The sequence below is a fragment of the Eschrichtius robustus genome, chromosome 6 (assembly GCF_028021215.1).
Source record: "Eschrichtius robustus isolate mEscRob2 chromosome 6, mEscRob2.pri, whole genome shotgun sequence".
Lineage (NCBI taxonomy): Eukaryota > Metazoa > Chordata > Mammalia > Artiodactyla > Eschrichtiidae > Eschrichtius > Eschrichtius robustus.
The window spans coordinates 16,359,791-16,430,567 of record NC_090829.1 but is presented as its reverse complement, the minus strand read 5'-3'; the positions used below and the strand labels follow the sequence as shown (position 1 = coordinate 16,430,567).

Sequence of the window (70,777 nt, the reverse complement as noted above, 5' to 3'; positions counted from 1 at the left end):
ATGCGGGATCTTAGTTCCCCGACCAGGGATCAAACCCGCACCCCCTGCAGTAGAAGCCCGGAGTCTTAACCACTGGACCACCAGGAAAGTCCCACAAAGACTTTTTAAAAAACAATGTCTGCTCTCAAAGAATAAATACAGTTGTCCCTCAGTATCCATGGGGGTTTTTTTCCAGGACCCCCTGGGGTATCAAAATCCAAGGATGCTCAAGTCCCTTATATAAAATGGCATACTATTTGCTTGTAACCTATGCATATCCTCCTGTATACTTTAAATCATCTTAATGCCTAATACAATGTAAATGTTATGTAAATAGTTGTAAATTCAAGTTTTGCTTTTTGAAACTTTCTGGAATTTTTTTTTCTGAATATTTTTGATCTGAGCTTAGTTGAATCCATGGATGCAGAACCCATGAACAAAATAGTCTAGTACTGTGCCATCTGACATAGTAGACTTAAGCAGCATGTGGCTATTTAAATTACATCAATGAAAATTAAATGAAACTAAACATTTCAGTTCCTCATTGTCACTAGCCACACTGCGAGTGCTCAGGAGCACCTGTGGCTAGTGGCTGTCATATTGGATCAGAGGATATTTTCACGTCGCGGAGAATTCTATTGGATAGCGCTTGGCCTGGGGATAGGCAGTGGGAGACAGACATAAATTAGATAGGTCCACATTTCTCCTGGTTTTAAATACTTGCCGACACCACAGTCTTTTGTGTTCAATCGCCTACAGACCAGAAGCAGCCCCTAGCCAGGCCAGTGAATGCAGTGGGGTTTCGGGGTCCTGCTTACCTGGGGAAGAAGCCAACCCCTGGGAAGTCTGCTTTTTGTCAAATGCGAGCTCAGCTTCCCTTCCTGGGCTGAAATACTCCTAGGAAGCTCTTACGCAGTATTGTCCATTAGTTACCCGGGTATTTGTTTCTCCAAGCACCTCAGGTGAGAGCATCAGCCCAGAGGTCCTCAACCTCTCTTCCCCAACAGCTTAAAGGACACGATACCTGCCCACCGGCTTCAGCAACTCACGATGTAAGATTTGGGGAGCGGCAGATCAGTGGCTCCAAAGACAACTGTAAATTCTAACCCCCTCCACCCATGGATTCAGAAACCCTCTTTCCACTGTCTTTCCTGCTAGAATAACTTGTCTGTTTTAATCCCCCACCTGATACATGAATTCCCTCGGCAGCCCATCTGTCAATGAGTTGCCAGCCTCTGCTTCAACACCTCCAGTGATGAGAAGCTCCTTACTTCCCCCTACAGCCCATTCCATCATTTGGGAAGCATTCTTTCGATGGAGTCAGACAGAAGGTGACTATAGAGACTCCTCCCCTTGGTCTTGTTTCCCTGATTCCTCCTTCTTTTGGAAGTCCTTTAATTTGTGAAGAGGACTCTGGGTTCCCACCAAGAGCCTTAGCCTCTCCTGCCTAATAAGCTGTGCCAGAGAGCATCTCTTCCTGCACCCTGTGCAGGGGACCTAGCACAGCCTGCACCACATCCTTTGTAACAGGAGTGCTTGTGCTGAATGCTCGAGGTGGCCCCCAAAGAATCACTAGTCTGGAGCCTCTTTTGAGGTCTTCCATTGTTGGTCACATCAACAAAAAAATCATTAAAAATTTACATTTGTGTCAATGGCAAAACCACTGTTACAGATGCAGGTCACTCAAGGTTCTCTGCAGAAACACCACACAGGATGTTTCTTCTTGAATTACGCTCTATTTTTTAAAAATTGTCCAAGAAGTTGGTAAGTTTTCTCCTTTATTATGAGAGCTCTCTGGGTGTTTATTTGTTTACTTGTTGAGCCTTTCTCATCAGCTGCTCTGGAGCTCCCAGCCAGCAGGACCCCTCTTACCTGATGCTGTGTCCTGGGTGATACCAACACTCCTGTGGCCACGGCTGCAGCTGCTGCAGCTGTTTGGGGAAGCTCAGGAGGACTCAGTGAGACGAACGGGGAAGGCGGAATCTATTTATGATCCCCTGGCCCCGATCCCTCCCACCTCCGCCTTCCTCCTCACTGCCAAGAAAGGGACACTGAGGGGCCAAGAACTGGGACCCACCTGATGGAGACAAAAAGGCAAGTCAGGGGACAGCAAAATCACACCCCAGACTTCTGAAATGTGTTGTAAAAGGAGTGGGAGTGGCTTGGCAGGTGGACTTAACAAAATGAGTCTGTTAAAAAGAAAACTGCCATCAAGAATATTTTAATCGTTAGCACTATGTCAAAGTGAATTATCATTTCATCCAGCAGGATGGCTTTCCTAAGGGCTTCTCCTTCTTTTTCTTTATTTCACAACCTGGAGTCAGTAGAACCAGCCTGGGCATGTACCATATCCCTGCTCCTCCTAACCCATGTGTACCCCTGATCCCCTCTCCCCAAGGGTACCCCCATCCCCTTCCCAAGTGTACCCCACCCCCTCCCCAAGTGTACCCCACCCCCTCCCCAAATGTACCCATACAAAGAGCTGCAGCCTTTCCTTGGAGCTTCTCCCACTCTCTTTCACCTGAGCATCCCACACTGAGACCCACCACCAGGCAGCCCACCCAGCATTCATTCTCAGCCGTCCCTGGAGGTGGGCGGGGCCTGTCCACAAACCCCGGGGGCCAAATGTGTTTCAGAATCCAGAACTTTGGGGATTTTAGAAAGTTACTATAGTGCATATTACTTGTATTATGTAAAACCCCAGTGGGGCCTGGGGCAGGACTCAATAGTCAAATGCATCAGTATTTCTGCACCAAATGTTTGCACTATGTGGGATAAAGATGACAAAGACCTACAGGTCAGTTCAGGTCAGGTCGTGCTGCAAAATGAGTTTTTTTAAAACTTGCAGTTTTCAGAGCTGTCTTACCTGTTGGAATTGCAGGTAAGGGATGCTAGGACTGCCTGTCTTCTCCTTTCTCTTCTTTTTATTGCTTGAGTTATTTCCCAAATTAATTTGCCATAAAGAGATTCCTCCTGTGTTTGTGGGCAAAGTTTGAAAGGCAGTTAATAAATAGTGATGAAATCTTTGCGCTCATCCCAAATTTAAATAGAAAAAACTCTTTGTTTCACCTGGGCAAAACCCTTTCACAACACCTGCCTGTCTGTCATCTTCCGTGTTCCCTAATTTGTCTTCAGAAAACCAAACCATCTGCCACCTTCCAGCCCAGCCCTTGCACCTGCACCTTCCAGATGGCCACGTTTTCTTCAAAAGCGCCTCACCCCCTCCTTTAACCCCCGGTGACATCCAGAGCCGGTGTGTGTCAATCACAGATTTTGTGGGGGAGGGAGGCTTCATCCTCGAAAGAAAGATGATAGGGACTAATTATCCGAGGGCCACTCACAGACTCCTCTTAAATCTACGCAGTGTGGGAGCAGGGGAAATCTCTTAGTGAATGGAGAGAAAGTTCCTGGAGGAGCCCCTCACCATCTAACGTGCACTGCTTTCAGGTCAACCGCAATGTAGTTCTCCTCGGTTCCACACTCACCTTTCACAGAGCTTCCTCTTACAAAACCCACACAATTCCCACACCCTCCCTCCAGCCTCCCTTAGCAGGTGGGAATATTGTTTTAGCGAGAGCTGGACAGATGTGCTCACATTTCAGCTCTGTTTATAATTCAGAAGTTGGCCACCCAGATGGCCGTCCAGCCATAGAAATGACTCCAATCCCCGTCTTCAAGTGGCCTCAGGCCCCTTCCCTTTGTCCTGGTCAGCAGGCTCTGATTTCCTGCTCCCACTGAATCCATCATCTCTTATGCATTGCCTCTAAGTGTGGCCAGCGCTGCAGTAACTCAGATGGGGACACAGCCCCCTTTCTTGGGTCATCTCCGAACACCTGTTATGTCAGGTGCTGCTAGCAACACACCTTCTACTGAAGAGGCAGGGGCTGGGGACGGGGCGACTCTGCAGGCCCAGCCATTAGACAGCTAAAAACAGACTATCTGAACTCTGGAGAGAAGCTCTGACTCTCAGGCCCAGCCCCCCTACTCTCCTCACACCCTCCTTCTCTCCCTGGTCTCCCTCCACACTCCTCAAAATTCTGCTCATTAGAATTTGCCAGGCAATTTCTTTTTTCGTTCTTTTTTTTTTCTGCAGTCTGGCTGAAACAGACCAGGCCTAATTGGGCCAAGGCCAAACCGTGTGGGCCTTACCACACTGGCCACCAGCAGGCTTCTCTCAGATGGGCCCCTGCACCTACATCTGTGGCCAGACCTGGGGTATGTGTGCCTGTGATCTGATCCTGAGGGCCTGGTGTACTGGTGTTCCCATGTCTGTCTGTGTCCTATGAAGGTTTCCAACTGTAATGAATCACAGCTAACGGAAACTGAGCGTCCACTCTGGGCCCCGCAGTGTTCCACGTACCTTCTGTGTAACCTTAACCCCATTACCCTCTTATTATCCTCCCTGTTCACAGACAGGAGACCTGAGGTCTGGAAAAGTTAAATAACATTTTCATGGACTGAAGTGTCTGGGGGTCTCTAGGTTTTGGGTCCCCTGACACGTCTCTCCTTGTGTGTGTTACATAATTATGTGTTCCCATGTGTGTCCTTGTTTGTGTGTATGTATGTGTGTGTTTGGAGCCCCAGAACCCTGTATCCTCATCCTGGCCCCCTGCTCACTTCAGGGTGCAGTGATAGGTGTTGGTGTGTGGCTCAAAGACAGTGATGGGGAGGGGGTGTCTATGCCTGCGTTGACAGGGTTTAATGCAGGCAGCCTTCCTGCTGTTTCAGCGGTACCAGTGTTCCCTGCATCTGTAAGCTCTGATGTGGGAACTAGGGGAGGAGTCCTCTAAGTGGCCAGGGGTTCAGGCACCTCTCACTGGTGATGGTGCCCAGACGCGGCCAGTCTCAACTTAGGACAGATCAAGGAAGATGGGCTCCAGCTGCTACGCAGAGAGACGCAGGGCAGGACTTTCTGGCAGTGATGGTTGATGGATAAAGGACTGTCACAGGGCCCTGATGGCAGAGGAAGTTTCTCCTTTCTCAGAACACAGGTGAAAAGCCACCTCTCTCAGATGGTGTGAACATTTCCCTACCTCCACTACTCACAAACACCATCTGTAATCCTTGAAACAACTGGATAAGGGTAGCTTGTTGCAGCTGTTCCTGAGTCACAGATGAGGACATGCGGCTCAGAGAGGTTAAGTGAACCACACAGCTAGTGGCAGATCCAGAATGCAAGTCCAAGTCTTTCTGGCTCCAAAGCCTGGACTCCTTCTACTATATCAAAGTGTCTGTGAACTACTTGGTTCTTCCTTGGGATTTCTCCAATTCCTAGAGTAAGGTACCACCTCGCGATGAAGAGGCTGCTATGTTCCGTGACCCCAGGGTTTGCTGGCTTGGAGCAGGGCAGTCAGCAGCCTCTATCTAGGCCTAGACTGTCCATTAGAAGAGCACAGGGCACCCCTCCAGCAACTGCAATCGTTTCCCCTTAGAAATTCGACATGCTGATCCAAGTCTTACTCAACCCACTGTGGGCCTGGGCAGGATGACACCTGGAAGCCAGCCTCCTGGGGCAGAACATCTGGTCCGGAGCCTCTCTCTCCCTGACCGTGGGCTCGCACCCTTACACAGGTGTGACTATGGTGGGGGATCAGAACACTCCACCAGCAGGATTCACAACTGCAGCGCCACCGGAGACCCTGTCCTCCACCCTCCCCTACCTGAGAATTGCCCTTAAGATAAATCCCGGCATCCTCAGCGCAGCCCCCCAAGGCCCTGCCTGGCCTGACTCCTGTCCCTCCCCGTCACTCCCCTCTCTCAGGCCACACTGACCACACTGTTTCTCAAAGCCTCCACTTCCTCTGTCTCCTCTGCTTGGAACACTCTTCCCTGTGAAGTTTCCACCCTGTCTGTCTCATCCTAAGTATACTGCCCTTGAGGAAGCCCTCCCTGGCCCTCCAGGTCCTGCCAAGTCCACTTAGAGGCATTCAGAGCCCCCAGGACTAGGTTAAAATTGCACTTGATTATTTGTGATTGTTTAGTGACCTTCTCCCGCCATAGACCACAGGGCGTGTGGGAGCAGGGACCATCTGTGTCTCGCTCATCTCTCTGTCCACAGCCACACTGCCTGCACGCAGTAGTTGTTTAGTAAATATTTGAAAGATGAATATAGACATGATGGAAGTAAGGAGGGAGGGAGGGAGGGAAGAAGAGAAGAGTTATCAACCTCTGAATCCCCACAGTTACCACCCGTTGGAGCGCTGATGCACACTGGCTCATTTTGCTGTAGAAATGTCTTTTGTGAAGCTCTCATTCCTTTGAGGTCACTCAGGGGAGAAAACACATGAGAAAAAGGCAGTAGAGGAAGCCATTCCCAGGATTGCCGAGACCTCTGTCCTGTGGGTCCCTGACTCACCTTCCAGACACGTCCGTGACGTTGACCTCCCTCAAGGTGCTCATCACTCACAGGGGTGACTACCCTGGACTCCGCCGTCCCGGGATGACTCAGTCTACACTCAAGCCAGACCTCCTGCTGGCTCCTGCAGCTGTGCCAGCTGGGCTCCTGGCCGACCTCGCAGAGGCTGAGGTCACCATCTCCCTCTCACTGACCTTTGCCACCACGGTCTCAGTAACCGGAGGCTTTGTGCACTGTCCTTCGTTTCCTTCACCAAGGATGGTTCATTTGTCACCTCTTTCTGGAATCAGACTAACTCAGCTGCTCTGATGGTACTGCCCCTCTTCCGCTTCTAGAAGCCGGGCAATGTCCCTGCTGGTGACTCTGACAGGGGTCCCCGCCAGGCAAGGCCGACCTGCCCCTCCACAGTATATTCCGAACTTCAGCGTGAGTCTCACTTGCCCCAGGGAATCTCTGAAAAGCTGGAGGGGGTCGGGGGAGGGTGTGAGAAGGGGCAGGATGAGGCAGGCTGTCTGGGGCTGCAGGCAGCGAAGCCCCGCTTGCTCACGGCTGCGGCTGTGCACCTGGCTGGGTCCTGCCCCCTTAACCACCAGCCTGCAGAGCATCAGGCCCCACTGCAGCGGGAGCAGCTCCACGGAGGCGGGATGTGACCACAGACCATACGTCATAGAGGGTGCCCAGAGCCTCACAGCCCTGTGCTCTGACTAGGAAAGGCCTCCAGAGACCCACAGCGGGCTCTTCCCAGAAAGCTGCCTGCAGGCACCTGGCAGGAAAGAGCTCTGTGTCCCACCAGGGTGGGCGGCTGGGCTGGGTGCAATGCAGCAGCTGACCTTTCACCTGCAGGCCTTCCCAGGTGGTCCTGGAGGAGGGAGTGGCTCACAGCTTACTGTCCAAAGTGTCGCTTTCCCCAGAGCATCTCATGGGACTGCTGTACGTGGATAACTGATCTATGCCTGCCCGCTCATTTTACACATGGGGAAACTGAGGCCTGGATGGTGAAAGGTTGAGCTGGAACTGAAAGTAACTTCTCCCTGAGAGGGGGCCTCTGTGTCCTCACCCCTGCGTGCCCTCCAAGACCAGCATCCAGCCTTGCTCAGAGATGAACTGTAGGTGCCTGCTCCAGAGAGGGGGCTTGAGATGAGGACCCTAGAAGAAAGAAAAGGGCAAAAGGGAGGCTTTGCAATGGAAGGAAGGTTGTTTTAGACTCTTTCTCTCCCAAAAGAGGTAAGCTGTCCCTCTGACACCCCAAACAGAACTAATCAAGGACATTCCCAACCTTGAACTCTCAGCAGAATAGACAAGCACCTCACACCTGGCGTCATTCATAACTAAGGGAGAGAGTACAAGGGGACAGAGTATGTATTTACAAATGAAAAAAAAGTATGATGGACTTCTTAAATTTCCTTTCCTTGCCTTTTTTCATTAAAAAAATTTAAAAAAATTTTTTCCTTGGTTTTGCTCTATATTTTGGAATTGCTTTTTATACTCTTTGGTGAATAAGATAAATCAATGATGTTAAGCTTCATTAATACGAATAAGTTTGGGAGAGAGAGGCTTGATCCTTGATAATCAGTGTGATATTTTCAGAGAATCTCTTCATTACTAAATTGAAAGTTCTGTCCAGGATGAGCTCCCAGTCCTAAAAGGGCAAGGCCCCAGCGCATAAGCAGCTGCGCAGCACCAAGGGGAATGCTCCCGGCTATATCATGTGCCTCTGTTTCCTTGCCTTTCCACTGCCTTGCACAAAACTTCCTACTGTTGTTGATGCCCTGCTATCGCTGAATGCCCAGTGCCTGGCTCAGGGGCTGCAAGAGATGGGATGTGGGAAGGAACACATCATGACTGGGTGGATGGTGGATGGAAATGGTGAGGGTGCTCAAAGTGGCGTTATGGGCATCCTGAGGATAACAGTGGGCATGGAATTGCCTGAGGAAGGTGGAAATAAGAAATGTAGACAAGAAGGAAATTAACATTTGTTGAGCACCTACTAAATGCCAGGCAATTATTTGGTGCTCTGTAATTTACCAAGTGCCTTCCTACAATCAATCTCTCTTCTCTCTCTCTCTCTCTCTCCCTCTCTCTTTCTCTCTCTTTTCCCTCTCTCTGCCTCTCTCTCTCTCTCATTTTTCATAGTCCTTTTCACTTCAGAATATTAGATTGTATGTGCATCTATTCATTTGCTTATTAATTGTCTCTCCCAATAGAATATAAATTCCATGATGACAGATTCTGTAGGTCTTATTTACTGCGGCTTTCCTAACATCTAGAATGGAGCCTGGCACATAAGAGTTTATAGTTTAATAAATATTTGTTCAATGAGTGGATGAATAAAATCATCATCATAACAACCGTTTTTGAGAGGGATTATTATCCCCATTTTACAGATCAGTATGCTGAGGTCAGGGAAGCTACAACTTTGCCCAAGTTCAGACAACTAGCAAGTCAGGAAACTGAACCCAATTCTTCTGACTTCTTTCCATGATGCCATAGCTGCCTTATGCATAAATATTATTTCATCTAGTCTGTACCACACCTTTCAAAAAAATAGATCCTCATTCTCAGAGAGAGGAGGTTTGGTCTCAGAGAAGTGAAATGATGCTCAAGGTTGCTCAGCAAGTAACTGTCAGAGTCCAGATTTGAACCCAGGACTTGTTGCCATCCTTTTCCACAAGGAGAGAGAACACAGTACAAGTACACACTGAAAGAAGCAAGGGCAGATGACATCCAGTGGTAAAATTGCCCTAGACAGGGCCTGGTACTAGAGGCCTGGCCAGCCCAGATTGGGTGGGAGAGCTTTTCAATGGTGGGCAAGACCATGCCAGAGGAACCTGAAGACCTGTGGGTGTCCCCGAGCCCCTGAGGCCAGCCTTCTTCTCTGTGAAATGAAGCCTTCAATTAGGTGGTGATTAAAATCACTTCTAGCTCTGAGGTGCTAAACAATGTCTCCTTTGTGACCCTTGGACCTTATCCAGAGGTCTTGGGTACCAAATTCTCTCTTCCTCCATTGTCCACAGGTAGTGGCCAAAGTCCAGGTCCTGGGAACATCATGGTGGGTAGGCTGAGATTCCCAATAGCCAAGATATGGAAACAACCTAAATATTAACTGACAGATGAATGGATAGAGAAAATGTGGTATATCTATACAATGGAATATTATTTAGCCTTAAAAATGAAGGAAACCCTGCCATTCACAACAACATAGGTGGATGTGATGGTTAATTTTATGTGTGAACTTGATTAGGCTAAGGGATGTCCAGATACCTAGTAAAACGTTATTTCTGGATGTATCTGTGAGGGTGTTTCCAGAAGGAATCAGCATTTGATTGAGTAGACTGAGTAAAGAGATCCACCCTCAGCAATGTGGGCAGGCATCATCCAATCCATTGAAGGTCCAATTGGAACAAAAAGGTGAAGGAAGGGCTAATATGCTCTCTCTTCTTGAGCTGAGACATCATTCAGCTTTTCCCGCCCTCGCACATCAGATCTCCTGGTTCTTGGGCCTTTGGACTCCAGAATTTACACCAGTGGCCCCTGGGTTCTCAGCCTTTCAGACTTGGACTGAATTATGCCACCGGCTTTCCTAGTTCTCTACCTTGCAGATGGCAGATTGTGGGACTTCTCAGCCTCCATAACTACATGAGCCAATTCCCATAATAAATGTCCTCTTATATGTATCTATATGTTTCCTGTTGGTTCTGTTTCTCTGGAGAACCCTGACTAATACAATGGACCTTGAAGTCATCAAGTTAAGTGAAATAAGCTGAATACAGAAAGATAAATACTGTATGATCTCACTTATAGGTAGGATATAAATAGTCAAATTTATAGAAGCAGAGAATAAAATGGTAGTTGCCAGGGGTTGTGGGGGAGGGAGTAATGGGTGTTCTTACCACACACATAACAATAACAATAACAATAACAATAGCAATAATAATAAAGGTGTCAGGAGGAAATTTTGGGAGGTGATGGATATGTCTATTGCTTGATGGTGGTGATGGTTTCATGGGTGTATACTTACCACTCATCAAGGTGTATACATGAAACATATACAGCCTTTTCCATGTCAATCATACCTCAATAGAGCGGTTTAAAAAAAAATCAAGGACTGAGAAGTGGGAACGCAGAGAGGGCGAGGATGAGCCCTGAGGTGAGGGCAGGTAGGGATTGTAGCAGGAAGGAAGAGGCCACAGACGGGGCCCTGGGTGGCCGAGCATGGCCTCCTGCCCTCTCTCAGGCCCTCTCTATGTTCCTGCAGGGAGCTCTCCCCTTCCTTTCTCTTTTTCTATCACTCTCTCTTTATCACTCCACTGCACTGGACAGAATGTGGAATACAGGACAAGGGAAATGGATGCAAACAGGAAGCTCATGAGACCTGTTGTGCTGTGAGAAATAAACTGTCTAAATCCACTTGTCTAAATCTCATTGTCCCTTTACCAGGCAAATCTGTGGATGTGCAGCAAATCAGCCAGATTAAGAACCACTTAACTGCCTGACTTTACCTGTGAGTTACTTCATGATGCCTTTTTGTTTTGTCAGCCCTTCAACAGCTGTGTTAGCAATTCCCTATATTAATTCCCCTCTGTTGAAATACCAATGTGCTTTCCCTTTTCCCAACTGCACCCTGACTGGCATACCAGGCCTGAGCTCTACATTGGCACAAAACACTCAGCCTACCCACCTATCCCATAAAGTCAACTGAGTGCCAGCTACCTGGCCAGTGAGGATGGGAGCCATCATGGGCCCAAGCTCAGAAGCACACAGTGCAGCTCCTGCTTATGTACCTTCAGGGAGGTGAGTGAGACCTGAGCAATGACCACGAGGCGGATGCCCTGCTGAGCACTGTCAGGAATGGGTCCAGCAAAAGTCAAGAGTGGTGTTTTCATATTGTGAGTCAACATCCATCAGGTAAATCAACTGAATGCAGAATGTTCAAGCATTTTTGAAAATGAAATCAAGGAGAACAAAATAGCATAGAATAGAAAATAGCAAAGTGCATTGCACATAGTAAATGTAAGTTTTATTTTACCAAACTTTTGTATCAAGTGTGAGTGTGTGTGAGAGAGAGAGAGGTTATACTACACTGGGTTGTAGTATAGAATGCTTTAAAAATTTTTTGTTATAGATAGTGATCGAAGAGTTTGAACAAACCACTGGTCTAGAGATCTTCACTTATTATCTTTTCTTCTAGAGATGTGGGTAAAGTCCCAGCTGAATGTAAGCATATTTTATTCTGCTAGTCAAATAAGCATGCACTAAGCAGCTGTTACTGTTTGCTATTCAGAAGAAGTGGTGCCTGCCCCTGAGGACTTTATGCTGGGGCGGAGACAAAAACCAACAGAGGAGGCTGTATGAGGAAGGGGGTGCCCTGTGGAAGGGCAAGAGTGGGGCTGCATGAGAAGCAAGATGTTTTGATGTGGCCATTCTGATGCTACCTTCTTGACACTTTGATAGGTTATGTAAAAGTGTAAAACACTTTCTTAAAATCATCAGTCAATGTGTAAAACAGACTCTTATAACTCTTACTCCATTCCTGACTCACCCCACCCAAGGGGTGAGGCTCAAGAGCTGGATAGGGATGTCTGTGTACTTGGCCTATTTTTTTTAAGCCTAAAGATTAATGGTTGGGTTTTAGGCTGAGTCAAAACAGCCCCGCATCAAAACAACTGTGTGTTTAACAGCTGCTGCAGTTGCAGTCAAAATGGCTGCAGGAAAATTCCATGGACCTTCCCTGTGGGATCCCCTCACACAAACTCTTATTTTTCCACCCTGCCAATTTAAGGTCAGTATGGCTTAAAAGGCTGGCATTTGTGTCAGCCAGGCCTGGCCTCCCAGGCAAGAGCTGGGTAAACAGAAGTCCTGGGGAAGACCATTTCTTCACCAGGGCCCATGGTGGACTTTTCCAAGGGAATGAAAGGTTGCCATTGTACGGAGGAGAGGGGAACGAGAATCTGCTATTTCATGGCCGCCTGTTCTCCATGACCTCATCGGTGTTGACTTTCGCACCATCTCATCTCTCTTGGAGCTAAGGAGAAGGCCGGGGGGAGACTGGTGAAGGGCACCACCCTACTATGGAGGTTGGTCAGGGAAGGGAGGGGGGCGTCAGTGACAGCGCCCCTTCAACCCCCCAGACAAGGGGCGGAAGGAAGGGAGGGGGCAGTAGTGAGCCCCTGACACAAAACTGTCTTGCCTTGGACCAGGTGTGCCCAGGTTTCAAATGCCTACCAGCCAGACCTCGATTTTTCTGGCCTGTATTATTCTTCTCAGGAGGAAGCAGCATGGACCTGACACTTGCCCTGTAATTTAGGCACTTCCTGGAAAGCCGTAATTACCTATCACATTGTAATTACCCGGCCGCTGGTAATTACCTATCACATTGTAATTACCTGGCCCGCTCTCTTCCGCTCTCTTCCCTTGCTTCCGTGAGTTCTATTCTTAAATTCCTTCTCCGCCCTGAGAAACAAGACAAAGCAGTTTAAATGGTTTCTTGATGAACATTTTTCTCCTCTGAGAACCTTTACATATTCCATGCTACCCTTTGAACGTCTGTTTTCATTTTCATGGCAATAAGATTATTTTTCTAAGTGACTGAAAGGAAAGAAGTAAGGAGTTATTTTCCACGACCAGCAAAGAATAGAACTGAATGCCATCTCTTTTTTTGCTTCTTCAGGAAGAGCCAGCCTGGTAGGCAGAAGGACATGCTACGGTCCAGGTGTTTGACCTTGCATGAGACACCCATCTTTCCTGGGGTTGATTTTCCAGTTGGAGAAATGAAGATTAGACTAAATCAGCATTTGCCCAAGTGCTGGAGCTGTGACACGAGGGAATTTAGGTGGCACAAGAGCAGAGCATCAGATGAGACTTAAGCAGGCACTGAAAGAATTCTTTGCAGTTATCTTTCGGTTCTTTAATACTGGAGCATAGAAAGTCTCAGTTTGGTGCTGGTGGGCCGTTAACACCTCTGTAACGACTTTAATCATCCTTTATTACAGGTTGAGCTTGAGCCTTGGGTCCAAGCCATCTGCTGGCAGTAGCAGCTGGAGTTATATAACTTCATTTTGATTTTACTATTTTAATTTTTTCTGCTACCTTCTATTTATTTTAACTGTATCTAGCTTTCTACTTATGGTGAAAATATAGATTCCTTTTCAGTTTTGTGTTTTTTTTTCCATTAAAAAGGGCTTCGCATTTTACATTGTAGGGAGGAAAACAGGGGTTGGGATACGGAGTGTGCTTTAAGTAAACCTGTTGGGATTAACCTTTCTAAATATTAGAATGGACCAAGGAAAATCTAAGGCATTAGCAAATCTTATTGAATTAAAGATGATCAGTTCAAGCATATACCCTGCAAATGACAACTCTGACTTACACTGCTTTGTTATCTATCCAGATACTCAGCAGAAATAAACTAGGTGTAGATAAACATGTCTGACTATTAGCAGGGACAAAAGCGTTTTTCTTTCTTTCCCGTTTTACTTTTTTATTTGAAAAATCATGCTAGTTTTCTTTTTTTTTTTTTTTTTTAATTTCATTCATAGAAGGACTTCGGCGCTGTTTGCTCCACAAAAATGTAATCATGCTGTATATGCTGTCCTGCATTTTGCTTTACTTATTTAAAACTACCTCTTGGAAATTCCTCCAAGTCCACTGCTATAGCCCTAATTGATTCTTTTAGAAGCTGTATGCACCATGTATATTCTATGGCATGGATGTGTCCCAATTCTTTCAACCATTCACCCACTGATGAACATTCACACTGATTCTGATTCTTGCCCTTCGTAAACAACGCTGCTATAAACATCCTTGTATATGTATCTTTATACATCCATGGTTTAATAACTAAGGGGAAGACCCTCAGGAGTGAGGTTGCTGGTCAAAGAGGAGCTATATTTTTATTTTAATAGATGTTTTATTCCCCAAAACTCACATTTCCACCAGGGCCGTATGATAGTACCTCTTTCCTGAATCTCCTCCAGCAAACAATGCTGTACCTTTAAAATTTTTCTTGTCAAATAAACGAAAAGTATTATTTCATTTTTAGTTTAATTTGCAGTCCCTTGATGGCTGGTATTTTGAGTATATTCTCTTTTGCTTCTTGGACATTCTAAACTTCCTTTTCATAACCTTTGCCCTTGTCTAAAAAAATTAGGTCATCTTTTACTTATCAATTTGTAAGAGCTGTTATCATATTATAAATATTAACCTTTTGGCCAATTCTCAGGCATTATACTATTCTTCATAATCATTACAATAACTTTATCCAATTCAAAAATTCCTATGGAAATTTAAAGTTTTAAATTTTTATATTAATTTTGGAAGAATTGATAGTTTATAATATTGCCTTCTCAACTAAGAATGTCTTTAAATAAGATTTCAGATTTTCCTATAAGTAGACCTTGTGCTTGTCATGCTAAATTTATTCTAGGCACCATGTATCTTTTGCCAACCTTGTATTGAAATTTTTTTCCTACTTCTATATCTATGTGTTTATTGCTAAAATAAAGAAAGGCTATTCTGATATATGTATCACCTACTAAAACACTTTCCAAATTATCCTATTAATTCCAGCAGGTTTTTTCCTAGTCTTTGGATTTTCTGGGTGAACTATAACATAAACAGAAAGAAAAAAAGATAGTTTTAGCTCTCCTTTTCTAATTGTTCATAGCAATTATTTCGTATTCTTTTATTATTGCATTTGTTAGAACCTCCAAAGCAATGTTGGATAGCAATGATGATAGTAGGCACCCCTGTCAAGTTTCCCATTTTAACTGAAATTATCTCAGTGTTTCAATACTTAGAATAGCATTTCCTATTGAATTTTGGTGAATAGCCTGTTGAAATATTTAAGCAGTTTCTTTCTATTTCAAGTTTATTATGAAAATTTTTTAGAACGGTTGTTGAATTTTACCAGATCTTTGCAGTATCTATTAATATGAGCCTACAATTTTTCCCCTTTAACCTGCTGATATAATAAATTATGTTTAATGGAGTTCCTGATATTTATTCCTAGAAAAACATCTACTTGGTCAAAATACATTATTCTTTTGATATTTTGGTGGAATCTATTTGTTACTTTATTTCATTATCCGTAGCAAATACTTATGGATAGCTTACCATGTCAAGGGCATTGTTTAGATCCACGGCAACAAACAAAACACAAAATCTCTGATCTCATGAAGCTTACCTTTTAGGAAGCTGTTTAAAAAATTCAGTGACCTTCAATAACAAACCATTTATTCTTTGCTCATAGGTCTGTCAGTTATCTGGTCTTGTGTTTAATTTTCTAGTATACACTCAGGCTTTTTACTGAAGAATATCACACTTACAAAAAAGAGCACAAATCCTAAGTGAATAGCTCAAATAATTACATACCCACCACTCAGGTCAAGGTAGAGATATTTCTATTATTTGCTAATATTTTATTTAGAGTTTTTGCATTTATATTAAAAAGTAAAGTTTGGGGGACTTCCCTGGAGGTCCAGTGGTTAAGACACTGTGCTTCCATTTCAGGGGCCGTGGGTTGGATCCCTCGTCTTGGAACTAAGATGCCACATGCCACGCTGCGCAGCCAAAATAAAATAAAATAAAATAGTAAAGTTTGGTATTCAACTTATACTGGCAAGTAAATAGTACTATCTGTACACATTTCTTCCCCTCCACCTCCCCCACCGCCTTTGCCAAGGCTTCAGTGAGGATGGAGTAGACATGGTCACCCCACTGCCGTTAGCCATGTGAGTGGCTTTGACCAGTGAAATGTGAGCAAACACAGCATATGCCACATTCATCCCTGGTTTGACTTGCCTCCTTCCCATGCTATCCTCCTCCTTGAGAAAAACGTTTCCCTGGGAATCATTGGTCCCAGAATCAGAAAACATATGGACCAGAACTAACCCCAGACTGTAGCCTGAAGCCAAGCCTAACCAAGCCCAGCCAACCCATAGCTGACCCACAGACCTTAGCCTGTGTTGAAAGCCACTGAGATTTTTAAAAAATTGTTATGCAGCATTATTGCAGCAGAACCTGACTAATACAACTTACTTTATTAAATGAATTAGAAACATTCCATCTTTTTCTATGGCCTGGTTTTCCTTAAAGGTAAGAAGAAACTCAACCATCAACCTATCTGCTACTAGAGTGTTTTTCAGTAGTAAGTCTTTTATCACATTTCCCATCATGTATGGTAATTGGCCTTTTCATATTTTCTACTTCTTCTATAGGGCCAGTTTTGGAAATTTATGCTTCCAGAGAAACAGCCATTTTCTGTAAGTTTTCAAATTTGTTGTTAAAAGACTTGCATGTAGTATTCTTTATAATTATTTTTAATCTCTTCTGTAATTATGTCTCCTTTCTCATTCCTAATCATGTTTGTTTTTGCCCTTTCTCTCCCTTTGGACTAAGGATTAAGATCAAGTGGGTGGAGAGTTTATCTATTTCATTCATCTTTTCAAAAAACCCATTCTGAGGTTTATTTTTCCTTTGACATATTTGTTGTTGTTTCTATGTCATTAATTTCAGTTTTTATCTTTTTAGATTCCCTTTTCTTGATTCCTTTCTTTTATTTTTTAAACTAGAATCTAGTATCTGACTTTTTCTGGTTTATTTGCTTTTCTTGTTTGTAAGATGACTACTCAGTTTCTTTATTTGTCAGTTTTCCATTGCTTTTTAGACAGTTTGTTATATAACTTTGATCTTTTTAATCCAAGATAGATCGATAGTTATTTTTTAGAGCAGTTTTAGGTTCACAGCAAATCTGAGTGGAAAGTACAGAGAGTTTCCATATGCCCCCGGGGCCCCTGCACACAGCCTCCCTACTATCAACAACTGGTACCAGAGTGCTGCGTTTGCTACGATTGCTACAACTGATGCACCTACATTGACACATCATTGTCACCAAAGTCCATAGTTTACATTAGGCTTCACTCTTGGTGTGTATTCTATGGGTTTTGACAAATGTAAAATGATATATATCCATCATTACAGTATCTTGTAGAATAGTTTCACCTCCCTAAAAATCCTCTGTGCTCCACCTATTTATCCTCCCTCCCTCCCCACTATCCCCTCAGAATTACTGATCTTTTTACTGTCTCCATTGTTTGCCTTTTCCAGAATATCACATAGCTGGAATCATACAGTATGATCCCTTTCCTATTGGCTTCTTTCAATTAGTAATATGCTTTAAGGTACTTCCGTGTCTTTTCATGGCTTGATGGTTCATTTCTTTTTAGTGCTGAAAATACGCCATTGTATGGATGAACCACAGTTTATTTTATCCATTTGTCTACTCAAGGAAATTCGTCTACTTAGTTGCTTCCAAATTTTGGCAATTATGAATAAAGCTGCTATGAACATCCATGTGCAGGTTTTTATGTAAAAATAAGCTTTCAACTCATTTGGGTAAATTCCAAGGAGGGCAATTGCTAGATAGTATGATAAGAGTATGTATAGTTTTGTAAGAAACTGCCAAACTATCTTCCACAGTAGCTGTACATTTTGCATTTTCTATACGTATTGTACTTTGCAAAATTGATTTTGGGGTTACAAAGAAAGTTTAGCAAGTATGTGAATTTGCAAATACAGAATCCTAGAATAATGAGAATAGACAGTAATTAGCAGCCTAAGGGATGGGCATTCTATTGGTGGAAAACAGGGGAAAGAGCTCTGTCCTAATCAAGGCAGCACAGATGCAGGCATACGGCCCATCTCCTGTGGGGGTACCTGGAAGATGCTTTCCTGGTCTGGGTTCCTTGGCATCTCCAGACTCAGGAGCAAGGGAACTAAGCCCACTGGTTCAATAACTTCTTAGTTGCTGGGATGAGGGGTCCAGGTGTCTTCATCTGACCCAATGTCAGCTTTCCTCTGGACATCCACAGATCTCTGGGGTGCAAACTCTCACCAGGCTCCACCTTCCTTTTCTTGGACATTTCAAGGCTCCCCAGTATTTGACGAACTGACTGGGGAGAATATCTATCCCTCATTCTTTCCACTGGTACCTACAACCGTTTAGCTTGAGAGAGAGAGATAAATTCATTTGGAAATGGATGGAAAGGGAACCACATTCAAGTTACCATGTCCCCAGAATCACCTCTAAAATATCCTTTTAAAATGAATTTAGTTTAAAAAGCAAAAGGATTTACAGAAACCTCTTAAGTATATAATATTACGGGCAATACATGCTATGACAGAAATCACAAAGGTGGTGTGCAAACAACAAAGCCTGGGAAATACTACACCAGAAAAATGTTGAATTTTCCTTTCACAGCAGAATTCTACATAGCAGAATTACCAGAGTGTTCTTCTAACAAGGTGTTATGTGTTCCTTTAAAGGAAAAAAATAAACCGAAAGCTCACAATCAGAACTAAACTAGTAAAATGACTTCTCCATGGTTAGATAAGCCATACATACACAGATATATATACACACTGTGTATGTACAATACACATGTATCATATGTATAACATATACATAGACAGAACTTAGGACAGACACAGGTAGTTCAAGAAAGCAAGGAGGCAGACATTATAATGTTTTAGATATAATAGCTGCAAGGACACAGAACCCCGGGGCTATTAGAGAAAGGTCGGACAGGAGTTGTAACCATCACAAGGGACTTCCTCTCTCACCGGGTACCCCCTCCATAGAGGGGTCTGGGCTAGTGAGGACCTCAAAGCCCAATATGCCTTTACTACAGGGAGGAATTCCTTCCAAAATAAGTGCCTCACGTGTTTCTTTTGTTTCTTTTGTTGTGTAATGTTCATTAATACTTGTCCACAAGGCGTGGGGGAGTGAGGGAGGGAGGTCATTGTGGCACCTCTAAGAGGCCCTGCTGGCACACACCACACCTCTCTCAAAGTCTCTCTCTCACACACACACACCCCCCCTTAAACTTTCACAGACCCACATCACCCAGCTGCTGTGAGCTCCTCACCAACAAAGGGTCCTGGCTCATCCTGCGCTGGGTCCTGCCTCCATCTGCAATGGACTTGCCCAACTGCTCTGTGTCTCCTGAGGATTCGGGAGACCCCCCCCACCTCCCCCTAAGGACCTAACACTCCACTTAGCTGACAAAGTGCCTCCCCGACCTCAGGAAAGCTTCGGGCCTGAGGAGATGGACAGAAAGGGCTGCTGTGGGTTACCTGCCTTGGCGGGTTCAGGTTCCCTTTTTCTAGGAAGGAGTACAAAGCACAGAGTGGGGAGGGGCGTGTAACAGTAGTTGCCAGGGCCTGCGGGCTAGAGCGGAGAGGGGAAAGGCGAACGCAGGAGAAGGTGCTCAGCGAACCCACGACTTGGCCCCTCCGCGAGGCAGAGCCAGGGCCAGGCTGCGGGCCTCCCAACTCCGATTCGGGGCCCTCTGTGTCGCTGCCCTGTCTGATCTACCAGCCCCGTGGCTTCTGATAGTGAGCTCTGCACTCAAGCCAATCGCCGCTTCTCTGAGGTGTGCGTGCGTGCCAGGGAAGAAAGCCATTGTGCTCTCGGCACTGGCATCGCCACACCTGCGACCTCTGCAAGCACTCACTGGCCCAGAGCCCCGCGTGAGCATGTGTGTGTGTGTGTGTGTGTCCGTGCGTGCACGTGTACCCCAGCGCACACGAGGCGCTGGCCCTTACGCCGGCCCACCGGGAGCTCCGGGCGCACGGGGATGGGCGAGCTCGGCTGGCGCGTGGCCGAGCCCGGGGTCGGGGGTGCTCGGAGAATTCGGTTACTATTCTCGGGGCTGCGCTGGGGGGCGCCTGCAACCAGCGGGCTGCAGTCCATTGAGAGCTCAGCGGGGCGGCCGGCGCAGCGGTGGCGCGTCCCCCCTCCCCCGCCCCTTGCCCCGCGCACCTGCCAGCGCCCTCCCCTCCCCGCCCCGCCCCGCCCCGCGCGCCATCTGTCGTCTGAGCGCAATTGTAAGCCGCCGCGCCTGGCGTCCTGGAAGACACCCAAGGGGACCCGGGGCTTAGCCCGGGCGAGAGGCAAACAAGGAGGGTTTATTCCAATCCCGTTTGAAGGTGACCTTGAGCCAAATAGCCAAACCCGGGGACATTCGCCGGCACCCTCCCACTCCAGCTCTGGGCACAGGGCTTCTTTGGGGGCCCCTCCTGCACCCGGACACCCAGGGTCCGCCATCTGAGCCGGAGCCCTCTGCTTGGGCTTTCGGGGATATTATCGGAACCGCAGGAGCCCGTCAGCCGGCAGATCCCGCCGGAAGCCTTCCTGAAGAGCCCCCGCGATCCCGTTTCAAATGCAGATGCAGGTTTTGTCTGCAAGTCTGATCCTCCGAGTTTACCCCAATTGTCCGGGCCTCTTGGGACGCAGGCTTGAAAGAAGAGTTCCTCTTTTCTGCAACTGCAAATGCGGCCCGTTCCCGTCCCACCTGCCAGCCTGCTGCCCCACCAGTCCTCTCCTCAGCCACATGTGTTTAACAGCTCACATCTTCCTTTAAGTTACTGGAAGTTTCAAATACTTTGGCATATCCCGACCAAAACCAAACCAAACCAACCAAACAAACAAAAACAAAGCTATAGCCGTTGTGAACTCACCTTTTCAAACTACTCACCTTTTCAAACTACTGCCGTGCCCCCCAAAGATTCTAATCATCCACTCTCCCTCCTAGGCACCTCTCAGGCCACAGCTTGTGGAGCTCACCTTTCTCCCACTCAACCCCACTCCCCTCTCTCCCACACAACAAGCACATCACCCCTTTTCATAGATGGAAAACCAAAGGCTAAGAGACAGAGGAAACTGTGGACAGATGTGGATTTTATGGATTTAAAAACAAAAGCACCCACACTCAATTTGGGTTGCTACTACTAACAGGCATATCCATGCAAAGAAGGGTGTCAGGGCTCAAGGGGGGAGATTTGGGGCTGATCTCTCAGGTGGGGTCTCTCCAGGCTGATACCTTAGTAGGTGTCGGTCTCTTGACCCTGCGGCCAGGAAAGGAGAGTGCCAGCACCCCAGAAGTTTCAGACCCCCAGGAAGCATGTTCACACAAGACAGGGCAGAATCCCATTCAGAGTGGGGCTCTTCTCCTCTAGAACTTTCAATGCTTCCAGCTCCTAATTCTCCATCCAAAGGAAGGCCTGGAGGGGTGGAATCAGAACTGGGAGTAGAGAGGCCTCTGTGGGATACTGCACCTCAGGTCTCCTCCCTTGGACAGAACTGGAAGTAAAAAATGTGCTTCCCAGAATCCCCTTTCCCATCCCCCAAAACAAATGGATTTTTTAAAGTGTGTTAATATTGCTGATTATTCCTGGGCTGTGTGTATATGCACGTGCATGTGTTTGTGTGTGTGTGTGTGTGTGTGTAGATAATGCATGCATGTGCCACAGAATTCCAAAGGAACAAATGGTTATTCAGCGAAAAACAAATCTCCCCTCCACCCTGTTCCCAGAATGCCAGTGTTTGATTTCTGCTTGGCCCCAGGAAGGCTTCCGTCTCAGCTGCTGGGCTCCTGTCTTGCCTCCAGCTGTGGGACCGAGTGCAAGACTCTCCTCTCTGAACCTTGGCTGCCTCCTCAGCAAGATGACGGCAAGAACATCTGCCACATGAGGTTGTTAGGACCAAATGAGAATGTGTAAAAAGTGCTCCAGGCCTGCGGGAGTGCTGAGTGCTGGCAAGTCATGACTACTAGAAACAAAGCACTATTCTCTCCACCTCACCTTGTTGAGCAAAGTCCAAGGGGATAGGATTTGAAGATCTTGGATGAGAAAAGGAAAGATTCGGCAGCTGGGAGGTTATAGGCTGTTCCAATGTGGAGGAGAGCTGGAGTTAATTAAAAATGGGCACAAGAGGCTGAAGGGAGGTGTGTCAGGTAGCTTACACTGCATAACAAACAACCACAAAATACTTATGGCATTTCTTATACTTATAAGCATTTCTTTCTTCCTCAGCACTTGCAGGCCAGCTGCAGTTCTGCTTGAGGTTGTAAACTGTGGGCCAGTTCTGTTCCATGTGTCTTATCCTGAGGCTAGGCTGAGGTGTCCTACTCCCTAGGGTATGTTCCTCTGGCAATGACAGAAGCATGACGTCCAAGCCAAACTACAAAAGCATAATATCTGCTAACATCTTATTGGCCAAAATAAGTCACATGGCCCAAAGTCAAGGGGGGTCATGTTCATGATGAAATAGTGGCAATGGTATGTATTACCATGGAGCAAACAATTGGGAGCAACATTTCAATCTCTTCTCTCTACATTCCCTTCCTAAGGAACACCCATCCCCACGCCTTAAATGCTATGCATTTGCTAAGGATTCCTTAACTTACATTTCAGTCCCCAGTCGTCCCCTAAGTTCAAGCCCCCCCGAGTTCCCACAACCCATCTCCCCCCAGCATCTCCACTTGCAGATCTCACACATTTCTCCAACTGGGACTCCAGGTTCCCTGCCTCCACCCCAAACCTGACTTCAGCAGTGGTCCCCTCTTCTACCCTCTTGCTCAGACAAAAGGCAGAGGATCACCTTTCACCCATTTTCTCCCTTACCCCCTCTTCACCACACTCAACCCATCAACATGATACTGCCTCCAAAACATGCCTCTCCCTGGTCTAAACCCCCAGCATCCCTCACCTGCATGACTGCCATAGCTCACAACTGCTCTCCCTGCTCTGCCTTTGCCCCCTTCAGTCTTCTCTCAACACGGCAATGACAGTGATACTTACAAGTAGATCAGATCATGCCACCCTTCTGCTCCCAGCCTCTGATGGCTCGCAGCTCAGAGCAAAGCAAAGTCCTTGTAATGGTCTACAAAGCTTTACATAACCTGCCCTCACTTCCCCACCTCTCTGACTTCACTCCCTAATACTCTGGCCCTCACACATTCTGCTCCAGCCACACTGCCCTCCTTACTGCTCTGCAAACACTGTCAGGCACACAATGGTCTCAGGGCCTTTGCACTTGCTCCCTCTACCTGGAATGCTGCTCCCCAAAACTCCTACAGCTAATCCCCTTGCTTCACCTTCCCAGGAAAACTTCCCCTGGCCACCTTATCCAAAACATCACCTCTTACCCAAACTTTCAGATCCCCTTTCTTATCACTATCAAACCAGAGATACAATTTACTCATTTGTTTGCTTATTTTTCATCTCTAGTAGGGATAGTGTATGTTCTGTGTATCATGGCCATCCCAGTTTGCCTAGGACTGTCCCTATTTTAGCACTGAAATGACCATGTCCCAGGAAGTCCCTGGAAAACTGGATGGTGGTCACTCACAAGGGCAGGGATTGTCCTCTGTTTTGTTCACTGCTTTATTTCTATTCTTGACATTTAGCACATTGCCTGGCACTCAATAAATAGTGCTTGAATGAGTGACTGAATGAATGAGCAGCCAGAGTGATCAGCTAAAAACTTAGATCACTTCCCTCCCATCCTAAAAACTTCTGTTTAAAATGAAATCTTAAAATGATTGCACTTAAAATGAAATCTACACTCCTTACCATGGCTGACAAAGCCTGCCTCTGCTTGCCCTCACCTGCAGCATCTCTTACCTTCTCTTCCTCCACTCTCATGGAGCACTGGGCAGTCTGACCTTCTTCCAGCCTCCTCAAGTCCACCAACCCTTTCAAATCTCTAGAACTTTGCTGTTGCTGCTTTCTTGGCCTAGAATAAATACACTTCCCTTGGAGGCTCCAGCTCATCCTTGAAGCCTCAGTTCAAACGGGGCCCTCAGAGAGGCCTTCCCAGGCTGCCTTATCCAAGAGGCTTCCTCCAAGCCCTGCAGCTTTCCACTCTATTTCCTGTGTACCACTCATCACTAGCTGTAATCACCCCTGTTTGTTTATTTGTTTTTTATTGCCTGTTTCCTATGAGGGCTGGAGCTGTCTGCCTTGTTCTCTGTGACAGCACCACTGCCTAGAACATGCCGAATGCTCTTAAATATCTGCTACAACAATGCCTTGTGGTCAGGAGAGGAGGACGGAGAGTAGGAAAGATTTCATGCCCAGAGGGAGGAGCTAATTTCACTGGGGACCAAATGGGTTTTGTGAGCAATGAAGGAATCCTTTGGACCTTGTCAAGGATGGTAATAATTGTAATGAAAATAATATATACTGGGACTTCCCTGGCGGTCCAGTGGTTGAGACTCCACGCTTCCACTGCAGGGGGCACGGATTTGATCCCTGGTTGGGAAACTAGGATCCCGCATGCCACGCAGCATGGCAAAATAATAATAATAATAATAATAATAATAATAATAATAATAATAATAATAATATACCTTTTATTAAGCACTTAACATGGGCCAAGCGCTAAGCATCTTATACACATCACCTCATCTAATCCCACAACAACTTCATTATTATCTCCATTTTCAGGTAAGAAAACTAAGCGTAAAAGGCACTGTCCATTGCCTACCTAATATCCATTCTCCTAATATCCTAATATCTTCTCTGGCACTAGAACTCCAGCTTTGTGTAGGGTGAGAATGTGTCCAGCCCTAGTGATGAATCACACATATTCTATTCCCTGCAGAATCAGACTCCCTTGCAGCTAAGGGTGGCCATGTAAGCCTATTCTCGGCAATGTAAAATAAGCAGGAGTCTACTGGGGGAGGAAGTATTCTGAGAAAATTTCTACTTTTCCCACATCCTTCTTCCTGCCTTAAGGTGAAGTGTGGTCTGGAGCGCTGGCAGCCATCTTATGACCACGAGAAAACAGCTCAAGGGTGAAAGCTTTCAGATTAAGCATGGCAGATCAGAAAGAGGGAAGCCCTCTGGTTTTCTAGTCACATTGTTTACCATCTGAACCAATGCAAGCAACCTCCTACCTCCAGTCTTTTTGTTACTTGAGTGAAATAAACCCCTATTTGTTTAAACCATCATTAACCAAATTCACTGTTACTTGCAACTGAACACATTCCTAACTAATAGGCTGGAGCTCAAAAAACTTTGGAGAGAATCAAACCTAGAGAGGAAGAACTCAGTCAAGAGTCTGTGGAAGTTCAATGGCTGGAGCTTAAGCCCAGATTTTGTCTTGGTGATTCAAACTAAACAGATCCTGAATACATTGTTTCTGAGACCACTTAAAAGAGAGAAGGACAAAAAAAAAGTCACATTCACGGCAGTATGTGATAGTGAAATTTCCAAAAATGACAGAGGGAATTCTACAAGGAAGGTTAGGAGTAAAAGACGCAAGGTTTTGTCATATTACAAGGTATAAAAGAACTGACGTCTCTTAGTTCTATTATGCTCCAGGCACTGTGTCAGAAGTTTTACAGTATTAGCCCATATGGACCTCCTAACTGCTTTGCAAGGCAGGAATTATCATCTCCACATGACAGAGGAGGAAACTGAAGCTCCAGGAGGAAGTAAAGTAAAACATCTAAGAGCTGTAGATTCAAACAACCCAAGTCAGAAATCTGACATGCATTTTAAAGAATATAAATTCACAAGCTGATCCTAAAATCCATATGGAAATACAAACAACCTAGAATACCTAAAACAACCCTGAAAAAGAGATTAAAAGTTGGAGGACTACTGGCAGGTATATGCCTAATTTTTAAAGAGGCTGCCAAACTGTTTTCCAAAGTGGTTGTACTATTTAACTTTCTTATCCACAGTGAAAACACCTGATTTCAGAAATTATTACAAAGCTGTAGTAATAAAAACAACATAGTATTGGTGCAAAGATAAACGAATAAATCAATGGTACAGAATAGAGAATCCAGAATCCAGAAATAAACCTATGCATAAATGAACAACCGATTTTTGACAAAGGACAAAAGTAACGCAGTGTAGAAAGGACAGCCTTTTCAGCAAATAATGCTGGAACAATTGGATTTATACATAGGCAAAATGAAGACTCTGAAGAGGAGAAGAAGGGCGTGCTGGGGAAGGAAAGTCACTCCTTGCACCATTAATAAAAATTAACTCAAAATGGATCATGGACCTTAATATAAGAGCTAAAACTACACAACTCTTAGAGGAAAGTTAGAAGTAAATATAAGAGTAAATCTTCATGACGTTGTGTTGGTCATTGGTTTCTTAGGTATAACACCAAAAGCACAATCCATAAAAAAATAAGTGGATAAACTGGACTTTATCAAAATTAAAAACTTCTGCTCTTCAAAAGACACTGTTAAGAACAGGAAAAGACAAGCCACAGACTGGAAGAAAACACTGGCCAAGCATATGTCTGATAAAGCACTTGTATCCAGAATAGGGAATTCCCTGGTGGTCCAGTTGTGAGGACTCTGCGCTTTCACTGTCGGGAATCCGGGTTCAATCCCTGGTCAGGAAACTAAGATCCCGCAAGCCATGCGGCCAAAAAAATAAATGAATACATAAATAAAAACGAAAACAGAATATATAAAGAATCCTCAAACTCAACAATAAAGAAAACAAAGAACCCAATTTAAAAGGGAGAGAAGGCAATGTATTTGAACAGACACTTCACAAGAAGAAATACAGTTGGCAAATAAACACATGAAAAGATGCTCAACTTCAATAGCCATGAAGGAAATTCAAATGAAAACCACAATGAGATATCACTACATGCCTATTAAATGGCTACAATTAGAAAGACCTGCCATACCATCCTTGGTGAGTCTGTGGAGGAAATTATACTCTCATACACTGTGGGTGAGAAAGTTAAATAGTACAACCACTTTGGAAACCAGTTTGGCAGCTTCTTTCAAAATTAGGCATATACCTGCCAGATTAACTAGCACTCCTCTCCTAGGTGACTACCCAGGAGGAAAGGGAATATATGTTTATACAAACACAAATGTTCATAGCAACTTTATTTATAATACCCAAGAGCTGGGGGGAAAAACAAAAGTCCATCAAAAGATGAAAAGATAAACAAATCGTGGTATATCCCATACAATGGAATACAACCTAGAATAAAAGAAAATGAACTATTGAGGCACACAACAGCTGGATGAATCTCAAGGGAATGATGCTGAGTGAAAGAAACCAGACAAGAAAGGGTCTCAGATCAGTGGTTGCCAGGGACGAGCGGGTGCTGTAAAGTGCACAAGGAAACCTTGGGGGCGATAGATATGTTCACTCCCTTGATGGTGGTGATGATTTCGTATAGTCAGTCAAAATTTAACACATTGTTCAGTGTAGTTTATCATATGCTAGTGAGATCTCAACAAAACTGTTCTTTTTTTTTTAAAATTAATTAATTAATTTATTTTTATTTTTAGCTGTGTTGGGTCTTCGTTTCTGTGCGAGGGCTTTCTCTAGTTGCGGCGAGTGGGGGCCACTCTTCATTGCGGTGTGCGGGCCTCTCACTGTCGTGGCCTCTCTTGCTGCGGAGCACAGGCTCCAGACACGCAGGCTCAGTGGTTGTGGCTCACGGGCCCAGTTGCTCCGTGGCATGTGGGATCTTCCCAGACCAGGGCTCGAAACTGTGTCCCCTGCATTGGCAGGCAGATTCTCAACCACTGCGCCACCAGGGAAGCCCCAAAACTGTTCTTTAAAAGCACTCAAGAGCACGCACAGGGTCAGCAGAGAAGCCCACACCGGATCTCTAGGGCTCCAGTGAGCTCACCCCACCCCCACTGCTGCCCCCAGATGGCCAAAGTCTGTTGGCAGGAGCTATGTGTGTGAAAACGACGGCTAGAATAGCTGGAATTCTTCATATAAATTCCAGGAAATCCAGGGACTTCTGGGCACCATATGAAAACATAAGAGGGAAAAAATGGCTCATTTTCTGAGAAAAACGAAGCATACTTTATGGGGTCATGGAGCCTCTGAAATACCACCACCAACCCTTTCTCTTGCTGCTTGTTGGTGCTGGGGGTGGATGTGGGGAAGAGAAAACCCCAGTTCTGCCTGTCCTTTCCAGCCAGGGTCTCACGCAGAGGCGGTCCTGGCACCCGTCGAGGCTGGCAGGAGGGGACCGAGGAGATGGGACTCCTACGGGCATCCGGGGAGGTAGGGCAGGCTGGTGCAGGCCTCCAGGCCAGCAGATGCCCCAGACGCGGAAACGTGGGAAATTAGGCTGTTAGGAGCAGTCAAAGCATGGGGACCCCAGTGTGACCCTGGGGGAGGCTATGTCACCTGCAGCTTTCCCGGGTGCCCAGACCAAGGTGGGGGCTGATCCGAGCAAGGGCAAGCTCTTCTCTGCAGGTGGAGACGCACACATATGCCCGCGCAGTTGCCCCGGCTGTGGGCAAGGAGCAGACCCACCACCCCTGTCTTCCGGACCAGATCAAGCTCTAATAGCCAAGCTTTCACTTTGTAACAAGTCCTCTTCCATTCAACAGATATTAATTGAGTGTCTACCACATGCCAGGTGCTCTGGTCTCTGGTAATCCCAGCCCTCATGGAGCTTACATTCCAGTGGGGAAAACAGACCATATACAAGACAAATAAATAAACACACAATGTGTCAGATGGCTGTAAGTCCAGTGAAGAAAAATAAAGCAGAGACAGGAGAGGAGGCAAGGGTAGAAGAAGGGGTTGTGGGTGGAGCTGGGAGGGAAGAGGCGGAGTCACACGGAAGCTCTGGCATGACCCGCCCTTTTCTCACCTGTGATGGGCTTTCCCCCTGATCTTAGAGCAGACCACAAGGAATCAGGGTGAACTTTGTTGTTCCCTCGGCAGCTGTATCCAAGGCCCGCTCGTATTCTCAGCAGCTTCTCCTGGACAGGAGGAGGGCATCATGGCAGCCCCCCTCTCCCCACTGCCCCATCACAGCCATTCCTGGGGCTGCCCGTCCCTGGGCCCAGGGATGAGCTAATTACCCCCAAAACTGAGTACTTTCCTCATCTCTCTGCCAAGACTCCTCCCGCAAATCCCACCTCCTAAACTCAGAAAAGTCATGGCCCGCAGTCTCTCATTATTTTCTGAGTCGTTACCATGTACCTTCCATTTATTCAGGCCTGTTTCTCTGCCCATGATCATGACACACCAATTCCCATTTCTGTGCCTTTTCTCCCATGCTGCTCCTCGCCTGGAATGCCCTCCTCCTACTCACACATTTTTCAGACTCAAAGGTAAAGCTGTAACCCACATATTTCTAGAACCCCTCCCTGCCCACATCAGCCCTATGAAGCCCCTCTTCTTGAGCTCTGGAGCACACAGCATCTGAGCCTCATAAATGAGGCAATAAGATCTCTGCGTTCCACTGTTACCCCCTGCTGTGAGTCTGGTCCCATCCTGGGTGTTCCTCCCTGAGATGCAAGATCAAGCTGAGCACACAAAAGGTACACCACAGATATAGCTGATTTCTCCCTAAAAACAAGGCTTTGTTTTCTCCAAATTTTCCCCTCTCCATCTGAGAAATGAAAATGGTTTGGAAAATTCCAACATGGGAGTGTTCAGACTTATTTGAGTTGTGCAAGTGGGAAAAAATGTGCTTTTCCCAAAATTAACAAATTCCCCCAGCCTTTCCTCTGAAAGCAATTCACAAACCTCTGAGCCCAGTGTGTAAGCTCGCCAGTTTCTTTTCTTCATCTCTCTAAAGAATGAATTGCCCTCCTGTTTGTATGTCGTATGCACACATGCATTTGTGAGTAAATGAGGAGGATGGAATCAGAGTAGAAATTAACTGATCTTGAAAATGTAGCAAGTGACAAGTGGAGACTGGCGAGCCCTTTGATGCGCAGGTCCCTGGCTTTCCAGTGTGCTCAAGAGACAAGTTCTTAACACCAGTATGCTCCCACCTGTCTCTATGCTCCCTCTGCATTTATCCAAATTCATTCATTCATCCATTCAACAAACACTAACTGAAAATCAAATGTGGTTGGCAGTTTCTAAAATGGCTCCCAATGACCCCATTTCCTGGTAACTATATTCTTGTGTAATCCCCTCCCCTTGAGTGTGCACTGGACCTAGCAACTTGCTTCTAATGAACAGAATGCAGCAAAAGTGATGGGACATCACATCCAACATTAGTTTACAAAAGACAGTAGCTTCCACCTTGCTCGCACTCTCTGTGGTTCTCCTTGTTTACTCATTCTGGTGAGGTCAGCTGCCCCATTGTGAGATGTCCTATGAGGGCGGACTCAGGCCAACAGCCAGCGAGAAATGGAGGCCCTCAGTCTAACAGCCTGCAAGACACTGAATCCTGCCAGCAACCCTGTGAGCCGGAAACAGATCCTCCCCACTCAATTCTTCAGATGAGATTGCAGCCACGGACGACATGTTGATGGCAGCCTAGTGAGAGATGCTGAGCCAGAGGATCCAGCAAAGCTGCATCCAGGTTCCTGGCCACAGTAGTTATAAGACAGTAAATGTCATTTTAAGCCACTAAATTTGGGGGTAATTTGTTCCGAAGCAATACATAATTCATACACCAACAATGTGTCAAGCATTGTTCTTGGTCCTGGGACATAGCAGAGGACAAAACATACACACAGCTACACAGCTCTGCCCTCATGTAGCTGACAGCCTAGTGAGGGGAGGCAGATGATAAATAAAGCCCAGTGAAGGGGAATGGGAAATTGCCAGGGTTTTGGGTAAGCAGTAACTGGGGGTGACAGTAGTTGTAGGGTATTTGGAAAGGCCTCCCTGAGAAGGTAGCATCTGAGCAGAGACCAGCAGTGAAAGCATGGGCCATGGGCTATCTAAGGGAAAAGTGTTCCTTACAGAAGGAATGGTCTAGAATACATTTTTGTTTTGCTTGGCAAAATAACATTTAGAGAAGGAAAGGCTTTCGGCTTCTCTTTTTAGCCTGTAGGAAAAATAACCAAACACAGGCAGCCCACCAGAAATGCATTCCAACTTTCCTCCTGCTCCAGAGAGAGCTCTGGGTCCAGACAGAGGTAAGCTATGTTTCTGTTTTGTTTGTTCCCTGTGTCCTCAATATAGGCAGTTACTCACCTTGGCAGGTGGGGCTTCTGTGATTTTAAGAGGGAAGGAGGCTGCCTAATGCCTCTCCATCCCGCCCTCTGTCTGCCCTGGTGTGGCTTTCTTACTTGACACAGAGTATAGGATGTAGGGATTGGGTGGCTGGGACCCCAGGCCAGAGGGGTACCATCTGGAGAAGACTTGAACGGTCCCATTCACTCTGAGATCCCTGGGGCCAGCTACCAATTCACATTGGGCCAGACCCCCTGAGGGTCTAAGACATCCGTCCAGAACCACTCCAGATGCTGAGAGCTGGTTGGAGACAGGGGCACTGATGACCACTCACTTCCATCCGCACAGCCCTTAGGTTTATCTGAGGAATTCAAGGGAAGAGCAGTTTACAGAATGTTTTTCAGTTGCCTTGTGAAGGAAGTAAGCCTGATAAAGTTATCCTATTGTGTGTGAAAGTGGACGTCTGGGTGCACTCAGTGATTCTCCTTCCCACCCCACCTGCCCAGAGAGAGGCTGGACACCAGAGCTGCTCAGTGGAGATGGTGATTTGTGAGAGGAGGTGCCAAGAGCAGCTCTCCTGCCAAAATCTGACCCGAGCCAGATCTGATCCGTTGGCCCAAGTCAGAATCAAATGCCTGCCTCTGACTTCTGTCAGACACTGGCTTTGCTTGATGCCTCTCACATCCTAGAAAGAAGGGGTGAACTTTCTCTCCAGCCTGTGGTATCCAGGACAGCCTGGCTCTACAAGGGCCCCGGGTTGGCAGCCAAGAGTGCTCTGCTTCTCCAGACAGGAGGCGAGGACAAAATAAAGACATTTCCAACCAATAAAAATGGGGAGGTTTTGTCACCAGCAAACCCACATTAAGGGAACACTTAAAAGCAAAAGGAAGATGACCCCAAGTAAAAGCATGGAGTTGAGGGAAGGAATAGAGAGCAATGAAAAGGGTAAATATATGGTAAAACTAAATGAATATTGATAATATATAAGAAAATAATAATAATGCCTTGTGAAGTTTAAAATATATATGGAATTAAAACACATGACAACAAGAACACAAAAGATGGGAGGGGAGTAATGGAGTTAATTAAAGTGTTCTAATATCTTTGCATTGTCCTGGAAATGGTAAAAATATTAATTTATATTAAACTTTAATAAGTCAAAGGTACATATTATAATCTCCAGGGTGAACACTAAAAAATAATAAAAGAATATGTAACTAATAAGTTAAATGGGATAGAATAATAAAAACTGTTTAGAAAGCAAGAAAGGAGGAAAAAAGAAACAAAAAACAAGCGAAACAAATAAAACACTAATAGTGAGATGATGGATTTAAACTCAAAGATATTAGTAATTTTATTAAATATATTCAATAAATGGGCTAAATGCTCCAATTAAGATCAAAGATTATCAGATTATTTCAAAGGAAGGCTGACTTAGGGAGCATGCACCCGTTTGCCTTGCTCCCCTTAGCCTTAACCCTCTTAATTATTGGGAGACTGACTTGATCGCTGGAGCTTCAGTGGCCATCTTACAACCACGAGGCTGAGTCTAGAAGCTGTGGGCAGAGGATGGATGAGCAGAAAGAAAAAAGGAGCCTGGGACACTAAAGATGCTGTGGGGCTACCATACCAGCCCTAGACAACGCACCTCCAACTTCATGCTTTATGAAAGAGAAACAAATCCCTAACTTTTTAAAGTTTAAACCACTCTGTGTGTGGTGTCCAATGCTTGTGGCTAAGCACAATTCCTGATACACAAGGTTGAGGATATTACATCTGCAAAACCCTCTGAGTGTCAGATACTAACCTTAAACCAATTAAAACCACTGGGTTGTGTACCATGCAAAACCTCTAATGAGCACAGTGTAACTTAGACCATTTGGACCAATCAGACTGCAGGAGAGTTTAATGGATTGGGACCAGCCACAGGAAAGCCCCATAAGTGCCCATCTCTCATACCCAGAGGGATGTTGCTATGGGGGTATAAGCAACTTAAATGAGTTAGTGGGGGAAAGTGATTTCTTGTAGGCAGCCAACAATCATAAAACAACATGGATCTTCCCAAAGCAAAAACAAATGTCCATGAGTTCATTGCATCCATTTACCAAATATTTATAGAGCATCTTCTATGTGCCAAACATTGTTCTAGCCAGCAGGGATGCAGCAATGAACAAAACAGACAAAACTCCCTGGCTTCTTGCAGTTTACATTCTAGTGCGGGAGAGAAAAGATAAGCAAATACATAAGTGAGATCAGTTGCATATAGAATGGTAATAAGTTGATGGAGAGAAACAGTGGAGGAAAGAGAACAGGGAATGGGGTAGGTTGCAAATTTTTTTTTAATTTATTTATTTTATTATTTATTTATTTTTGGCTGCGTTGGGTCTTCGTTGCTGAGCGCGGGCTTTCTCTAGTTGTGGCGAGCGGGGGCTACTCTTCGTTGTGGTGCGCGTGCTTCTCATTGCGGTGGCTTCTCTTGTTGCGGAGATGGGGTCTAGGTGCACAGGCTTCCCTAGTTGTGGCACATGGGCTCAGTAGTTGTGGCTCGCGGGCTCTAGAGCGCAGGCTCAGTAGTCGTGGCTCAGGGGCTTAGTTGCGTCACAGCACGTGGGATCTTCCCGGATCCAGGGCTCGAACCCGTGTCCCCTGCATTGGCAGGCGGATTCTTGACCTCTGTGCCACCAGGGAAGTCCAGGTTGCAATTTAAATAATGATTATTCAGTATGATTAGGGAAGGTCATACTGAGAGGTCATGTTTGATAAAAGATCTGAATGGAGAAAGTAGGACACAAATGACATGGGCAAAATGTTTCAACCCACTCATGGCAAAGCAAGAGGAAAGATTCCGGAAAAATACAACTTGTCTTCATGGATGGCTTTGGCTGAGGGTGCTGCTTGCTTCGGAACTGCCGCTAAGTCTTAGGGAGGGGCAGTCGAGCATATGGGAGGTCCCATTGCAAAGTAGTGTAAGGTGAGAATTTACATAACTGCTCTGTGGTGAGGGTAATTATTACACACGTTCTGGATGCCATTAGAAAGATCGTTCCATTTAATGCTCAGAACAACCCTATGTATGAGATGGGTTCTACTGTGATGCTCGTTTTACACAAGATGAGAAGGAGGCTCATCTTTTGGCCAAAGGTGGCAAAGCTAGTAAATAGCGAGGGAAGCTTCCCTAGTTGATGCCCTCAGCACCTCACAAACCCACCCATCCAATTTCCAGGGCCTTCCCATCAGGCTGACATCGGGGGAAGGGCAGGGGCTACAGAGAATGCAGAAGAGGAAGTAAAGAGAAAGGAGCACTAGGAAGTCTTGGTACCCCTTGGAAGCCTGAGCCTGAGCTGAGCGTTTCCCTCCTCCTCTGACTGAAGCATTGAAATGGGTCCTGTGGTTCCAGGGGCCCGGTGGCAGCACAGGTGCAGGGGACAAAGGGCCAGGTCTTAGCATTAAGGGCTTCCCAGCTGCAGAGACCAGAGGCTCTGCCCTCACCTAGGCCCCATCCCACCCCTCCACCCCACTGCCCCACCCAACTGCTCCCCTGGACCTTCCTTGTTTGGCCCTTGTTCCTCATGGAAATGAGGCTGCGGGGCAGACACTTTCTTGGTGGCACTTTTATAGGCCCTGACCCAAAGGGAGGGGTCTGGAATGTGCAGGGAACATTAGCTCTCCTGGGGAACCGCAGCTGGAGTCTGCTCAGTCCCTCTAATCTGCTCGCTGTAAACAGGACATCTCAGCCACCAGGAGCTGGACGCCAGTGTGTGCCAGGACGTGAAGCCGTCTGGGCAGCGGGATGCTCCTCGGGGCTCCACTCCCCCGAAGGGAGATGGAGTTCCCACGTGAGTACACATGAGAGGAGACCCAAAGTTCTCTCTCCTTCCTCTCCCTCCCATTTATCAGGTGGTTGATCCTCACCACAGCCCAGTGAGGGAAACTCCATTTCATAAACGAGGGGGCTGAGACAGAAGTGAGGTGGTCACACGCTCAAGATTCTGCTGATGCAAAAGCCCTGGTTCTTTTTTCTTATTTTTTTGGCCGCACTGCGCGGCTTGCAGAATCTCAGTTCCCTGAGATTGAACCAGGGCCCTCGGCAGTGAAAGCACGGAGTCCTAACCATTGGTCCGCCAAGGAATTCCCAGCCCTGGCTCTTAGCCACTGTGATGTGGTCTTTCTCTCCCCTCCCCTCTCCCCAATTTTCCCTTTCTGATCTTTTAGTCCTCCCTCTGTCTTCTTCCTTTCTTCTTTTCCTCTTTCCTTTTCTTCTTTGTATGCATTGATCCAATAAATATTTATAATTCAACTATTTTGTGCCAGGCACTGTGCCTGGCACTGAGAATAAAGCAGTGAAGAAAGACAGTCCTTCCCCATCAGGTTTACATATCACTAGGGGAAGACTGACAATGAGGAAACAATCTAACACAAAAAATATTAGGTGGTAATGGAATCGCTGGTTCCATTGTGAAGAGGACAAGAAGGAAGATGTGCTGGAAAGCATGGCAGGTAGGGGTGTTTTCAGCTGGGTGGTCAGGGACAGCCTCTCTGAGAACGTGACATTTGAGATCAGACATGAAGGAAGAGAAGGGACCAGCCACGGGCAGAGGTGGAGCAGAGCGTTCCAGGTGGTGGGAGCTGCAGGCTCAAAGACCCCAGTGTGAGGGATAAAAAGCCAGTGCGGCTGGAGCACTGTGAGCGCCAGGGAGACGGGGCAGCAGAGCCGAGAGGGGCCACGCAGAAAAGACTCTGATGTCATTCCGAGTGCCTGACCAAGTGTTTCAGGAAAGGAGCTACTGTGATCTAAGTCATGTTTCTAAAAGATCACCCCAGCTGTGGTGGGGAGAATAGTTTGAAAGGGGCAGTCGTGGAAGCAGGGAAATGAGTGAGGACACGATTGCAGAGCCAGGAGAGAGAGGGCAGTGTTGTGGACTAGCGTAAAATTAGTAGCGCTGGAGAGAAATGGGCATTTACTAGGCACCTCCTAAGTGCCAGGTGCCAAGACATGAGTAAGACCCATGTCCCTGCCTTTGCAAGGTGTCCAGTGAGAAGATGGTCATGGGAACAAGCTCACTGGCTGCTCGTCTGAGTGCGGAGAGAGAGGTCTGTACAGGTACAGGGGACCAGGTAGGAGGGGACAACTCTACCTCAATGGGGATAGGAGGCTGTGGAGAGAGCTCAGGGGGCTCTTCCAAACCTGCACCTACTGCAGATGCAGATGACAATGACTGCAGCTGAACTCAAGGCCGCGCCGGTGAATCACACTCATGACACCAGTGGTGCCTGTAGAAGGAAAGCAATGGCACAAAGTGTTCAGACATGTCAATGTAAAAGCTGGCAGTGAAGCTATTTAGAAACTTAAAGAATGGAATCCCTCCCAGTAGGCAGTTGGCTTTTTCAAGAGGTCAGTAGACTTCCTCCCAGTAATCACCAAGCTGAGTCCTTAAGGATACATTGGGTCTCCCAGGCAAAGAAAGGAGATACTCAGGGCATCCCCAGGAGATGCATGTTCAAAGGGGAGAGAGACCAAGAGGCGAGGGTCTGAGGACATGTGTTGCCGACTTGCTACCCATGCGAGTAAGCCACCTTGGGAGTGGATCCTCCAGCCTCGGTCAATACCTCAGAGGACTTCAGCCCCACCAATGTCTTGGCTGCAACCTCACGAGAGACCCTGTGCAGCCAAACCACTCTCCCACATATAAGATTTCATTAAACTCTCACACACACAAAAAAAAACCTTGAGGTGAATATTATCCCCAGACAGTGTCCAGCACATAGTAGATTTGTGTATTAGTTAGTGTGGACTAGGCAGCAATAATAAATAAACCCCAAGTTGTGGCAATGTAAAAAACAAGAAATTTATTCTTTTCTCACAAAAATCGCAGGGCGGGCTGTGTGTAATGTGAAAATCCAATGAATATAACGTTGGCTACTGTATTAGTCAGGGTTCTCCAGAAAAACAGTACCTATAAGATGTGTGTGTGGAGAGTGAGAAAGAGAGGGAGAGAGATTGATTGATTGTAAGGAATTGGCTCACACAATTGTGGAGGCTGACAAGTCCAAAATCTGTAGGGTAGGCAGGTTGGAAATTCCAGTAAGATTTGATGTTGCCCCTTGAGTCTGAAGGCAGTCTGGAAGCAGAATTCCTTCCTTTTCTGGGGTTCTCAATCTTTTCTCTTAAGGTCTTCAACTGATTGGATGAGGCCCACCCACATTATGGAGGGCAGTCTGCTTTACTCCAAGTCTACTGATTTCAATGTTAATCACATCTTCAAAACACCCTCACAGCAACATCTAGACTGGTGTCTGACCAGACAGCTGGGCACCACAACCTAGGCAAGTGAACACATAAAATTAACCACCACAGCTACCTTTCTCGTAAAGAAAAGCTATTTAGATTAAGTTGCCTTTTGTATAAATGAATTCAATTCAATATGAATTCTTTTTCTATGCATAAAAAACAAACATTCCTGGGGGGGGAAATGTGTTGTCATTTGCTTTGCTGAGGAGGCGACATTGATAAAATTTGCCAAGCATTTTACTGTGTATTATTTATTTATTCTGCTTGTGTTACTGGGCTATTGCCTCCTTATAGACACCTCATACCACACACGCATGCCCCACCCACCTCCAGACACACACTCACCCTATGCATCAGATGTCTGCATCACTGGCATGGGACACAGGCCAAACAGGCCTCTGTGTAACCTACATTGGCATGCTGCAAACTGGTGCACATTCCTGGGGTGTCTATGGACTTGCCAAGGACTATGAGGGCACCAGTGTTTTAACAGAACCGGTTTCCTGATCTTCAGTTTACTTGTACAACCTCTTAAAACTGGTCTACCTGCGAGTCCTGTTATAGAGGTGTCCTGCTGGACTCCTTCCCATCCCCCCTCTCAGCCTCACCCTCTCCACAGGGCGAAGCAGTCTCACTCACGTGCATTGCCCCCCCCCCCAGGGCCAGAATCCCAAACAAGAGGACATTTAACACACACCCCATCCATATCATTGAGAAATAGATTTCCAATAAAATGTTACTTTGTTTAATAATTATTTGTCAAAATGTGTAATATGTTTTGTTTCGATCAATTGTACACTAATAATAATTGTAATAATAACTCAATTCAGGATAGAAATGTTTAATTCCTAGAGCTTTACAATCACAGACAATTTTTCAATGTTTCAAATTATTTTTGGAAATTTTTTATTGAAGTATAGTTGATTTCCAATGTTTCAGGTGTACAGCAAAGTGATTCAGTTATTCATATATACATATTCTTTATCAGATTCTTTTCCATTACAGGCTATTACAAGATATTGAATATAGTTCCCTGTGTTATACAGTAGGTTCTTGTTGTTTATTTTATATATAGTAGTGTGTGTCTGTTAATCCCAAATCCCTACTTTATCCCTTCAATAAAAATATAATTTTTTAAAAAGTTTAATTTATATTTTTATTGAGAGGAACAAGGAGGGATCATTAAAAGACTTTCTAGCATAAAAATATACTAGAAGAGAAAAAATTTCTGTGGAAAAGAGAATAGAAATACGATTTCAAGAAGAAAAGAACTAACTAGAATTTCTGATTTTTTAAAAAAAGATCTTTCGTGTAATTTTTTTCCCTAAAGCATATTGGTGAGTATCAAACTGTGATAATATTTAGAGCTCATATGATACATTTAAAAGAGCAATTGAGCAGTCTTATTTTTAAATGTCATTTTTACTGAAAATCACATCAGTTGGAACTATTTAAACTTCTGCTATAAATTTAAATGTTAACTTAAAAGCATACTAGAGAGTAAAAAATGTTCAAAAGTGCCGGGTGTATGTGAGAAAATATTTCAAGGCCACTGGCCTAGAGTATACCTACACATACCAGATGGAGCCCACCCAGCCTCTCCTAGGCCCACAATCATGTAGCCTGGCACCAGTTCATCTGTCAAGTTTACTAGCGATGGCCATGGCTATCTATACGGTGGTTGTCACCTCATCTTCATGCTTGGAAGAGCAAGCGTCCCCTGGAAACAATAGCCCACTTTGTCCCAGGCAGTGCCAGGGAGACTTATCTTACTATGAATTAATTCTCATAACAAATTTATGGTTAAATACCATTTTTATTCTTCTTTTACACATGAGGAAACCAAGGCTTAAAGAAGTTGTCACTTGCCCAAGGTCACCCAGAGAGTTTGTGGTCCATCTCCAACTCAAAAGGAAAGGCAAGCCACAGGCAAAATATTTGAACAGACACTTCATAAAAGAAGATGTATGAGTGGCAAATAAGCATATGAAAAGATGCTCAGCATTACTATTCATCAGAGAGTTGCAAACTAAAATCATGATGAGACACCATCATGGACCCACTAGAATAGGTAAAATTTTAAAGGCTGATAATACCAAGTGCAGACAGATGTGGAGCAACTGGATGTCTCGTACATTCGTGGTGGGTATGTAAAATGGTTCAGCACTTTGGAAAACAGTGTGGTGGTATCTTATCAAGATACACACGCTTTCCACATACCCAGCAATTTCATTCCTAGCTGGTCACCCAAGGGAAATAAAAATGTGTGTCCACACAAAGACTTGTATGTGAATATTCACAGCAGCTTTATTTATAATAACCAAAAACTGGAAACTACCCAAATGTCCACCAACTGATGAAAGGACAAAAAAACTGTGATACATCCCTACTCTGGAATATTGCTCATCGATAAAAAAAGGAACAGAATATTAATACAGGTAACAAGTTGAAAGAATCTAAAAAGAATAATGCTAAGTGAAAGAAATTAAGCTACATGCCAAAGACTGCTGCTGTATGATTAATGATTCTATTTATATAAAATTCTATGGGAATTCCCTGGCGGTCCAGTGATTAAGACTCCGCGCTTTCACTGACTAGGGCCCAGGTTCAATCCCTGGTCAGGGAACTAAGATCCCGCAAGCCGTGCAGGGCAGCTAAAAAAATTTTTTTTAATTAAAAATAAAATAAAATTCTAGAAAAGGCAAAACTGTAGTGACAGAAAGCAGACCCGCAGTTACTTGGGGCTTGGGGGTCAAGGGAGGAAACTGCCTGCAAAGCAGTGCAAGGAAACTCTTTAAAGAGACAGAAAAAATCTAAATCTTTATTGTGATTGTGGTTATACCACCGTACACAATTATCAAACTCCATCAAACTATACGTTAAAAAGGTTGAATTTTGTTATATATTATATATATTCTTATATATGTTATATTACATTATATCTTACTAAGATACAAGATCTTGTCCAGAAATAATGATAACTGATCTGCCTGACCCACGACCCTGCCTCTCCCTCTTTTTACCATCTCCTCCCCATGGCTGATGTCCTTTTGTTTCTGCTGACCTCAGAGGAAGCACTCTCCCTGTACCTCTCCAAGATCACTTCTTTGTTTTAGGGCCAGATTCCATGTCTCTTCCAGCACCAGCCATTTGGATCTGGGCTGCTTTGGGGAGGGGTTCTCCAAAAGGGTCTGAAAAAGCAGGCCAGAAAGCCAAGACCCACTGGGCTTCCAGGAGAGTTTAGCCAAGGACTAGTCTAAATATGGGCTACATTCTTCACTGTCTCCAACTCTGCGGCCACCTTAGTTTCCACCAGGATGATACACTGGACACTCCCAATTGTCTACTGCCTGATACCTTTTCAGATCAGTGTAATTTCTTTCAGCCCGTCCTCACCCATGTGGGTGCCTTAAACAAAGACATGGTTTCTTTCCTGCAGATGTTTTTCAGACTCCACACAGGTTGATGCCATCATGGATCTCTAAGGGAGGAATACTGTTTATGGAGTCTCCCTGGCACATTTTACTGCTCGTGGAACACCCCACAGGGCCAGTACCCACACAACACCCCCTGAGAGCCTCTTGCATGAACTAAGCCAGATATTGTGATGTTTCCCAAGTGACTCTGCATCCCCTACCCATGCGAACAACAGAACCTTTCCAACAGGGCTGAAAGGCCAGAGACTCAGCCCTCAGGAGACAGCAAAGCTGGGCATGGGAGAGGCGGTGTTCTCTCCGTCACCCTCTCCTGTGAATGCACCAAGAGGAGAGGGGTCAGACGGGAAGCAAGGACAGCTCCAGGCCCGCTTTCGCCCAGAGACCCAAGTTCGGGAAGAGGAAGCGGTGTCTGAAGGAGAATCATCCACTTCCTGGAGCTGCAGCTCTGAAACCCCAAGCCTCAAGTCTTCCTGTCCGATGTCCTAGCTGCAGCCGTACAGGGCCTGAGTGGCAGAGCCCCGAGCGTGCGTCACGCAGAGAGCTCGTGTCACGGAAGCACCCCCATCCCGGCTTATCCTGGGCGGAGGTACGGGGACCCAGCCCACCACAGCAGGGAAAGCAAGCCCCGAAGTTGTAGAACTAGCTCAACAACCCTGAGCTTGCCAGCTTCCTGCCCCAAGTGCCCACACCAGTCCCGACATGGCATGGAATGAGCCACCTCGGTGAGAAAAACCAAGAGGAGACCCAGTCCAGCCAAACTGGGAGGAAGGAGAGACCAGCATTTTCACCCTGGCTCCGCCCCAGGCCCCGCCTCCCAGACAGGACAGACTTGAAAGGGAAAAGCCTAACCCCTCAGCGAAAGAAGGCTGGGGAGGAGAGAGCAGGAGAGGGATGTCAACAAAATTCTGGAAAAGGGAAAGCAGATAGATGAGGTTTCAGCTTTCCCCGCACTGCTGAGTGTTCCGGGAGGGAAGGAAGCAAGTTCAGTGGCGCCTCAGACGGTCTTAGCAAACGGAGCCTCCAGCATCTCCAAGAGAGGGGCGAGGGGAGGCAGAAAGTAGGCATGGGGTGGGGGGGAGGGCTGGGGATTGAAGGCCTTAGGAAAGGAGATCCCTCCCTCACCAAGTGAGAGAGACCAGCACCTTCCTCCGTATCCCTCCCCCATCCCTGCTGCTAAACGGAGAGACTGAAGGCTGTGGTCGGAGGCCTGGGGTGTGGCACAGCTCACTCCCCCAACCCCCTTCTGCTCCCTTTTCTTGTTCGGCTCTCGAAACACAGGGAGCCAGGCTTCCAGCCTCCAGCAGGAAATTCAGAGGATCCTTCACTGGGAAACTGACTGGCTCAAGGGAATTGACCTACATATTATGATATTTTGGGGTCCTCCACATCAGGGCCGAAACCGTATCCCATCCTTTATCTGTGAGACCCACCAAGAAACTGGCTCTGCATCCACACGGGGCTTCCCTCAGCTGTTAACCGCCTCCCTCTTAAATAGGACCAGACAGCCAAGAATCAAAGTCATTTGAGGGAAGCCTTAACTACGAAAAACAGAGACCAAAGCAAACAAACAGAAAAAAATGAACTCCAAGGAAACAGAGATAATGTGGAGATGGGAATAAGAAAAACAATTTTCATTATAATCACCACTTCCAGAGGGATAAGAGAAGATTGTTAATTCATGTAACAAGAGGATGATGTTATAAAAGAGAACACTGGGTAAGGAACATCTCTTGAAAATTAGAAATGACAGCAAAATATGGAAGGGTTGAAATATAAAGGGGTAGAAATTTCCCAGAAAAATGAAGATAACAGGAAAAAAGATTTAACACTTAGAGAAGTATTTTGGGAGTTCTAACATCCAAACAACTGGAGTTCTAAAAAAGAGAACAGTTAAACTGGAGGAAAGTAACAACAAAATCATAAGAGAAAATTTCCCAGTGCTTAGGGACCTGAGGTGCCAGAATGATGGACCCATCAAGGGCCCAGAACAAAGAAACATCCCTGGGAAATTTCAGGACAACAGACATGCCGAGAAAATGCTAAAAGCTTCCAGAGAGAAAACAGTTTCTATCCAGAGATCAGTACTCAGAATCACATAGTTTTCCTCAATGGCAACACTGGCAGCAAGAAGAAAATGAAGCAACACTGTCAAAATACAGAGGGAAAATTATTTCTAACCTAGGATTTTATACCCAGCCAACCACAAATAGTGTATGAGGGTAGAGTAGAGACACTTTGAGACACAAAATGGTTAAAAACATTTGCCTCCCACAGTTCCATTCTTAGGAAGATGAAGACAAGGGATCCAGAAAACAAGGAACCAAACAGAAGTGAGGGGAGGACCCACGGTGAAGATGAAAGGAGATCTCAGGATGAAAGCTGTTTGGTGGGACTAGAGAGCAGCCCACCCAACTCCCCAGGAGGGATGATGCCAAGGCCAAAATGGACCTGATTGAACGCCAGTGGGTCTACCCTCACTGAGTAGAATTTTAGGGCTCTGTCTATCCCTTTGGGCACAAATCAATGGTAAATATATAGCATGCCAAGAAAATGAAAAAATGAGGCAAATATTTAACTCCAAGAAAAACAAAAGTTGTACAAGAAAGGAAGTGTACTCATGGCACAGTAGGTGATTCAGCTTTTAGCAATATTTACACAGTCACAATAACATAAACACTGAATAGTAATTTAACCAAACTGTCATGTTTCCATGTGCAGGATGGAGAAGTGTGTATGTGTTTAAGTGTCTGTGTGTGTATGTGGTGAGTAAGAAGTAGTAGGAAGTAGATAGGCAGTACCTAAAACAGAAACACCATGGAATAAAAGAAGATATTTTAGAAATTTAGGTGTAAATAACAGAACATCTAAAAGACTTGAAAGTGGTTGTCTCTTTGGAATGAAATTTGGTGGGGAGAAGAGTACGACAGGGTGCTGCTTTTTACATTGTACTACTATTAGACTTTTTAAATTTTTTTTCTTTTCTATGGAGGTATACTTGACTTATAATAAACAATGCTGATTAAAAGTACACAATTTGATAAATTTGGGCATATGCACACCATACCCCCCCAAAGTTTCCTTGTGTCCCTTTGTAGTCCCTCCCTCCCAGGATCATTCCGGGACAGGGACGTATGGGTGACTGGAGGTCAGGAACCACCTGTGAATGGCTCAACACTCCCTCTTCGGTCTGTGTTTCTAGTGCAGGTTCTCCAGATGCCAGGCTGGGGAAGACCTCACAGGCCATCTTGGCCTTTAGCGCTCAACTTGAGGAGCACCTCCTAGTGGAAGCCTGCCTGACTCCCTCCCTGTGCCTCCAGAACTTTCCGTTCTGCAGTGTACTGGCCTCTTTCTCTCCCGTGCCCAGTGATCCATGACCTCCACAAAGATGCAGACCCCCCTTCAATTCAGAGGGCCTGGCTTAGAGCAGATGCTCAGGAAATATTTGTTGAATGAATACATGAAATAGAAGACAGAAGAGATGCACGGAAGGGTGAATGGGTGAGTAAATGAAAGGTATTTTCCCAATGTCAATGATATAAGATTGTTTGTTTTAAAGATGGTATCTCCTTAAAGAACAAGGGAAAGCCCAGGAGAGGTTGAAATGGGAGGAAAGCTCTGAAACACAACTGGAGACATTAGTCCATTCTTGGAGGGACCTGGGAAATACGTGTCCCTGGAATGAAACCTTGTCCCGAACATCCCTGCTGGCCGGCTCTGGGACCCCAGGTCCACCTCGGGAGCCCTGGGCAGAGCTGTCCCCAGCAGCCAGGGATGCGTCTCACTAGGGGGCACTCTTCCATCACACTGGCCCTGCCCAAGCAGACACAGAAACCTGCCCCAGGCTCTTTTCTACAAGGAACCCTGCAAACCCTGGGGCCTCCTCACATTCCCTGCGGCCTCTGGCCAAGAGCAGAGGCTCTTTCCAAGCAGCAGTGAGCATCCACCAAATCCGTACCCACTCAGAACAAAGTAGCTTTGCAGAAAAGACCGGTGTCTGGGGTTACGTTGATATATCAAAACGATCTTCCCTCCTTTACTGCCTCAAATATGCCAGTTCTGAGATCTCCTTCCCCATCACCTTCCCCAGCCTGAGGGCTGCTCAGATAAGAATAAATTGAAAAGTGGACTCCTGCAGTTTACCCGTTTATTCACAATATCCACCGGACACACCTGTCTGCAGGGCTGGGCCAGTGGAAATTCTGGGCAGTTATAGACCCCAGAGCAGGGAGGGGAAATGGGAGCAGTGTTCAGAGATCCTGCCCCAGGGGGACTTCACTGCCCACAGGAATCATCCCAGCCTTGGGCCTGCAGAAGCATCAGAAGCCAAGGGGCATGGATGGAGGCCAGGGGCTTGAGGGGTGTGTGCAGTTTGGAAAGTTAGGGCTCCTTCATTTTTTAGGATAACATCCTCTTACCTCAACCACTGTGGGGCCTAATTTCCAAAATGCTCCAACTCCGGAGGAATTAATCCCCCAAAAGACATAGACCCTGTGAAGCAGCCAGTGCCTGATGGAGATTCGGGTCTGATGCCTGGAATAGAAGGAGGGGTGGTGGTGGAAGGAGAGACTTACGGGGAAACCTGGGGTCGGGGAGGACCGAGAAGGGGGCAGAAAGTGTGTCACGGGGACTTGCAAAAGGACAAAGAGAAGAAGGCCCCCAGCTTGACTCTTGGAAGTGGAGATGGGAACTTCCATCCCAACGTCCAGGCTCTTCCTGAGAATTTGCTCCCTGCTCCAGATTCTGGTGGGCATCCTGTGTCCCATAACCTGTCAAAGGAAGTGCCCAGGGGAGGCTGGAAGGGAGGATTTCACAACTAGCAGAGTCTTCCTTTGATGCTGCCCCCTGGGCCCTGGAGCCCCTCCTTCGCCAATCAACCACTTGGGAAGTAAGGGGACCATTCCCTTCCCAGCTCCATGGGGGACCCAGGCTGCTAGAGTCTAGCTTAGAACTCACCTTTATTTTTCCTGTTGGGTGCAGTGGGGAACAGTGGCAGGGTCAGACTGAGAGGCCATGTCACAGGCACAGATCCAGGCTGGAGCCCAGGCCCAGGCTAAGCGGGGATGAGGGTGTGAGTGCCTGGATCCCTTGCTAAGCCATGTACGTGCCTATGAGGCAGCCACACCCCTGGGAGCTGCACTCTCCTGAGCAAAGGCATCAAGCCTGGCTTACTCTGAGAACTGGGTCACCACTGCATCTTTCCTGGGCAGGATTCCAGGTCCAGCCAGCCACACTCTCACCTGGGAAGAATCATTACCTGCAGGGAGAGGGGGCTAAGGGAGAGGGAGGCAGTGTGGACAGAGACGGACAAAGCTGGGAAGTAGAAAGCACTGGCTTACTAGGCGAGTCTCTCTTCCCCTGCTGTGTGTGTGTGTGTGTTAGCCGGCTGGCCAGCCCAGCACCCACCTGTGCACACCTGCCTCCGGCACGTCTGAGCTGTGATGACCCTCTTACCCAACCACCCTGCAGAGCCAGGAAGGTTCCACTGAGGCCCCTGGCCCTGCCCTGCCCTGCCCTGCCTGGGAGGCCCTGCCCTCCATCCTTGCAGAGAGAAGGGAGAAAGAAGAACAATGTGTGTAAATTTCCCATCCAGTTTTCAGGATCTCTCTCCCTCTTCTGTCTCGGGAACACAGAGGTACACAGTCAGGGGGTCCCTTTTAGGGCTGCAGCAGGCCTGCCCAATCCAAGATGTACCTCCTGACTCCAGCCATCTTGAGCCGGCCCCTTTCTGCAACTATCTCAAGGATGTTTGACCAGCATTTTATCCAGTGTCGCCACAAATGCCCCTGAAACACAGAACTGTACCATGCGACCTTTTCCCTGATTTTGCAACCAGAGTGCACATGCCCACACCCACTCTCACACTTCCACCAAGTGTTTCCAAGAAGAATGCTGTCCACAGGGTAAGAGGCCACCTGGGTACCTCTTCTCTGTTTCTTTTTATTTCTAAAATTCCTACCTATTGTATCTAGTCGGGACAGCGGCATCTTGGCCATAGCTCCTCTTGGTGAGGTGGTCCTTGGATGACCAAGTATCCCCTAACTTGGCATAAAGGACTTATTTTCTCATTTGTCTTAGCCGATCACTTCAGGAATACCTTGAAGATATTGCAGGTTCAATTCCAGACCACCGCAATAAAGTGAATATTGCAATAAAGCAAGTCACACAAATTTTTTGGTTTCCCAGTGCATATAAAAATTATGTTTCCTGTATACTGCAGTCTATTACGTGTGCAATAGCATTATGTCTAAAATAACAATGTACGTACCTTAATTAAAAAATACTCTATTGCTCATCATCTGAGTTTTCAGCAAGTCATAATCTTTGTGCAATAGTAACATCAAAAATCACACATTTCCATAACAAATATAATAAAAATGAAAAAAAAATTGAAATATTGCTAGAATTACCAAAATGTGACACAGAGACAGAAAGTGCGCAAATGCGGCTGGAAAAATGGTGCTGATTGACTTGCTCAATGAAAGGTTACCACAAACCTTCAATCTGTGAAAAATGCAGTATCTGTGAAGTGCAGTAAAGCATAGCACACTGAAACGAGGTACTCCTGTGTTTGAAACACAATATTTGGCTTCCAAGTAAATCACACACACATACACACATTTTTGGGGAGGGTTTTATTAAAAATTAACAATGTCCCTGGCTAGTAAACAGCTCTTTGAACTTACCAAGTTTTCTTGTCCCTGTCCCTTCCAGTGAATCTCGCAATTGCAAACTCCACCGTGAGGGGAGGTGGAGAGGACCCAGCCAGGGATGGAAGTCAGCCCTCATTCTCAGGATGGACAGGGGCCTGGGCCTCACACATGGAGGTGTTGAGAGGCCCAGTGTGGTGAGGGCCCAGGAGGATCTGTCAGAGCAGGCTTTCAGAAAGGGAGGTTTCCACCGGCACAGATGGACCAGCCTAGTGCAAAGGCTGCGGAGGAAGGGTGCCAGGGGCAGAGGACAGAATTCCATCCAGAGGAGGAGCAGTAGAAGTGGACACAAGGGAGGGCTTCTGGCTGGCAGGGTTGTGGAGGGAAATGAAGAAACCAGAACAGGGGCTTTCCTGGTGGCGCAGTGGTTGAGAATCTGCCTGCCAATGCAGGGCACACGGGTTCGAGCCCTGGTCTGGGAAGATCCCACATGCCGCGGAGCAAGTGGGCCCGTGAGCCACAACTGCTGAGCCTGCGCGTCTGGAGCCTGTGCTCTGCAACGGGAGAGGCCGCGACAGTGAGAGGCCCGAGCACCGCGATGAAGAGTGGCCCCCACTCGCCGCAACTGGAGAAAGCCCTCGCACAGAAACGAAGACCCAACACAGCCAAAAATAAAATAAATAATAAATAAATTAAAAAGAAAAAAAAGATATAGCAGCATTTGGAAGTCCCCCTAAAAACAAACTGTGGATTGTGTGTGTATGTGTGTGTATGTGTGTGTGTGTGTGTGTGTGTGTGACTTCCTATTTAAAAAAAAAAAAAGAAACCAGAACAGAGAGAGGGCAGTTGAAGAGAGGAGGGCCCCCAGGGTCTTCCCTGTCCACCTAGGGAACCCGGATTCTGGTGGCTGTGGAAAAGTTCTGGGAATGAGAACCTGCAGCCCGCTGGTTACCTGGCTTCATCACTTCCTCTCTGTGTGACCCTGGGCAAGCTAATTAACCTCTCTGAGCCTTGGTTTCCTCATTTGTAAAACACGGGTGATAACAGAAATCCCTGGGAGGGTAACTGGAAGGGCTGGATGGGACGACCAGGCGCAAGCACACCGTGCGCTTTCCGTAAAGGGCTCCTCCTCACTACCGTCTTTGGGAAGAACTGGACAAAGCGCCTGGCGGCGGGTGATTCAGCTAGTTAAGTGGATCAAATTCACCAGGTTTTTCAACCCAGATTCACACTTCCTGTAGAGACAGATCCGAAAAGAGCTGGTGAAGGTGTTTGTAAACAAGAAAAGTGCAGTTCGAAAGTTGCCGCCAGCGACAACCAGCGAGGCTTAGTGCTGGAAGCAAGAGTCATCTCTTCGCCGGGGGCAAGGTTCAAGCCGGGCAGATAGGGACATCTTTGCAGTCCTCCCTCCCTGTACACAACACACACACACACACACACACACACACCCCAAGCCCCCTCACCCCCAACCACGTCCCGAAGCAACACCCAGAGTCCCTCGGGGGCATGCGATGTATAGCCCTCTGTGTCGTCCGGCCGATGGAGCTGGAGGAGAGAGGAAGGCAGGGACGTGGTTGGAGGCGGTAAGGGGCCAAGTTGGACTCTGTCCCCAGCAGCTCCGAAGGCAGAGCAGGGGGTGCGGGCCGGGGAGGGTCGCCGCGAGTCCAGGAGGCCGGGGCCTCCGGGTCCTCAGCGCCGCCTCCCCGGAGGAAGGCGGGGGCGGGGAGGAGGGGGCGGGAGGAGGCGGAGAACGGAGGAGGGCGGAGGAGGGCGGAGGAGGGCGGCGCGCTGCGAGGTTATTTGTGGTTCGCTTTGATCCCGAGGGGGAACCTGAAACTCTCACATTCCTGGCATAGCTGCCGCCTCCGGCGCTGGCAGACCCTGGGGCTGCGTGCTGGGGCCCAAGCGGCCAGAGCGTCGGCGCCACGGCCGAGAGCACACCTCCGCTGCCGCGCTGAGCCGAGCCGGGCCGGGTCGTCGGGTCTGACCGCGCCGAGCACCCGCGGGCCGCTGCGGTAAGGAAGGCTGCTCCGCGCTTTGGGGAGCGCGCGGGGCCGCAGAGACTCTCTCCAGCCGAAGCCCGAGCCCCGCCGCAGCCCGGCCTTTTCCGGGAGCGGGAGCGGGAGCGGAGCGGACCCAGCGTCCTCCAAGGCACAGCGCGCCTTTCCCGGCAGCCACGAAGCAGGGCAAGGGCCGCTCCGCCCGGGGGTGTCTCGCGGGTCGCCCGGAGTCTCTCGAAAGCGCGCGGGTCCGCTGGGGCTGGAGGAGGGGGCAGCCTCTGGGGAGAGCGTAGTGGGTGTTTGGGGTCGCGGGTCGGGAAGAGGGGATGCCAGGGGATGCGGATCTGGGCGGAAGGCGCCGCTTGGAGCTCAATTTGCAGCGCCCTGGGTACTGATTTGGTTAGGTAGGGGTTACAGGTGTCTTTGCCCCGCAACTAGCCCAAGAATTCCTCTTTGTCTTCCTTGGAAAATCCTCTCTTGAGCCACGGTCTGGCTCTCACTTAGAAAGAATGCAGCTTGCCGTCCAGCCCGCTGACGTCAGCGCTGGAGCATTTGGAAAACAAAGAGGGCTCGGGAGGAAGGGAGGGAGGCGGCTCCACGACGCTTAAAGATCTCTCCGGACCACGGGCTACCGTCGTCCACCCCGCTCCCGGCGCAGCGGCGGCCACCGGGTGCTCGTAGTCAGCCAGGAGTCCGGGTAGGGCGGGATGGGGTGCGGTCTGACTTAGAGACCCTCGCTTTGGTTCCTTAGGCGAGCGTGAGCCCAGGCAAAGGCCGCAGTTGCGTGCTTGCTTAGAAGAGGGTGTTTCAGAGACCCGGGCGCGCTAGTGCAGCAGGGGTGCACGACCCGGGTCGCGGGCGCAGATTTTAGTAACGGCTCAGCTGAAAGGATGTGCATCCGAGGGGCTTGACCGGGACAAACGCGAGATGAGAGGCGCGGGAGGTGTTCCCTGCACCCAGGCACACTGTTGGTGGGGAGAGGGCCTGGAATCTGTTCGGAAAGCTGCATTCTCCGGTCCTCCTCGGCTGCAGTCAGCCCAGACAGTGATTAACTTAGGAGTGCCCCGTGGATGAAACGCTAGGGAGAATTGATTCCGGTTTGTTTTGCCTCGGGTAGCTCTAGAGTCTTGCATCTCCCCTCCTTGTGTGTTTGGGGCGGGGGGAATGAGGGGGTGCCAGGAAGGATGAATACTGAGTACCCTCCAGACGCATCTCCCTCTCCCCGGTTCTGGGCAGCTGGGAGGAGGGAGTGGAATGGCTGCTCTGCCAGTCGGCCAAGCCCTAACTGGAGCAGGGCACTGGGGCTAGTTTTGGGGCAGAGGAGGGGCTGCGTTCCTCCCACTGTCCTCCTCCCGTGCACACAGGACCTCCGGAGGTGTGGGTTTTGTTTGGTCTTCACTGAATCCCAGTTTGGAGGTCTGTGGTAGAGGAGGCTGTGGAAAGGAAGCTGGGTGAGGTGGGCAGCCTGCCAGGCCATGAGCCACTGGGAGCCCAGGCTCAGAAGGGAACACCTTCCGCAGGAGATATTATCTCCCTGCAGTTCAGGCTCAGAGCCCCCAGCCCCAGGTCCCTGCAGCCAAGAGCCTCCGCGCTCGCTCCCTTACTTCTTCAGTCAGCTCAAGTGGTGTTACTGGCTCAAGTGGTGTTACCGATGTCAAGATGCTGAGGGCCCATCATCCCCTGCGTGCCTAGAGGGCCATCAGGGCACTTCCAAGGAGCAAGTGTGTGTGTAGCTGGGGGTGGTATTCATAAAATCTAAGACATCGTGCCACCCTTTCTTTTTTCCTGGAGCACGTGTGCACTTACTGTCAGCACACAGGCTACGTGACTGGCCCACAAAACTTGATGGGTGGCACCTTTTTGCCTCGTCTCACAAAACCATTGTCCTATTATAGTCTCTCTTCTTTCATCCCTTATTCACCAATCCAGATGCATTTTTTCCTTCTTCCTGTTCACCTTGCAGAGTGACTGCCAAGGTCATCCCATGACAGGGAGGGCTCAGCAGAGTAAAGGGTGGTGAGTTAGCTGTGCCAAGGCCGGCGCTCAGGCATGCTTCATCCTAGAGGGTCCTGGGGGCTGTTTGCCTAGGGCTTCTACCAGGCTGGACTCATTCTTTATCACCTGCCAATAAACTGGGGCCCTGTCCACCCCCGGACTGGAAGGCTCAGTGGTTAGAGCTGAGTTAGGCCTGCCCTAGAGTCTCTCATCAGGCTCTTTGATGGGAAGCTGACTGCAGGAGGCCAAGGTTCCTTGTGTCTAGGTTACTGGTGTTTTTCTCTAGGCACAGTAAGTCTCCATGAATATGATTATAATGGCAGTCCTTTGCCAGGGATTTACGGTGCACCAGGAGCTCAACAGCCATTGCCTGTTTTAATTCGCAACTCCGTGAGGCTAGCATTATTCTTTCCATATTTCCGATGGAGAAACTGAGGCTCAGAAGTTAAGTGACTTGCCTTAATCAGTAGGTGGCAGCATTGGCAGTTGAACCCAGGCTTGTGTGCCCCTCCATAGCCTTGCTCTTTACCATTATGCCTTTGACCAGACAGTAATGGAAAGTCCCCCCCTTTCCCATGTGCTCCCACTGAGTGGTCTTCGTTCTCTCCTCCCAGGTGCTCTGGCGCCAGGTGCCGCTGGCCTTTGTCCAGGCGGTTGTGTGCAAGCCCAGGAAGCATGAGGACACTGGAAGACTCCTCGGGTACGGTCCTGCACCGCCTCATCCAGGAGCAGCTGCGCTATGGCAACCTGACCGAGACCCGCACGCTGCTGGCCATCCAGCAGCAGGCCCTACGGGGTGGGGCTGGGGCTGGGGGCACAGGGAGCCCCCAGGCCCCCCTGGAGATCGTGGCCCCCGAGGACAGTCAGGTGCTGCAGCAGGCCACAAGGCAGGAGCCCCAGGGCCAGGAGCACCAGGGCACCGAGACCCACCTGGCAGAGAACAGCCTCTACCGGCTGTGCCCACAGCCCGGCAAGGGCGAGGAGCTGCCCACCTATGAGGAGGCCAAAGCCCACTCACAGTACTATGCAGCCCAGCAGGCGGGGCCCCGGCCACATATGGGGGACCGGGATCCCCACGGGGCCCCAGGTGGCAGTCGGAGGCAGGATGAGGCCCTGCGTGAGCTGAGGCACGGGCACGTGCGCTCCCTGAGCGAGCGGCTCCTGCAGCTGTCCCTGGAGAGGAACGGGGCCCGTACCCCCAGCCACATGAGCGCCTCCCACAGCTTCCCCCAGCTGGCCCGCAACCAGCAGGGACCCCCGCCCAGGGGCGCCCCTGCCGAGGGCCCGGAGCCCCGCGGACCTCCACCTCAGTACCCACACATCGTGCTAGCTCATGAGACCACCTCCGCTGTCACCGACCCGCGGTACCGCACCCGTGGCAGCCCGCACTTCCAGCATGCGGAAGTAAGGTAACTGCCCACCTCGGTCTTCAAGCTCTTGGCTTCCGGCATAGTTCTCCCAGGGTGAAGAGCCTCCAGAAGCCTGGCGAGCTCCAGAGGAAGGCCGGTGATAGCCTCTCCCTCCCAAGATGGGAGCTAATGCTGGAAGGAAAGAGGGATTTAGCCAGGGTCACATGAGAACTTAGCGGCATCCCTTGCTTTAATTTGGAGGTGGACACCTTGTCTAATTGGCTGTAGCAGTTGTGAGTAACTAGGGTTCTCAGAGGCTGTGAATTACAGCAGGGGGTTAAAGGTTGGGTTTCAGAAAGAACTTGCAAAGACCAGGGTTGGGAATCATTGCCAGACTGTTTCCAAGTTAAGTGGGAAGAAGGTGGGACCTCCTTCTCTGGAGGTTTCTAAGAACAAGTGGACATGTTTGCTTTCTGTGATTACTGGGAGGCATTCCTAACTGTAGGCAGGAAGAAAGGACCAGATGGCCTCCTTAGGGACCTCTCCCCGCTCCTACCGGGGCGGGAGCTGCCCTGTCCCTACCATTCATTTCCTTTCATGTTTTTCTGTGTGGTCCATGTGGCTGGAGCCTGGAGTGGGAGAGGATTCTTGGTCCAGGTGAGCCCCTTTCTGTGGAGGCTCCGGAGAGGCTGCTGGGGGCGCTTAGTGTTTGATTCTCAGTGTGAAGGGAAGCCTTTAGAGGCTGTGATTTGGCTTACCTTTTTAAAAAGGTTCCTCTGCTGCATGTAGAGAATGGATTCTAGGGCTAGAATGGAAGCAGGGATGCCCGGGAGGGGCAGGAAGCCCAGATAGTTTGCAGAAATAGGGTTCCTAGACATGAGGCTCTCGCTTGGCCCCGCACCTTCTCCTGAGAAGCTGACACATGCCCTTTTCACACGCCCTGCATCTTCCCCACACAGGGGTCCAGGAAGCCCCACCAGAGGAGCCTGAAGGTTTGCAGACTCCCTCTTCCTCTGATGGCCCAAGGTCCAAGTCTGGTTCTCTTCATGCCTGCTGAGTCCTCATTTAGTCACCCACTTTCCCAGTGTGTGCCCTTTCCCGGGAAAGATGCCTTTCTTAGCTCTCGAGAAATGAGTGACGTGATGGCTTGGAATGAAGGCACCAGAGGATGGAGGCTGTGGGTTTTCGCCCCCCTCCACCTCCCAGGCCCCCCTACCTTATCTCCTTTCTCAGGGCTCCGTCCTGGGAGAGTTTCGGAAGCTGAGTCGCAGTTTCTTCTCTTGGACCAGCCTTATTGAGCCCTGTCAGGAAAAGATAATATCGTGGAAAGGAAGTAGACTGTTTGCAGGAGAACAAAAAACGAGGGGGGGTGGGGAGGGGCGGACAAGGGGAAGGGAGAGCAAGTGTGAAGGAAAGGAGGCTCTATTCTTTCTTGGAGCCAAGTCATCCCCAAAGAATGCCATTTGTGTCTGCCTGGCCCAGGGCAGGGGGAGCAAGTTCAAGAAGCACCCCCAAGATGCCACATTTAGCAGCACAGGGAGAGTTTGCACATTCCAGTGGGGACCCTCAGCTCTCACTGGAAGCTCTACCTTGGGCAGTAAGAGAAATACATCTGCCAGCCTCTGCTTTGGCTGATCCGATGAGGCTTGCTTTCTGGGAACTGGGGGCAGGGACTGTTCTTATAGCCTAGGGTCATAAGAAGGGCAGGGGAGCCGGAGTCTGGAGGGGGAAGGATGAAGGGGAGGGATGAGGGGAAGGGCAGGCATGGGTGCGGAGGTGATGGACTCATGTGGGGCTTCCGGGACTTGGGAAAGCTCCTGGTGAAACTGAGGCCATCAGCTCTCTTACACTTAGAGCCACAAGGCCCCAGAAAAGCTCTGTGACCCCCCCCATGCCTCTTGCCCTTTGCTCCTTCCCTTGACATGGGGCCCTGAGGCTGACGTTACACCAGTAGAACATTGTCCCTAAACTCAGGCTATTGTCATAGTCCTGAGGCAACCACTACGCCCCAGAAAATCCAGTGTTTGGGTCACATTTACTCTTTGAGCAGAGAGTAAGCCTCGGTCTTCACTAGGAGAGACGGAGGATGGGCCGTCATTGTGGGAACGCCCACTGCAGGCCCAGCACTCTGCCAGGCACATGTGGCCCTCACAAACCCCCTTGAGGCTGAGAACCTCATCTTCATGACTGAGCAGAGTGCTGCCGCACTGTGGGCTTAAACACTGGAGCCGGAGTTTGAATGCCTATTTTGTCAGACTCTGGAGCCCAGACTCTTCCCCTGACATCTGTCTCGCCGCTCTAACCTTAGCCGCAGTCTTCTAAAAATGTTTCTTCAAGGGGTGACGGGACCCAAAATAGGAGGGAGAAGAAGTGAGTGTGAGCGTAGGGCCTGACACCAGGGGCCGGAACAGACACCAAGTGGCCCAGGGGCCTGGAAGTTTGTGTGTTCAGTCATGATGGATGTGACCTCCAGACTCAAAAAGAGCCTTCTATTGATGAGAAGGGTCAAGAGTGCATTTTTCAAGATCTCTTATTTAAGCTCGGGTTGCTAGGACTGCTCAGGCTGATCCCCAAGGCCTCGGCCACAGTGAGGCTGGGCATGAAATAAGCGTGCTCATGTTAATCCCCTCCAGCCCTGCTCCCCTGGCCCTTGAAGGTGTTGGGGACGCCATGTGGAAAGGCCTTCCCCACCAGTCGCTGCCTCACGCTGTGGGGAGGCTGTCTGCCCAAGAGGGCTGGGGCGACTCGGGGTGGCTTCTCGGTCTCTGAGCACCTACTCTTCTGTTCCCCAGGATCCTGCAGGCCCAGGTGCCCCCCGTGTTCCTCCAGCAGCGGCAGCAGTACCAGTACCTGCAGCAGCCCCAGGAGCACCCCCCGCCCCCATCCCCGGCTCCCCTCAGCCAGGGCCCGCTAGGCCCCCTCAGCCTACCCGGGGTGGAGGCCCCAGCAAGCACCCAGGCCTCCTCAGGCAGTGCCCACCTGGCCCAGATGGAGACTGTGCTGAGGGAGAATGCCAGGCTGCAGAGGGACAACGAGAGGCTGAAGAGGGAGCTGGAGAGCTCGGCGGAGAAGGCCGGCCGCATCGAGAAGGTAGGCCCTGCTGGGGCCTCGGAGGGGCAGGGGGAAGAAGGGACCCCGACGGGGCTGGCCTGGCTGGGCTTCTCAGCCGTCCCTCAGCCCCCACCCCCATCCCTCGTGCACCCTCCCTGGCTGACTCCAGACAGCTGGGGAGCCGCCGGCACAGCAGGCCTGGAGCTTGAGCAGTTGCTGCCCAATGGTGATTAGAAAGAGCCCATTCACGGCTCCCTCACACTCGCGCCCTTCCCCTGCACACACCCCCTCCCGTGGACACCTCCCACAGAGAGCCCTTTGTATCCCCCACACAACAGCAAGTCTGTTCCAGGCTAGCCCTGGCCACAGAGGAAGCCCCTCCTCTTGGAAAAAACGAGCGACTTATTGGAATCACAGGCCAGCGAGGAGCACGTGCGGAACCTGCCAGCCGCCAAGTGGGAGGGGCAGCCAGGGCCAGGCTGGCCCTCTGTGGTGGATGGCAATGGCTACAGAAGCAAATCCTCCAAGCAGAGGCGGCTCAGGCTGGGGTCTGGCGCTCCCTTCTTAGTGAAGGGTTACCAGCTGTGCGCTCGGCCTTAGCAGGTGGCCTCAGGCCTCCCGAGGCCGTCCCGTGGTGTCCAAGATAAGTCCACCCTCCAGACCATGGTTGGAGTCTGAGTGCCCACTCCTGGCCCATTGTGCTCAGATTTCTCAGTAGAAGCCAGACAAAAGGAAGATGCTTCTTTCTGGACAGTGGGCCCCAGAAAGCTGCGCTTAATCACGCTGCAGGCAGCCACTTCCAGAGAACCTGGCCTTGGGTTTGCTCAGGACCTTGGGACAGTTGAAGGGACCCTAGCTTGCCTGTTCCAGCAGTCTGGTCCACCTCTAGAGGCTACAGGCTGCAGCCCGTCCCACCAGAACTAGGTGGATTTTTTTGCTGTGGCTTTTGATCCTCTCCTCTCTCACCCTTTCTGATGGAGAATAGCAGATCAGCCGGGGTCTGTGGAGGGGACCTTGATGCCACTCCCTCCCTGGGAGCTCTCCCCTTCCTTCAGCTCTGCTGTCTGCCTCTTGCAGCTGGAGAGCGAAATCCAGCGGCTCTCTGAGGCCCACGAGAGCCTGACGAGGGCCTCTTCCAAGCGGGAGGCCCTGGAGAAGACTATGCGGAACAAGATGGACAGTGAGATGAGGCGGCTGCAGGACTTCAACCGGGATCTGAGAGGTGAGGACAGCTCACCCAGGTGGAGGGGGGGGAGTGCCTGCGGACGGCTTGATCCCTCTGTTCTAGGGAATAATTCAGAATCTCTGTCCTCTGCGATAATAGTATAAATCAACTCAAAGGGGACTAGGCTGAGACTCCTTGGGGGCCACCTTGATAGAGAGATGCTTGTCTCTGTGTTCTAGACCTTAGGGCCCCTCATGGAGCTCCCACCCATGTGGCCCAGGATGACCTGGGGCTTCCCTATGAGCCCACCCCCAACTTGGAGAATGCAGCCCGACAGATAGGACCGAGGGGACACCCCAGCAGGCAGCTTCACCTGTATTCAAACATTTTTCCTTAAAACCTCTTTTCTTTATTTGAAACAGAGAGATTGGAATCTGCAAACCGGCGCCTGGCAAGCAAGACGCAGGAAGCGCAGGCAGGCAGTCCGGACATGGTGGCCAAGTTGCTGGCTCAAAGTGAGTAGGGGTCCCACTCAGGAGCCTGGCCAGAGGGGTGGCCAGGACAGCCCCTCTGGACAGGGAGGATCGGCCTCCTCTATCAAAGCAGTGCTTGGAGCTTGGGTTTACTGAATGCCTCCTATGCACCCAGCAGTGGACTAGACCTGGGGGAGGGGTAGTTTCTGAAGAGGAACAAGATCTGGTTCTCTGTGTATTGGGGAAATCAGTGGATCCAGAGGGATAGCTGGGGAGCTGTGGTTTGCTGAGCTGTGGTGCTGACCATCGGTTCCGTGTCCTTCAGAAGCATGGGGGAGGCCAGAGAGCCTTGGAGACAGGTGGGATGAGAGAGAAGGAAGAGTCTGAGTCTCCCGGGGGTGCCCAGTGGGGATGCGGGAAGCTGGGGAGCATGGTGAGGCTGGGCCATAACAGGTGGAGGCGCCAGCCAAAAATGGAGCGTAACCAACAGGGCAGCCCAAAGAAGGGGCTCAGGAGGATCCCCTAAAGAGGGTGGTCAGAGAACAGATGAGTTCATTGTTGACTCATCCATTCAGTCACTCATTTGTTCACTAGCACAGCTGTGCTGAGCCCCTGGCTAGCGTGGAGCAGAGCAGGAACAGGTCAGGAAGGTGCCAGGGCAGGGAGGTCAAGAGAGGCGGTGAGCTTGAGGGAAGGAGCAGGGTCTTCCCACCCCGGATTCCAGGGAACAAGGGTGGCCTGGCCCCGGAGGCGAGATGAGGAGAGGTCCGCAGCAGCCTGAGAGAGGGGCTCTGTGGGGTAGCAGGGTGGGGAGCAGGAGACAGGTGAAGAAGCAGCAGGATAGCTCAAGTGGAGGTGCGAGCAGGGAGTCTGGGGGAAGGGGGAGGACAAAGGGAGCCCCGAGCTCAGCAGTAGGAAGAAGCTGCAGCAGTCAGAAGAGACAGAGAGGCAGTTATTTATTAAACTCCTCCTGTATGCTCTTACTATGTGCTGTAGTGGTGTTAGGGTGTTTGCAAAGGAGTGGAGTGGGGGCAGCTGGTGTCTGGGCGAGGGGTGGCTTCGAGGAAGGAGGAACCCATCAGAAAGCCTACTGTGCTGAAGCTGGATACTTAGGGCGTGTCCAGAAGTGGAGGGGCAGCTTGAGGGCTGAGCTGTGCTGCCAGCACCTCCCTCCTCAAGGAGGGCTCGGCCCGGAGCCCAGCATTGAAGGGCTGGGGGTTGGGGGTGGGCAGGGGGCAGGCGGGGCTGTACTGGCGGGAGGCGATGACTTAGGGTCTCAGGGAGGGAGGTGGTGGAGGTGAGGGAGAGGGGGGAGGGGACGGCCCCGGGGGTCCCGTTGGGAGTCCGGAGAGGGCGGGTTTCTGGAAGGGGGCAGAATGGGGCGCCCTGTAGTAGAGGGCCGACTTTGGGGGCCGGGCTCTGCCAAAGAAAGGAAGTCACCGGCGGGTTTCTGGGAGCGGGCAGGGGAGGGGCGAGGGGGGAGGCCGGCCTGGAGGCGTTTCCGCTCCCCGGGGAGCGAGCGCCAGGCTGTTCTTGGCTCCGGGCTGGAGCCATTAATCTGGCAGCGGCGGGTGACCTGGATGCCAGGCATTCCTGAGCCCGGGCTGTTCCGCTGCGCCCCGCCCCGCCGCCGCCGCCGCCGCTCCCTCCCGCGCCCCGCCCGCCCGCACTGCGGGAGGAGGGAGGACACTGGGACAAAGGGACTGGGACGTGCCGGTGGGGCCTCGCTTTCCCAGGGGGAAAGGCCTCCTGCTCCCTCCACTGCTCGCTCGCCCTTGGCCCCTCGCCCTGTCTCCCGGATTCGCGGCCACCCCGGCCTGGGAGCCCCCCCACCCCCCCCCCACCCCCGCCCCGGCCCTCTGCCCGCCAGACAGGCCCAGGGTTTTATCCTGGTGGCTGGGGATGGCCAAGGGCTCAGGCTTCCCTGCCCCTGCCAGGGCCTTAGAGGTGTGGGAGGTGGCAGGAAGCTTCTGGAAGCCAAAGGCTGGGTCCTGGGGATCCTCCCCAAGGGCTGATGGAAGCCAAGCAGCCCTTCCTTGCTCCCAATAGCCATGGGGAAACCAGAATTCTCAGGGAAGATGCCTCTGGTTGATCTCACCTTTTTTCTGGAGTCAGTCAACACTAGTAGGGAAGTGTGGCCACTGTCACCAGTGCCATCTGCTTTTCCTACTAGGCAAGCCGTACAGACCTCCAGCTCAGGTCAGGCCCTGTCCTCCCTGGGGAGCTGGCCTTGAGTCCTGAGGCCTGGTCCTCCCAGCCCTGTCCCCCTTGGGCAGTTTCTTCCCACTGAGCCTCAGATTCTGAGGCTGTAAGATGGGGCCATCATAAGACTGGGATGAGATGCAGGCCTCCTGCAAACTCTGTAAGCTGTTGGGCTCTGTGAAGCCTCCCAGGACGGGGTCACTGTCTCCAGGTCCAAAGTCCCAGTCAGCACTCCTGCCTGCCCCCTCCAATCCACTCAGGTGTCAGGCCAGCTTGGGATGAAAGGCTCAATTTCAGTGTTACTGAGCTCTGCCATCTTTTCCCTCCACCCCAAAGAATGAGGCCAGCCTGGACCCAGCCTTCAGAAATCCAGAGTGAACCAGAGCTGACCTGGGTCAGTCGCCTGTGTCCTCCCTCTCTGCCCCAGGGCCCTGAGTAAATGAATCCTCCCTTCTGCCTGCCAGGTCCCAAGCCTTCACTGTTCTATTCCAGAGCCTGTACTGTCCTATACGATAGGTACAAAGATTAAAGATGGCCCAAAGATTTAAATTAATTAAAATTAAATAAAATGAAAAATTCGGCTCCTCCCTCGCACTGGCCACGTTTCCAGTGCTCAGTAGCCCCACATGCCTAGTGGCTGCTGCATTGGTTGGCACGGTGTAGGACAAGAGTCCATCACAACAGAGAATTCCACCGTGCTATATCATAGTGCTGGCCTAGAGAGTGCCTTTGAGTCCATCAGGCGGGCCCCAGAGCCTGTCCCCCTCTGCCCTCCAGCAAGGCGGGCAGCCCACACGCTCTGCGGGTAGGGGCGCCCGGGTCCACAGAATGAGCCCTGGAGCCCACTTCGGGAGCCCTCTAGGTGCGAGGGCCTCGCACCACAGCCGAGCAGCCTGGTCCTTCAGAGGCAGGCTGACTTGGGTCCCCATCCTGGCAGCACCATTCACCTCCTATGTTTCCTCCCCTTTAAGTTGAGGAGTCACAAATCCTGCCTCAAGGGACTGTTACTGGAGGCTTCGGTGGAATAAGGTGTGTAAGTGCCTGGCTCCTGGGGCAGCACACGGTGGTCTCTTCCCCTTTCCTTCATTCTTCCACTTGAATGATGACCATGCGACAGTCCACCTGAGCCTCTGTTTTCTCATCTGCAAATGGGCGTCACGGTTCCTACCGGTCCAGTCTCTAGTGTCTCCGTGAGGCTCGAGGGAAACTGTGAATGTGTTTTGGAAACGGTGACACCTGGCGCAAGTGGGCAGTGTTTGGGGCTGTCTCCTGGCAAGGCCATGTCCCAGCGGAGGAGCAGTGAGTGTAACCCAGTGATTACTGCAAGGGCCCCGGCCTGGCGCTGTCATTTACTCATGACTTAACCTGAGCCTCAGTTTCCTGGCCCATGCAGTGGGGTTAATACGGGTACCTAACTCGTAGGTTGTGGAGAGGACAAGATGCAGTCATGCAGGTGCAGTGGTCAGCACAGAGCCCAGTACGTGGGGGGTGCTCAGTGGGGCCGGCTAGGTGGCTGCCGTCACTGACCAGGCCCCCTCCCTCTGTCCCTGCAGGCTATGAGCAGCAGCAGGAGCAGGAGAAGCTGGAGCGGGAGATGGCTCTGCTGCGCGGGGCCATCGAGGACCAGCGGCGGCGGGCCGAGCTGCTGGAGCAGGCGCTGAGCAATGCACAGGGCCGGGCGGCACGAGCCGAGGAGGAGCTGCGGAAGAAGCAGGCCTACGTGGAGAAGGTGGAGCGGCTGCAGCAGGCCCTGGGGCAGCTGCAGGCTGCCTGCGAGAAGCGTGAGCAGCTGGAGCTACGGCTGCGGACGCGCCTGGAGCAGGAACTCAAGGCCCTGCGTGCGCAGCAGGTGAGCTGGGAAGGCCCGCGGAGGTGGCAGAACTGGAGCAACATTAGAGGAGGCCAGCTCTGAAGCCCCCGGGAGCCCCTGCTGAGATCCAGGCCGAGCCCCCTTGGAAAGCCAGGGTGATCTGTGCCAGCCTTGCTGAAGGCCCCTCCCAGCCACCAGCCTTAGCAGAGGCTTTGCCACGGGGCCGTGGGCCGACCTCGGGGACTCAAGACTTGGGCCTCTGTCCTCAGCAGAAGCACGGGTTGGCACACTTGGTCTCTAGAGAAAGTCACTCAGGAGCACTGATGGAGGAGACTAGCTACCTCTTGTGTGCCTCCTCAGGATCATGGGGGAAGATAGTCGCCCAGATCCTGAGTCTTCATCCTCACTTTGGGCTGTGTGAATAGCTCTTGTGTTTACAGACCAGATAGGGTTCTGTGTCCACTCCCAACCTTACCCTTCCCACAGAAGGAAGGGTGACCAGACCCTGAGATAGGGTGACCAGACCTCCTGAATTGCCCAGTTCTGTCCTAGTTTACACTGGTTGTCCCAGTGTCATTAAGTAGCACCCCTTTCCCAGTTTGGAAGATAATTTATGTGGTCACTATGCAAAGGCAGACCTGATCTTCTCACACCCTTGGCCACAGGATTTGGGGCGGGGGTGTGGGGACCCGCGCCTCCCCTTTGTCTCTGGGTGGAAGCGGGCTGTGAAGAGTGTACGGGGAGGCTGACCAAGCGCAAGGCTCAGTGAGAGTCCTCGTGTGGAGGCGAGGACCTGTGGCCGACACGCCCCAGCTGCCGCCCCTGACCACGGTGCTCCTCTCTCTGCAGAGACAGGCAGGCACCCCCGGTGGTGGCAGTAGCAGTGGTGGGTCCCCGGAGCTCAGTGCCCTGCGGCTGTCGGAGCAGTTACGGGAGAAGGAGGAGCAGGTCCTGGCACTGGAGGCCGACATGACCAAGTGGGAGCAGAAGTATTTGGAGGAACGTGCCATGAGGCAGTTTGCCATGGATGCGGCCGCCACGGCTGCCGCCCAGCGCGACACCACTCTCATCCGGCACTCCCCACAGCCCTCGCCCAGCAGCAGCTTCAACGAGGGCCTGCTCACCGGCGGCCACAGGCATCAGGAGATGGAAAGCAGGTTGGGCATCACAGGCCAGGCACCTGGGTGGGGGTAGTGGGGTGGCGACGTCAAGTCCCTGCCCCGTCCTTAATCCGTGATAAACACCCCTCGCCCCACCTGGCCTAACAATCCCTCCTACTTCTGAGCTGACCCCCGTGCTTTTGGCATAGCTGGCATCATACACGTATTCTTTCCCAGAAGTACCAACCAAGTCCTTGGTCTGCCCAGGAGACCCCACTGGTGGATGCCATCCAAGGCTCTGGGCCTCTATCCCCTCCCCCTCCCCCATGTAAATCAGAGAGTAAGACTTCGCTACTGAGTCCACACCACGTACCACCCCCGGAAGGAATGTGGTCGAGGCCCCTGGCCTGGGGGTAGCTAGTATTTTCTCTCCAAAAACAATCTCAGAGGCCCCACAAGATTTCCATTTGACCTATACCTGGCTCAAAAGCACAAGCACGTTGACTGAGCCCATTAGGTCAACAGCCCTGGGGGTGGTCCTCCAGGACGGGGGTTGTACCATTGCTGTCATCGGATAAACCCAGAACCTGCCCCTTGATGACCTGCCTTTGCTGGTGTGAGAAGGGCCTAGCACTTCACGCACGGGCAGTTTTCAGAGCATCCAGTTCCAGAGCTGTGATGGCATTTCTGAAGGCCCCCTCCTGGCCCCTGCTGCAAGGCCCGGAGAGCCCAGCCTGGCTGTAGGGAAGGCTTTCCCTCCAACCTCTACAAGGCGGGAAGGATGCGGGCTGTTGGATCTGTAGGTCTGAAGATGTAAGCATGGCCTCTCACCCCTCAGGTTAAAGGTGCTCCACGCCCAGATCCTGGAGAAGGATGCGGTGATCAAGGTCCTTCAGCAGCGCTCCAGGAAAGACCCTGGCAAGGCCACCCAGGGCTCCCTGAGGCCCGCCAAGTCTGTGCCATCTATCTTCGTGGCTGCAGCAGCAGGGGCCCAGGGCTGGCACGGGCTCTCCTCCAGCGAGCGGCAGGTGGATGCCCCTGCCCGGCTGGCTCCAGGTGAGAGGAGGCGGGTAAGCGGCAGAGGCAGAGGCTAGGGTGTTCTCAGGCCTTTCCTCTCGGAACTGAGGCTCAGAGGAGCCAGGGCGTCCCAGCCCCTCACCCAGGGAAGCTGGCTTATACTCTGGCTCCAGCGATCCTCCAGCCCACAGCTGTCCCCCTGGTGTGAAGGGGCAGGCTGTGGCCCCCATCTCTGGAAATGCCACCACCCTGGCCCCAGCCGCTTACCATCTAAGTGAAAATAGAGCTCCCTGTACAGATGTACCTTCTGGCCCAGCCCTTCCACTCCCCCTTCTAAGCAGATGCCACAGAAATCCGAGAGTCCCTACTGGTTTTAAGATTTAATCTACAGCCCTTTAAGAAAGGCTCCTCTACTCGAAGTTTTTGGAACCCAATTCAACCTGATAGTTATTCCCATTTGGAAACAGGAGCGTTTAGTTGTAATCGAAGTTCTTGCAAATCAAGGGCAATTCGCATCCCGAATAGGTACAGTTAAGTAGGGGTGTTCTTCCTGGGGGCTCCATCTTATGGACAAGGCAATAACTGTGAACCTCCTGCCTTTCCAGCAGACAGGGCCCCGGCGGAGGAGCCAGTGGCCGAGGCTCCCCTAGCTGCCCACGCCAAACACGGGAGCAGGGATGGGAGCACCCAGACTGACGGCCCCCCAGACAGCGCCGCCACCTGCCTGGGCCTGGAGCCCGACGGCCTTCTGGGGTGCAGCAGTGGCCAGAGGACAGCCTTGCTGGGTAAGTCCCCTTTCCCCCCCACCCCCCGACTTCTCTGCGGGGCTGAGGGCATGTTGGGGTGTGAATTGGGGCCCCTGACCCTTTATTCCCGGACCCAGCCCCACTCGTTGCCCACACTCCACAGGGAGCCCTGCACAGGGACGGGTGAGCAGGGTGTGAGGCCCACCACAGTACATGTGAGAGCTGGTTGGATGCATGAATAGGGGAACTGAAAACCCTGATTACAGACAGATCCACCTGGGAGGCTCTTTATCTTCTCTTTGGAAGTCTTCTTTTATTGCCAGTCTAAATATCTAAGATAATGGAGCTTGGTGAGGTACCCTTCCACTCAAGTTAGAAGACTTTGTTTAAAAAGAATCCGGGAAGGAGAAATTTGAGACGATGCCATTACTGTGTTTGCTCCCTTTCACATTAGCCTTTGCATATTTGCCTGTGCCTCACCATCTCAGAAAACCGCAGGCATGAAAAGAATGCGGCAGCCTCCCTCCCTTGGGGCTCTCCACCCTCCCTCCGAGCCCTCCAACCAGTTCCAAGTTATAAACAACTGCGTCTTCCACTCTGGAGGCTGGTGGTCTGGACAGAGAGCTGAGAGGGAGCAGAGCTTTGTGCTTAGGTTGGCCAAGTTATGGCGACCTGGGCAGCTGAGTTGGGAAAAGTTGGTGAAGATAGATCCTATCTTTCAAACGTGGTAGGATTTAAAAGAGCAGTGTGGTAACGCTCGTTGGCATGTGCCTGTGTTCTTATCTCTCCAGATTCTGTTGCTACATCCAGAGTCCAGGACTTGTCGGACATGGTGGAGATACTGATCTGAAGGAGGTGGTGCCTTGGGGACTCCGAACCACTCCCTGCTCTCCTCTGCCCTCTGCCAAGTGGCCATTCCAGCAGCCCCTCCAGCGGCTGCTTCACCCTCCCCCAGCCCAGCACTCATTCCCATTGACCATCTGGTCCCAGGAGCTGAGGAAGGATGCTGCAGAGGAGAGGGGAGCTGTGAGCACCCGGCCCCCAGAAGACTCTGCTCCTCAGCCCCGCATTCCTCCTGGGCCCATGTGGAATGAGGACTGGACCTTAACCTGCTTTGCAGCCCAAGGCCTGCTGCCGGGGTAGCAACTGAAAGCTCAGGAGGGAGTAGCCCCTTCTGCACCCCCAGTGGACACTCGGGCAGAGAGGGACAGGATATGTTGGTTTGGGGGCTGGTTTCCAAGGCTGGCTGCCCGTGGACACCAGGTGGGCTGGTTTCATAGCCAGGCCTGGCTCAGTGTGGCCCCTCCAGCCTCGTCTTCTCAGCTCCTCACTGCCGCCTTGGGCTCACCCAGCCTTGCATCTTGTGGGGCCCGTCGAGGCCACAGCCTCACCCCTTCGCTTGCAGAGGACTGGGGTGTGCTGTGCGGCTTGTATATAATTCCCTTCCTTGTGGAACAGAAAGCTGAAGCGGGCTGCTTCAGATCTGCCCCCTCGTTCTGTGCGCCCGTCCCTGCCGTCACGGTTCCGCCCAGTTATCTCCCCTCCTCAAGTCCTTGGCCCGTGATCCAGTTGATCCACGGGATATTGGCTGTCTTTTTCTCCATCTTGAACCCTGTTTGAAATGCCCACGGAACACCCCCCCCCACCCCGCCCCCCATCACCAGCCTCTTGAAATGGCTCCACAGCTCCTGTCCTTGGGACATCCTGTCAGTTTGGTTATGAGCCCTGAGCCAGGTGAAGTGAGCCACCACACAGGTCTGCTGTGGTGGGGCTCCCAGCACCAGTTCTCCCAAAGGAAACCGGAGAGATGGCCTTGTTCTCATCAGGGCATTTGTCCACCCACCCTGGAGGGATTGGGAGAGGGAGCTGTGCTGGTGAAAATTAGTCCATGAGACGTGACTCAGATAGTCCTCTGAATGGAGCCCCCGTCACAGCATGGCGCCGTGAGGCTGGCTCCTCGAGCCACCTGTGCCCAGCACCCTGAAGCAGGGCCAGCGCTTGAGAACTGGAGTGAAGCATCCAATGGCAGCCTGCCAGTGGCCGTGACTTTGACTTCTGGTCTTAAAGAGTCCCCCAGCTCAGCCCCAGGAGCGATTGGTGGGTTTTAGCAGTTTGTCTTGACTGTTTTTAGTTCTCCTTGAATCTTTGGTTTGTTTTTTTTTTCCTTTACCGTTTTTAGGTTTTATATGTGTTATTTTATTCCCATGGTTCCTCAAGTTTCCTTTTTAAACATTTGCATTTGCTGGACAATTGCATATTTTTTTAAATCCCCCTACCCCTCTTGAAAGCTGAAAAATGCATTTGGTTCATATGCATTGTTTACAAAGAAAAAAGAAAAAAGAGAAAAAAAGGCAAAAAAATATTGTGGAAGAAAAAACACAACTTAATATATTTTGGATTAATATTTGGTATTTCTTTTAAAGTATTTTTTTGTGCTGTGAACATTTTCTGCCAAAGACCATGATGTGTGTCTGTATGTTTAAGTTATCGTAAATATTTAAAATGTAAACATGGCTGTTTTGTTATGCCACCCTGTACCAGGATTGCTGCTGCATTCCACTGGGTATAACAGTATTTTAATAAAAAAAAAAAAATTTAATTAAAAGCGGTGTCTTTGCACAGGTGAGAGACTGCACTGAGAAGGAGAGGAGAGGGGGTAGGAACTTTGGGGGGGCCACCCATGTCATAGTCCCCAACCACCTTCAGCACTGAGCTGGACCCCTACTCGTCCATCCCGTGCTCCTGTGCGCCTTGGTTCTTAAACACTGACCAGAGCACGTCCATAAACCACCAGCTCAGGGTGACTGCCATTTCTCATACAAGAGGAGTGAAGGCTGGTTTCTGATTGTGGGAAACCTTTGGGCAAGGCAGGTCCCTCCTTATCTGCAAGGCTAGGAGGCTACACAGTGTAATTTCTTCTAGGACCCACAAGTCCTGGGAATTTGTGAGACTGCATTAAGGACAAGGTTGGAATGAGGATGTGGTTGGCTTTCCCCAGAGGACATTTCTCGCAGTCCGGGAGAGTCTGGCAGAAGGGCAGCCTCCCCAGGTAACTTTGTCCTAACTGGCTTTGTTTGCCCACACGCTGTGGTGACTCCACAGTAGGAAGGGGTGTCCAAAGGTGGCTTTACCCTTCCCTCCCCCTGCCCAGCATGGAGTCCTTGTCTGGGACCATCCAGGAGACAGGGAGCCGTGCTGCTTGGAGCCCTGCAGAGGGTCTTCATGTGTGCGGCAGGATCTTGGGCTCTGCCTCCCTCCCTGGCTGTGGCCTCAGCACTCCTGCCCAAGCTCCAGGAAAGCATATCACTGCAATCCACAAAAGAGAAAACCATCTCAATCTCAGGGGTCCTTGTATCAGAAACAAAGCCCCTGCTGCCATGAGCCAGTCAGCACACTGAGGTTCTCCATCAGGAACCATCAGCCTCATCGGGCTGTCAGTCAGAGGCCAACCACCAGGCAGAGGGCAGCCAGACAGGCCCGTGATGGGAACGGTCACCTCCATGGCAGTGAGCGAAGTATTTTCAGGGCTGGTGTAGGGACTCAGCAGCCATGTTGATGAGTATCCGAGCAGGATCCTAGAGATCAGCTTCTTGAGCCGGCCGACCTGCCCGCAAGAGATGGAGCCAAACAGGTGGAGGAACTGGGAACATCCAAGGACCTTCTAGCAACTTTGCAATAGCGATGGGCCCCAGATTCCCCGGCCAGCACAATGCACCCCGTGGCCACGCCTCCACCCCAGCCCCTCCAGGCCACCTCCCACCACGCAGGCAGCATCGATGCCCATGTTACCAGGCCCCAGATTGTGATTTGCTGTGTGGACTGTGGCTAGGTTGCCCTCCTCAGATGCAGGCCTGGTCCTCGGAGGTGGCCCGAACAGTGGAGCTGCTGCTCCCATCTGCTTCCCTCGGCCACGCCAGCACACAGAGACATTCGCTAAGATGTGGTGTCCAGACAAAACGGCAGCGCCTGTGGCAGGGCACTCCAAAGAAGAGCCTGGCCACGAGGTTCCTGTTCACCTCCACCTGCCCCCAAAAGAGCCCTGAGGGCAGCTCGGACCCGGTGCGATAAGGCCTGACGAGGGCACCAACCCACCCCCAGGACCTGGGCCGGGGGCTTGCAAAGCATCTGTGCCTTTTGCAGGAGCCAGTCCATGAAGAGTCACTTTAATATTTCCTTGGCACAGACCAGGGGGTAGAAGAAACCAGTGTGCCCAACACACACACGTGCATGTGTATTTGTGTATGCGTATGTGCACGTGTGTGCCTGAGTGTGTCCCACAGAGAAAGACTGGAGGGGCACCGATATCTTCTGGCTGGTGTCCTTGCCGGGTCACCACAGCGTCTAGCGACAGGGTCACCAGTGGGTGTGAGGAGCCATGTCTTCCCAGAAAAGGGGTTGAGTAGGCTTCTCAGTGCCATTTGACGTGCAGCCTAACTAACAAAGCTCTGGGCTGGGGGCGTGCTGTTGGGCTGGCCCTGGGGAGGGGAGTGTCTGCCCATGTGCCTGGGCACCCGCGGTGAGGGGGCCTGGGCCACGACAGGGCCAGTCCCTGGGTCCCACAGGTGGCTCTGCCGGGCGCTTGGAGGCCCAGTTCCTCTGCGAGAGACAGCTCTGCTCTGCCTGCCCGCACCCAGTGCCTCCGCTAACAGGGCTGGGAGTGCAGCTCAGGAGGGGCCCCCACTGCCCCAGAGGGCGGGAAGGCAATCAGTGGGCACTGTCCTAGCCCTTTCCTCTCTATCACCTCCAGGTTAATGGTTAACTCTTCCCCTGGCCCCAGCAGAGCAGGTACCAGGCTCAGAGGGTTTGGTGAAAAATGCCAAGATGCAGGCAGCAAACTGGGGCCCAGTAGCCCAGGAGTGGCTGAAGCCCCTCCACGGGCCACGGGGACCTGAGCTGGACAGGAACCTTGTTTGCAGTGCCACCGTTTTGTCTCCTAGCTCATTGAGGACCCGGCCAGGACGTAGTAGTCCCTGAACACTGGTCCCTGCGTGTGACCGATGCCTCAAGAAGCAGCCCAGAAGCCCCGGCACCAAGCAGTGCCTTCATGGGCCCGCCACGTCTGGGTCCAAGCTGGGACCTATCAACCCAGCTCCACAGCAACCCAGATCTCAGCCTTCTTTTTTTTTTTTTTTTTTTTAATTGAGATATAATTCACATACCATAAAATCCACCCTTTTAAAGTGTACAATTCCGGGTATTTTATATCACAGCATCCATTTTAAGCCAGCGGTCAACCGTGGGTTAGCACCAAACGCCCCGCCAGTGGGCCATATGGACATAATTAGAAGTGCTATCTGATCTGGTGCAGTCACACTTGTCGGCTCCTTCTTCTCAAGACGACGCTTTGATCTTCCTATAGCTGACCGTCTCCTCTCACTGGGCCTGCCCGACAGCTCCAGCACACCCACCCTGGGCCACAAAGAAGACACTGCCTGCTCTGAACTGGAGCCCTCCACCACCTGACCCCCAGGCTGCCGGGCAGAAGTCCTGGTCTGAGATTCAGGCAGGAGACCCACAAGCACTGAGCCACCAGGCACCCACTGTCTGCTCAAGATTGTCCAGAGTCAAGGGGTGGGTTCAGTTTTGTGGGACCTGAAGTTTATATCATTTGGGGGGACCCCCTTGAAGAAGAAGAATGCAAAATGGCAAATACAAAAGGAGGTCTAGAGTCTTGGAAGGGGCTTGTTCAAGGGAACGCCTCGAGGCATAAGCTTCATTAACCTCCCAGTCAATCTGCATCTGGGCTTCCGGCATCGAGTGTCCAAAGGAACGGTGCCCTGGGAGGCACCATGATTCAATTTGGACTCATCCTTGTTTCTCTCCGATGAGGCTTGGAGCTGGGGATCAATGAAGCTGCAGTTACTCCAGCCCAGGACACAAGGAGTGGCTGCTTCTGGGTACCCACCCTTACCCAGCTCTTTCCCCTGGCGCAGAGGTGCCTACAGCCAGGAGGCCTGGAGTCTGGCAGAGAGATGTTGCCACAGAGCCCGGACAATAGGGCTTGCAGAGGACCAGACCCGTGGCTGGCCCACGTCCGCCCCCTGCTCTCACCCACTGAGCAAAGCTCCAGCCCCACAGCCGGAGTTTGGTGGGGCCATGGGGTTGGGGTGGGTGTGGGGACACACAGACATCTGACAGTCAGCTCCCCAGGTGCCCTGGAGAGCCATGCCAACTCGATGGTGGCAGGGCCTGTCTGTCCGCTTTTGATTCTGAGCTGGCCAAATGTCACAAGCTGTCAGATAAATGCCTCTTGCGAGTCCAAAGGCTCCTACCTGCGACCACATTCCAGGTGTGGTTGAGCAACAATGTGGACAGTTCCCTGCACTGCTTTGCCTCTTCTTGCATCAATTTGGCCTTCTTTTCCAGCTCCAGGAGGCCCTGCCCCATTTCTCCTCTACAGCTTTTGCTTTTGCCCAATACAATGTGCTGTGGA

At 50.1% G+C, this 70,777-nt stretch overlaps 1 protein-coding gene across 3 annotated transcripts; it reads left to right on the top strand.

Annotated features, from left to right (window-relative positions):
• The first annotated feature begins 49,270 nt into the window (after positions 1-49,270).
• On the top strand, positions 49,271-66,949 carry AMOTL2 (angiomotin like 2). Of its 3 annotated transcripts, none has more exons than XM_068545943.1 (10): positions 49,271-49,451; positions 52,046-52,840; positions 55,573-55,870; positions 56,909-57,053; positions 57,419-57,511; positions 61,225-61,520; positions 62,331-62,638; positions 63,420-63,637; positions 64,207-64,383; positions 65,136-66,949. In XM_068545943.1, the coding sequence occupies exons 2-10, from the start codon at positions 52,107-52,109 to the stop codon at positions 65,192-65,194; spliced, it is 2,328 nt and encodes a 775-aa protein (XP_068402044.1). In that variant the 5' UTR covers positions 49,271-49,451; positions 52,046-52,106; the 3' UTR covers positions 65,195-66,949. The 3 variants fall into 3 exon arrangements, with proteins under 3 accessions (XP_068402044.1, XP_068402043.1, XP_068402042.1); XM_068545942.1 differs by having other exon boundaries at positions 64,204-64,383; XM_068545941.1 differs by lacking the exon at positions 49,271-49,451 and adding an exon at positions 50,040-50,133 and having other exon boundaries at positions 64,204-64,383.
• Positions 66,950-70,777: the final 3,828 nt, after the last annotated feature.

Excerpts from the sequence above, each read along its gene's own strand:
- AMOTL2 (XM_068545942.1), top strand. The coding sequence starts at position 52,107 with ATGAGGACACTGGAAGACTCCTCGGGTACGGTCCTGCACCGCCTCATC. Across the intron at positions 52,841-55,572 it reads TTCCAGCATGCGGAAGTAAG|GATCCTGCAGGCCCAGGTGC; the intron begins GTAACTGCCCAC and ends TCTGTTCCCCAG. Across the intron at positions 64,384-65,135 it reads CCAGAGGACAGCCTTGCTGG|ATTCTGTTGCTACATCCAGA; the intron begins GTAAGTCCCCTT and ends TTATCTCTCCAG.